The sequence below is a fragment of the Patella vulgata genome, chromosome 9, assembly GCF_932274485.2.
Source record: "Patella vulgata chromosome 9, xgPatVulg1.2, whole genome shotgun sequence".
Classification (NCBI taxonomy): Eukaryota; Metazoa; Mollusca; class Gastropoda; family Patellidae; genus Patella; species Patella vulgata.
Genome location: NC_065887.2, coordinates 772,894 through 844,982, shown reverse-complemented (window position 1 = coordinate 844,982; position 72,089 = coordinate 772,894). Strand labels below are relative to the sequence as shown.

Genomic DNA, 72,089 nt, shown 5'->3' with positions numbered 1-72,089 from the left:
TACCATTGTGTGGTTGGGGTGGCCTATGGATCTAGAGTTTCGAGCTCTGACTGGCCGTTCATCTCTGGTTGCGATCGCCATTTTAAATAAAAATGGGATACCTTAACTATGTGCATGGATTATAAAATGGCGACGGTATGATTGCCATGAATTAACTGTAAATTCCGACAATAAAACCGAATGGGGAAAACAAGTACATAAACGTAAAACGATGATGAAACTAAAGACAGATAAATGATGATGAAAAATCTTCGTGTAAAATATTACAGGCTCGATTCGAATGGCGAGCGTATGATTGTCTTGAATTAACTGTAAAACCAGATAGAGAAACCAAACATCAGTGGTGCAGAACGGAGGGCCTGACAAGGACAGCTGTCTAGTCCTTCGGATGAGACGAAAAACCGAGGTCCCGTGTATACATTGGAATGCACGTAAAAGATCCCTTGGGCAGTTGGAATTCGATATAAGAGTAGGCGATAGTGCCGGTGCCCGGGCAAAATTTCCCTCGTAGCACACTGTATGGCGTATGCCCGTCTTCATTAGCCCAGTATAGGAGCAGAACAGTAGGACGTTAAACCCCATTTCATTTCATTTCATTTCATTATATAAACATACAACGACGACAGATAAATTACGATGAAATATGGCACGAGAAAAATGAATGATATTGTTTTTTCTGGGGCTTGGTAAGATGGCAGAAATGGATTTCGCGCCGATATAGAAGATTCAAAGCTAAATTTTCTTTCAAAACAGAGTATAAAATAGGATAAATATTGTCGACAAGCAGGGAGATAAAAGCAGGTTAATGGTCTAAATATTGAGAGAGGAGTTGTGTAAAACTAATATGATTATTTATACATAAAACGATTTTGAATTTAAACCGAGATATATGACAAGTTTATGAAAGGTATGTGTTGACATAAACTGATAAGGAACAAGATTGTAAATCGTTTTACAGTCGAGATGCGTTCCTCTGAAAAACACTCTAGAAGAGAGGTTCGATAAAGACAAAAGAACTTTAAATAAAAGGAACGGAATAAATCAATTCTCCGCTGTTGTTAAATCGGCATGGTTTAAAAACAGAAAATTAGATAGATAACCACTCCAGATCACATGTGCATAGAAACGGACCAGTACACAGATACTTGTGTGATTCGCTGGGGATGGACATCATGGTTAACAACTCCGTGTAGCTATAACAATCGTCACATCCTTGGTTTCATGTGCTCAACACTGACACTTGATTTCTCACATTACCTTTCGTTTGATTCCTTGGCCATTATGCTGTCGTTTTCCTGTTAACTACTCCGTGTAGCTGTAACAATCGTCACCGCCGTGTGTGTTTCTTTGTTTTATGAGTTCTACTCCAGTGTTTGACCAGCGCCATTAGTTTCTCGGCGCTACGTTTCGTGAGCTCAACGTTTCATGAGTTCGACGCCAGAGTTCGGCTACCGCCATTGGTTTCTCGGGAACTTTTATTGAGTTCAACTTCAGTGTTCGACTACCGTCGCATTCTTGCAGAACACGTGGCTTTACGTTTTTATCCCGGGTAGCAATAAGATCAACGTTGTTGCAGAGCGTGAGGAAGTTTCGCTGTGTGGATGCTGAATACGTCCGAGGTATTTAAAAATCAGATTACGGAAATCTGAAGACTCTCATCGAGTAGCCTAAGGTGTGCCCAGTGGTAGTGAAGCTCTTGTCATTGTGAGTCCAATTGTTTTGGGAACCCATCTAGAGTGGATTACTAGTCTGAACAAACTCAAAATTACTGGTGGGTCTTCTTGTTAAGACGCTTTTGTGGGATATCCATCTGGAGCTGATTGTTAGAGTGTGTCGAGCTTAACATCCGCTTCCAACATTATTAGGATCCACAATTTGTTTACATACAAATTCTAGGACCGATTCACCATTACATACGTATATACTGTTGTTTGTTCACATACATATTCTGGGACCGATTCACCATTACATGCGTATCCTGTTGTTAATGAACCTGGAGCCGATTCACAATTTGTTTAACTGCAAATTCTGAGACCGATTCACCATTTGTTTATCTGCAAGTTCTGAGACCATTTTGCATTCTGGAACAGATTAACGTATTGTTTATACACGTACGCTGTTGTTAGTCGACCTTGAGCCGATTCACCATTTGTTCATTCCGTATTCCTGGACGGATTGATCATTTATTGTTTCAACACGCAACCTGCTGTTAATCCATTTGGAATCGATTCACCATTTCTTTGTATGCGTATCCAGTGGACAAAGACGAAATCTTCAAAATGTTATTGTATTTTCTATTAACAAAGGTTTTGCTAATCCTCCACATCACAACGTGTGACGCTAATATTCGAGAGACAATGATGCGTAGTTATTCCTCTTTGAGAAATAAAACACCAGAGGACTATTTGTGGCGGGAAAATAGTAAATCGCGGATTGATTGTTTCATCCATTGTAAAACTGACAGCAGATGTAATACCTTATTTGTCACCAGAACTGATTCGCCATCTTGCTTCATTTGTACGGCGTCTGATTTCTTCCCTGGAGATCCAGGGATGATCGACATTTTGAAAGAATCTAACAATACAGTAGGCTACGTTGATAAAGGTAAATACATTATTTTTACTGGCTTGGATTTTAAGGATGGGTGGGGCACTAGTGACGGAATGACACAGGGGACAGCAGGACGGCTTGGATTTTAAGGGTGGGTTGGGCGTCGGTAAAGGGTTGGTGGTTACTAAAGAAATCGAAACGTTGTCCAGAACAATTATAAAAGGGTGAAATCAATTGGTATTCAGCCTTCTGTTCCACAGTTACCCCCCTTCCTCGTGAACGCGACAGTGGCTACATATTTTAGCACAATTATTTTCAAATGCATTAGGATCATGCGAGGACGAAACGTGTCAATATTCAGAAATCCGTCTCAGAACTTTCGGTTCCAGAGAAAATTTAGGTGTCTGAAAAAAAAAGAAATGTGAATATACGATTGGCAATAGATGTTGTTTTGAAGGCATCTTCGAGATAAGAGGCTGTTTAAAGCCTATCTTTTATTGGAGAAATAGCTGCTGGGTTAGTATATTCTTTAAGTTTGTATTGAACATCTTCTACCACGTGAAGAATGAATGATGTCATAGCCAGTCAAATATTTGCAATCTCCGACAATAGTAAAATGCGCATGTCAGAATTTTGAGAAAAACTATGGACACCCGATTTTAATCTAACTCTGTAAACAGATCCATGGTCAAATTTCCGACGATAAAATACCAGTCCCTTAATTTGTGTCCCTATTTGTCCATCTTGGTAACATTTGTGTCTCTATTTGTCCACCTTGGTAACTTTGTCCGATGGCCATACTTTTATACTTTAATCCTGTACGATATTATTTAAAACCGATTGCTTGATGGTATCATGGATATAATTTGGCTACTCACCCGCCATTTATTTTACTCTTAAGCGATGAATTTTCTTGTTTTATCTTTTCTAGAGTATATATTGACGACGTCATTACCACCTTCTACCATCATTCCATCTACCATGACGTCAACAACAGCTAAAGCCTTTTTGCAATCCACCACGAAGAAGATGACGGAGGAACAATGGGAGGAATTGTCTAGTTAATAACATACTTATCACACACACAGAACTAGTGTCTTGACTAGACAACATACTTATCACACACACACAACTCGTGTCTTGACTAGACAACATACTTATCACACACAACTCGTGTCTTGACTAGACAACACATTTATCACACACAACTATTGTCTTGACTAGTCAATAACATACTTATCACACACACAGAACTTGTGTCTTGACTAGACAACATACTTATCACACACAACTCGTGTCTTGACTAGACAACAGCAGACCAATTAAAAGAAGACATTTTTATGGACGAGAATGGTTTAACCTGAACCCCAACAAAACAGTTTTGGTGTCAAAAATATTAAATATTTAAAGCTCTTCATCGTTGTCATTAATCTCAGGAAGGTCAAAGAACATATATTGTAAAAAATTGGAGTTTTTGACTTCTAATCTTTTGATAAAAATCAACATGTGAATATGTTTGAACACGTAGGATATTAATATTATAATTCTCGTGATCCCGGGTAATTTGTCTTTCTATTAACAAGATGTGTGTGCTTTGAGACCCGAATTATGTTACAACGCATTCGACAAAATAGTATACTGCCCTGTATATAAATATTGCATTTTTGGTAGATATGTATGGTGGCTGATTCGTATCATGTCGTAATGTCGTGATGTCGCCTTTCATAACGCGACAACCCGACATCACGACATTTCTACCCGACAACACGACAACCCGACATCACGACATTTCTACCCGACATCACGACATTTCTACCCGACATCACGACATTTTTACCCGACATTACGACACTAAAAATGTCGTGATGTCGGGTAAAAATGTCGTGATGTCGTCGTGATGTCGGGTTGTCGACTTTCATGATCAATGTTATTCATAACAAAACAACTGGCAATTAATAAAATAGTTGATCAAGTGGAAGTAGATTTACACTCACAGTGCAGTTTGAGTTGCATTCGTATCCATTTGTATACGTCCACATTCATAATGTGAACCGTCTTCATTAGCTCAGTCGGAGCAGAACAGTAGGACGTTAAACCCCATTTCATTTCATAATGTGAACATATTATGAAGTCGCCCTTGTCTGTGTGTCTGTCATTGAGTCAAAAGGTGTGGTTTCCAGCCCAAGCTTGTACATGACAAAGAGTAGGGTCGTCTGTCTAACCTCGTGAGTTTTCTGCGGGTCCTCCGGTTTCCTTCCACTGCTGAAGACACTTACGCGCAAGCGAATTATTGAAATAAAATTAAAACATATGTTAGTCCCGAAATGACCAAGTTTGTGTCGAGTGGACGTCATTTCGGGACTAACATATGGTTCAATTTTATTTCAATAATTCGCTTGCCAGTTTTTTGTTATAACATTGATCATGATAGTCGACAACCCGACATCACGACAACCCCACAACCCGACATCACGACAACCCGACAACCCGACACCACGACATTTTTACCCGACATCACGACATTTTTACCCGACATCAAGACATTTTTAGTGTCGTAATGTCGGGTAAAAATGTCGTGATGTCGGGTAAAAATGTCGTGATGTCGGGTAGAAATGTCGTGATGTCGGGTTGTCGTGTTGTCGGGTAGAAATGTCGTGATGTCGGGTTGTCGCGTTATGAAAGGCGACATCACGACATTACGACATGATACGAATCAGCCACCATAGATATGCATGTCCATACAACAAAACCTAGAGGTCTCTATTATTTAAATAAAAGTGTAACATAATAGTCTGAAATGATCTAGTTTGTGTCGAGTGGACATTTGTGCGTAAGGGTCTTTAGCTGTGGGAGGAAACCAAAGGACTTCGAGAAAAAACACGAGTCTGGTCAGGCGACCCTATTCATTGTCGCGTATAGTGTATTATAAATGTTTTCATGACCGACAAAAGTAAAAATATGCGATAACTCTTATTGGCTGCCGGACGATTTAGCTGCTCTGCTGTGGGCGTATGTTCGTTGCCTGGCAACCTATCTTTATACTAATTTTTCTTTCTCTTTTTTGCAAGCTTTTTAGGAATTTTATTTCAATAATTCGCTTGCGCGTAGGGATCTTTAGCAGTGGGAGGAAACCGGAGGACCAGGAGAAAATCCACTTCTTTAATTTTGCCTTATTTAAAGTATTTGTCACTAGGATTCATCTATACTATCATTAAGAGTTCACCGGAAGTGACATCATTTTGAAAATATAATTAAATGGGCGTCACACATGGGGGGTCCGGGGGGGGCGACCCCCAACTGATTTTCGGGGGGGGGGGGAATGAATATACTTGCCCCCCCCCCAATATAATTAAATCTTTAAATTCTATCTTGTCCTACAATTTTCATCCGATTTTTAACGTCGTTATATTTTGGGAAACCCCTTACTATTAGCAACCAATCGCTCGTATTAGAATTTTGATATTTGAACTAGATTTGGAATTTATAAGAAAAAATAAACTTTTCAATCTCAAATAACGAAACCCGTCCTGTCTTACTTACAATCGACAAACCCGTGACTACAGCTTGTTAAACAGGAAACCCGTGACTACAGCTTGTTAAACAGGAAACAGGACAGAATTCTTAACGGATTTTCAGAAGGTGTTTATACGCATGGGCGTCACACATGGGGGGTCCGGGGGGGCGACCCCCAACTGATTTTCTGGGGGGGGGGGAATGAATATACTTGCCCCCCCCCCCAAATTTCCATAGTCGGCCCAAACTCCTATTTATTTACAACAATTATTAGGATCAGTTAAGATTCTATCTGTATAAAACCTGTACATATCCCAATATGGTTTACATTGCTAAAATAAAACACAGAGAGAATCATCCTGGAAACATGTGTGAAGTGAAATGTACCTGTGTTCCATAAAATTGTGTCTAGTTAGCCTGTCAGTAATATTTTGTTAATTTTTTTCTGCCACTTATCAGAGGGTCGGTCATTCCATGTCAACTGGACCAAATTTCGGAAAGTTGGAAACATGACCCCTTCCAAAAAAATTATAAAAAATATATGTTATAGTATATAGTCTTATAACCTAACAAGTCCCAAAAATTTTTACCGCTTTAGATAAAAAACTCACGGAGATATGGCCATTTGAAATTAGGGTAGTTAAACGGACTATAAATTGAAAAGTTTTTCTCAGATTTTCAATTGCTTTAAACTTACATTTGTAATCGGAGTACAACTCTCTAACTCTGTAATCTAAGACAACTTTATGTGTAGATTACGAATTTAGCATCACACTTAATGTGCGATTCAAACTTTTTGGGCCACCAGGTGGCAAAATGCGGAACAAATGAACTATTCACTTTTTTTTCACGATTTCCACAGCCTCTGGCAAAGTCACTGTTGTATACATAACCTCCAAAATTGGCATAGTTAATGTCAGTTGGTATTTTATCAATTTACAAAAGATCCTGAGTCGATTGAATGTATAATTTTTAAAATATTCAGCCTCAAAATTCATTCACACGGAAAATTTACCCATTTTCTCCTTCAATTTTGGCCATGTGGGACAGAGGTTAAAATTTTGAAACTGGTTGAAAATGAAACTTCATTTACCCTATTATAACACACATTAAAGCCCATCTTGTGTATTTGGGGTCTTATATTTTTAATTCGCACTTGAAATCTGTGCGGTGATGGAGTTTTAATAGCTATTATCAAAATTGTTGACGTTTCACATTGATTTTAAAATAACTTCTAAATGACCTATACCTCTCAAACGTGTCTATTTATAGTACCTTATTGCATCTACTTTATACCATTCTAAATTTATTTTGCCTCCCAAATTAGAAAAAAAAATGTTGTTCCGCTTCCCAAATTGTAATATAGGGCTTTGACAATCAGATTAAAATTGCTTCTGAAAGACTTAGGCTCCTCATATTTGTCATTTTAGAGCAACGTATATTGTTCAATAAGAATATAGACGCATTTGGCTACAGGGAGTATTTAATTTAATTTTGATTTCCAACACAGGGGAAAACTGCATAGAAAGTCGAAGTACATGTACAGTAGTGTTGTTACATTATCACTGAACACTTGAAAACTACAGGCCGATATTTTTAACGTATGGTCTTGAAACTGCATACTTATTCCTTATACCGTAACGATGTTTCCTATTGTTTCTGGTGCTTGCCCAACCCGGGTCAGAGCCACACCCATTTTTTTCTTTGTGTGTCTGTGTGTTTTTTTTGCCCTACAGGTCGCAATTCTTAATGGACTGTCTTGAAAACTATTCATATATATTCCTTATACCCAAAGGATGACTGTTATGATTTTTGGTGTATGCCCGCCCGACCCCCAGGGGCACAGCAACACCAGATTTTAGTGTTATCGTCCACAGGCTGCAATTCTAAACTTTTGGTGCATGTCCGACACCTGTCACGCTCCAGGATGATCCATTCAGAATTGCGGCTCCTAGGCGATAAACAAACAAAATGGGCGTCGCTATGCCCCTGGGGGTTGGGCATGCATCAAAAATAATAGCGGTCATCCTAAAGGTATAAATTATAAGTATGACAAGTTTTCAAGATGATCAAAACACACAGACACACAAAGAAAAAATGGGCGTGGCTCTGCCGCTGGGAGTTGGTCACACAAAAAAACAATAGCGATCATTCTTAGGTTATAAGGAATAAGTATGCACAACTTCAAGACAATCCATTAAGAATCTTGGTTTGTAGGCGACATACTGACACATGCAAAAATTGAGCGTGGCTCTCTGCCCCAGGGGTCTGGCGCGCACCAAAAACAATAGGGAACATCCTTAGGGTATAAGGAAAAACTAGTATACATAGTTTTAAGACGATGCGTTAAGGATAGCGGCCTGTAGTTTTGATGCGTCTAGAGATAGTGAAACTACATAAGGCCGTACTTCAACTTTCTAATTAGACAAAACAAGTTTTCACCTGTTTTAAAGCAAAACTAAAATGAACCGATACTTTCTGGATCCCCAAAGAGTCTTTATTCTTATTCTATGTTAAGAGTTGATCTAAAATGACAAATATGAGGGGTCTAAGTCTTTCAGAAATACTTTCAATCTGATCATTAAAACCCATTATTCTAATTCGTGAAGTGTATTAATCATTTTGTTCTCATTTTGGAGACAAAATAAAATTAGAACAATACAATTTACATCCAAAATGATTACATATTTGTAATCTACGTAAAACATTACTTTAAAATCAACGTGAAAAGTCAATAATTTGGATAACAGCCATTAAAACTTCATCACCGCACAGATTTCAAGTGCCAATTAAAAATATAAGCTATCAAATACACAAGATGGACTTTAATGTATGTTATAGTAGGGTAATTGAAGTTTCATTCTCAAACTTTTTCAGAATTTTAACCTATGTCCCACATGGCCAAAATTGAAGGTGAAAATGGGTATATTTTGTACGTTTTCAGTGTGCATTGAATTTCGAGACTGAATATTTGGAAAAGCATATATCCCTTCGACTTAGAATCTTTTGTAAATTGATATAAGACAAACTGACATTAAGTATGCCAATTTTGCAGTTTATGTATACAATTGTGATTTTGCCAGAGGCTTTGGAAATCCTGAAAATAAAAGTGAATAGTTCATTTGTTCCACATTTTGCCACATGGTGGCACGAACAGTATGCATCGGATAATGAGTGTGATGCTAAATTCATAATCTTCACCAAAAGTTGTCTTAGATTACAAAGTTAGAGGGTCCTATTCCTATTAGAAATGTGAGTTTAAAGCATCCGAAAACCTGAAAAAAATTACTGAATTTATGATCTGTTTTAGTACCCTAATTTCAAATGGCCATATCATAGCGAGTTTCCAACCTAGAGAGGTAAAATTTTGGATTTCTTAGTTTAAGGCCATATACTATAACATATATTTTTTATAATTTTTTGGGAGGAGGTCATGTTCCCACCATTGGTCCAGTTGACACGGAATGACCCCAGAGTGAATCGCATGTAGGTTCCCAAAAACATTATCGCCTAAACCAAATATTTATCGCCCGCTCAGCCACCCACATAACAATAATACTTTGTAGGCGGTGTCTGGGCCAATGAGCAAACGAGTCGTGTAGACATCATGGCCACATGGTGTTTGTTTATATTTTTTAGGGGTTTTAAAAAGGGTTAGGGTTAGGGTTGCGGACCCCCCCCCTCTCCCCACCCTAATATATATTTCACGGCTACGCCTCTGTTTATATGTCTAGTATATAAGCATAGCACTGCTTATATATTACGTGACAAGGAGTAGGGTCGCCTGTCCAACCTCGTGCTTCGGTTTACCCCCACTGCTAAAGACCCCTACGCGCAAACGAATTTTTGAAATAAAATTGAACCATGTGTTAGTCCCGAAATGACCTAGTTTGTGTCGAGTGGACGTTAAACCTCTCTCCCTCCCTCTCTCTCTCTCCGCTTATATATTAAACCAAATTATACATTGATTGTTATCGTGAAGATATTCAGTGGTGCAGACAAAACGGTTCCGGTAAGAAAAGGCATCTAGTTGTTCGGTTGGGACGACAAAATGTGGCGTGCACCTAAAACAGTCCGTAACAGTTGGAATTCAGATGAAGGGTGGATGGAAACACCACTGTCAAGAAAAGTAGGATATTTAACCTTATTTCATTTCATTTTATTTAGGTTCAACTGGAATCTAGAAATGGCGAATTACTATAACATTCATTTTAACAAATATTGCCATGGAGATTACGTTCCGATAATTGGGACTGAACAAGATCTGCATATAGCTACAATTCATCACAACTCAAAACATCCCTTGCGATTTAACGAACCCTATGAATAGAAACAACCTTTAACACCGGAAAAAACATAAGTCTTTCGAAACAGCTGGTGAGGAAATACCCTCGCAAATTATGGTTAAAGAGCACATAAGGTCACCAGACGAAATATTCTGTACTTATAACCAGTGGTCAATATACACAGCTCATGGCAAGCTCACACCAATATGATTAAAAGTATTCGACATATTACCGTTTTAGGATCAGACACCCGGAAATACTTTTCTATTTTTCAATTACAGTCTTAATCCGATTGATTGACCGTGACGTCACAGGCACAATATACACTATTAAGGTCAATGAATATCAAAGTTAACTTTTATGTCAGTAGCCTATAGATATATACATGTTACTGTACATGTGGTTTTGATTCCCCCGCTTGTTCGTGACAAGAAGTAGGCTCGCTTGTCCAACCTAATAGTTTTTCAGGGTCCTCGGGTTTCCATATAAAATTGAATCATATGTTAGCCAAAAAATGACCTAGTTTGTGTCGAGTGGACGGTAACCCCCCTCTCTCTCTCTCTCTCTCTCTCTCTCTTTTGAATTGTGACATATCAAAAATCGAAATTCGTCAATCAACGAGCAATTATCCAGGGAACAATCATGCAAAGTGTCATGGCGTCTGTACTTGAATTGGCATCGCCTGCAAGAATTCCCCTCTTATAACACTCAAGCCGTGATAATAATGCATTTACCTTCATCAATGTGGCCAAATGTTGTATTGGATTCTTGGATTCTTTCGAAATGGCGATCATCCTTGGATCTTCCGGGAAGAAATCATAACCATATGTTAGTCCCGAAATGATCTAGCCTCTCCACCCCCCACCACACCTGTTAAGTGTTGATTGGACGCCAGACTCTAATTCCTCGGGGTGGCATTCTCACTGCGCTGCTACGGCGACTGAAAATGATCTCAGAACGAGTTAAGATCGTCATAAGCGTGATGAAAACATAAAACATCGTGCATTGGTCTCGATGGTCGTCAATGATCGCCGAGTATCGGCGTTTGTTTTCAGCATGTTCAAAACAAACGCCAGGGTTCTGCGATCTCACCTGGAAAGCTATGGCAAAGTCGCTGCAAAAATTGTAACATTTGCAACGGCGACTTCATGGCGTCTTCACCACAACCCTCGCATGTCTGCCACAATCCCACCAAGCGTTCGGGGTCATTAGGGCGTTGTCAATCGCTGATGTTACGCTGATGTCGCCACTGTTGCGCGATTGCACCACGTCCTCATGGGGCTCCCAGTGTGCCTATGGCGATCTTATGGGGTTCTCACTGCGTTTATGGAGGTCTTAATACGACCATGGAGAGGGTACCAAGCTTGCATTACGCTCCTATGACGACCATACATTTCATGTACGACTTGCTATAAAAACAGGTGATTCAAAAAATCTAACCAGCTTATATAGTCGCCGTGATTACGTGGTAGAAACGCACGTACAGTAACGATACACGTAGAAGACGTGTATTAAGAACCCCATGAGCGTGGTTAGAGCGTCGCGGGTTCGCCAATGATCAGCGTTGCACCTTGATCTGAAAGGGTGCACTATAAATGTGTTGTAGTAATAGGATGTATATTGTCTCCCTCTCACTCTCTGTCAATCTCTTTCATCCTCTTTCTATTCTATCTTTCTATCTCTCCTAGCTCCCCACCCCTTGTTAGATCTTTACTGGATGTTAGACTCTGTCCCCCCCCCCCAAACCACACCAAGACTAAAGACCATTACGCGAATACGTAGTATTACACCATATGTTAGTTCCGAAATCTCTCATATCCCTCTCTCTCTCTCCTCTCTTCCCATACTTCTCTCTCTCTCTCCTCTCATCCCACTCTCTCTATGTCTCTCCAAACCCCTGTGTGAGATAGACTTGGGTAGAACACCTCGTCGATACCAGAAAGGAAGGTTTGTTCCAGCGATGTGGTACCTAAAAGGTGAATTCGTACCTGGACTAGACACGTAAGTCGAATGCAATCAATGTTGCTCCATAAACTTATTGATTATTTGAAAATATCTAACTGAATTTAACATGAAGTTTTACATGTATTTACTTGTATTTTGTGAAATTAACACAAAAATATGTTACCAACTCAAGTAGTTCTATTCTTATTACTTCCTCGTTGAATCATACTGGTGGAATTTTCCATACACAACAATATGTTACTAACCCATGTAGTTTGGTTCTGCTTACTTCCTCGTTGAATCATACTCGTGGAATTTTCCGTACAAATTTCAAATGTTTTATCAGAATTTTTTTTTTTTTAAATCAGGACGATAAACACCATTTCAAGCTAAAAGGACATTATCTTAAATAAAAGTAACAGGGGCTTCTTTCACGACACAAATTTTTCTAAAATTACGTTCCGTATTGTAGATAAAATACCTCAGCTCATGTCCTGTGCCATCAACTCTATTCCTGGTTTCCTTCCATTGCTAAAGACCCCTTCACGCAAGTGAATTATTGATATATAATTTTAAAAAATACGTTGAGTTGATGTTAAATCCCATCCTTATCTTCCATATTTCTCTCTATCATCATTAAATTTATCTTATTTTCTTTTTTCTGTACCCCCCCCTCCCTTTGTAGTAATCAAGGCCTAAGTATCATAGTGTTAATAGCCCTTAATATTATCATTTCAGTTAATATAAAACATGGTGAGCAGAGGGCAGCAAGAAATATTTAATGTGTGACGAGAAAGAGAGAGAGGGGGATAGCTTGACTGGGGTGAAAATCTCACTTCCGACACAATGATTGCTTTGCAGAAAGACACTTTACACCCCCCTATCTCTCCGCTCTACTATCATCAGTATTACCCAAAACTGCTATGAAATTGCAAATTTGATCCCTTTTTTCCAATTCTAGACCAAAAAGTCAACCCAAAAATGCAGGAAGAGGGGAGAAAAAAAATTAAGGGAAACATTGTCTATTTATAACTCGCACTACATTCGTACCATCATGAAATAAGGGGAAAAAATTACTAGTCTTAGTTCAGACGGCTTTTACTTTCAACCCAATGCTTTACAAGTAAACAGTTTTATTTCTAAACTTGAAATGGGTTTTAACATCATACTTTGTTTACATCGACTGGGCTAATGAAGATGGTGGCTACAACCTACTGCCAAGAGTTATTTCATATGCATGTCAACGTGAACACGGAACCTCGGTTTTTCGTCACATCCGAACGACCGACTAGGCACTGTCCTTGTCAGGCCCTCCGGTCCTGCACCACTGACAAGGGGAAACCGCATTTGAAAATCCCTTAGAAACTTCTCGGCCAACACTGGGTTCGAACCCGATACCTTCTGGTAAGCGATCTAGCGTCTCCCATCTATAAAATTGTATAGCTGGTTAAAATTGAAGTCAAGATATAGGTTCTAGGCTCATATAGATGTAGCCATTATTCGAGTCACAGCGTCTCCCATTTATAAAATTATATAAATGGTTAAAATTAAAGTTCTTCGTCTGGAGACAAAGCAAATATATTGGTTCTAGCCTTCTATAGTTGCAGCCATTATTCGTGGCACGAGATATTGTTTTGACACAATGACATACCTTGTGATACAGTGCGCACGCGCTAACCATAAAATTAAACCATATGTTAGTCCCGAAATAACCCAGTTTGTGTGTAAGTGTGTGTGTGTGTGTGTGTGTGTGTGTGCGTTTGTGGATGATCATTATCTTGGACAAACATCAGCATTATTAATTAACCTTCTAAAAGAGGACCTAAATAAGAACATGCCTTCAAATTGAGGACATGGCTGATGCGTCATACAGTGTGCTATGAAGAAAATTTTGCCCGGACAGCGGCCTAAGGCCTGCTCCTATTTAGGATTTCAAATGGCAACTACGCCAATGTGTATATGATACCTTTTTTGGTACGATACGAGCGACTAGACACTACCCCACCCCTACTCGTCCTGCAAGAAATGGGCGTGGCTCTGTCCCTGGGGGTTGGGCATGCACCAAAAACAATATGGATCATCCTTAGGGTATATGGAATAAATATAAACATTTTTCAAGACGATTGATTAAGAATTGTGGCATGTAGGCGACACACAAAAAGAAAATGGGCGAGGCTCTACGTTATGAAATGCGGCCTGTAGACGACAAACAAATACAAGAAATGGGTGTGGCTCTGACCCTGGGGGTCGGGCATGTACCAAAACAATAGGGATCATCCTCTGGGTATAAGGAATAAGTATTGCGGCCTGTCGGCGACTCACATACAGAAAACCCTATTGTTATTATAATAACCTGACACCTGTAATACTTACCCCCCCCCCACCGCCACAACAAGAAAAAGATGACCAGTCCCTGGTCCAAAAATCAAGTAAAACTGGTTCTTTTTATATTAATAATGAAAATTACAAATACAAAAGCTGGAGTACCACATGGATCAGTGTACTGTTAGGCCCCGTTTTCTTTTCAATGTATTCTGTTACATACTCCACGATAAGAGGGTATAAAAAACATAACAGCTGGATACAACAAAATAAGAACTGTGAGTTTCTAGTGTTTGAAAGAAATATTTTTATTATTAATTTGTATATTATACATCTGACATGATCATCATATTAACTCACACGATATATCAGGTAGTTGGTTATATAATATAACAACAGCTGTGTATATAACAGGTTATACAAGAACTAACAACTTACTGAAATCAAATACATCACAGGAAGTAACAGGTTATAATTATTCATTCAGCACCCAGAGAACTATCTACTCTACTTCCTGTCTGTTATCAAACCTAGCTATTTATAGACAGACAGCGTAAGTTTAGTATGATAATTAATCTGTCTAAATCACGTGATATAGCTTCCGGGTATATCTATATATATATTTTACTTTTCATTCAAATATATTAAAGGAGCTTAACCTCTAACTATTTTTTTTATAATATTCGAAATTAAAAACATGAAGTAGAATTCAATATTGGTCCATTTCAATCACTATTGATATTGTTATCTTGCCATAAGAAATATGGGATCTTAATTATAATATCCAATATTTAATACATAATGAACATTTTAAATTAGGTACATGAGTCGTGTACTCTACTCTATGGTTTCTGACTAATTTTGAAATCATTGTATATATACATTCATATTACTTTGATGTGTGCTTTTAGACCCATTTTGTCCTAATTCAAGGTTCAAATGATAAATATCTTACAGACTCTGTGGATAAATATATATATAAAGCTAAAAATATATTTAAAATTTGGATAAAAATGGTTATGTTGTTGATTTCTTCTTAAAGATGTATTATGTAAGATTTAGATAAAAAAAAACCTGGACTTTCTTGATATACCAGTTGATAAATAGATAATATAGAAAATATCATTCAAATTACTTTATTCTGAGCAAAGTTATGACTACTTGAAGTTGAAGCATTGAGAATTTAATACCGTAGCAGCAGTACTTGACAATCAAGACTAAGTCACGATTATCCAGCCTGGATACCTCAGTTATCATATGATCATGGTGTCCAGCTGAATTACTTATTTTTATAAATTTTTAAATTTTAGGTTGGCTTTCATGTAGGTTGAAAAAGAGATTTTATTCAACATATTACGTAATTAACATCAAGGGTCTTATTCACAAAAATTTAAACTAAAATATTTCAAGAATGGTGGCTTTTTTATTGGCGAAAAGATCAAATTTGTACTATGATTTCAAATCTCAACCAATGAAATTGTTGCATCCCTCAAATAATTTAGTTTTTGTGAATAAGGTCCAAAATTTTCACAAAATTGAGAATTATCGAATTTACATTTGTATTCTGGCCCCTAAAAACATAATTTATTAATAACATTTATTTTAGGCAAATGAATGTAATACATAGTCTCTATCATTCAGATTGTTCTGGGTATCCAAGACTATCTAAAACATGGCTGACAATTGTGTCCCTTTAAAATGGCTACTTTAAAATCACTGCATGAAAATAAAACATTAATTCAAAATAATTTTTTTAAAAAAAAACCTAAGTTTTGGAATTTCAGTTTATAAAATTTCAATATGATTGATAAAATTTATAAAACTTTTGGTAAATATACAAATAAAATAGGATTTAAAATTGTATTGTATTTATATCAACAGAACAGTGTCTAGTCGTTCGGGATGGGATGAAAGATCCAGGTACCGTTTACACGATGGGCAGCACGTAAACTAAAACAGGATTTACAACTGTCTTTATATAGACCGAACGATGTCTAGTCGTTCGGGATCAGATGAAAGACCTAGGTCCCGTTTACACGATGGGCAGCAAGTAAGCTAAAAGAACCATTAACAGTCAGAAATTGAAATAAAGCGTAGGTCGTAGTGCCACTGTCCAGGTAAAATTCCCCTCATAGCACACTGTACGATGTATGATTGTCTTCATCAGCCCAGTTTTTGCAGGAAATAAGAACTTTTAAACCCCATTTCATTTCATTATATAGAGAATATTGGCTTAACATAGTTTAAGAAAAGAAATTATGATTTTTGTTTACTTTTGTTTACCTTTTAATGATCTATTTGAACCAATTGATTTTAAAACAACATCTTTCCACGATTTGATTAGAAACTCTAAGCTACTAAACAAAAAAAAAATGAAAAAGAAAAAAAAATGATATGGAATTCGTTTTTTAATAAATTAAAATATTTGCTATGTGTCGTATTTGGATTATTACTGATATTAGATCTATGATATATTGAACAAGCCAACAGTGAGGCTGATGTCCCCCGCCGAAATAGGAAAATAATTAGAGGACACATATACATCAACCAATCAAATTGCTTATCTCTGCTTACCCTAAGCGGAAAATGCTCATCTTCGAACTCCATCAAGGCATTTACCTAATCAACACATACACCAAGTTTGAACATTCTAGCTCAATTAGGAAGAGAGTTATCGTGCCCCAAAGTATCAACCAATCAAATTGCTTATCTCTGCTTACCCTAAGCGGAAAATGCTCATCTTCGAACTCCATCAAGGCATTGACCTAATAAACACATACACCAAGTTTGAACATTCTAGCTCAATTAAAAGTTATCGTGTCCCAAAGCATCAACCAATCAAATTGCTTATCTCTGCTTACCCTAAGCGGAAAATGCTCATCTTCGAACTCCATCAAGGCATTGACCTAATCAACACATACACCAAGTTTGAACATTCTAGCCCAATTAGGAAGAGAGTTATCGTGTCCCAAAGCATCAACCAATCAAATTGCTTATCTCTGCTTACCCTAAGCGGAAAATGCTCATCTTCGAACTTCATCAAGGCATTGACCTAATAAACACATACACCAAGTTTGAACATTCTAGCTCAATTAGGAAGAGAGTTATTGTGTCCCAAAAAGTGTGACGGACGGACGGACGGACGGACGGACGGACGGACGAACCCATTTTAATAGTCCCCTGCTTTCTTCGAAAGGCGGGGGACAATTAATATGCTCTTTATTACAAGTATTTACAATTATACAGAATTTTATCTTATTAACAATTCCACCAAACCTGATAGCATTTTATATTATGTGAGGTTAAAAACGAGAAAACAATTTCTTTCTACAAAAACAAAAAGTTAATTTTTAAAATGGGATATCTCGGACCTTATTCATGAAATCGTGAACTAAAATATCTTAAGGATGAAAGGTTTTCATTGGCTGAGGCTTTAAATCCTAGTACAAATTTAAGCTATTAACCAATGAAAAAGCTGCATTCTTAACATATTTTAGTGAACACGGTCCCGGGAGTATATCACTTTGTACACCTTTCCACAAAAACAATTAAAGTTTATTTTTAAAATGGGATATCAGGAGTATAGGTATTAACAGTTGTCATGCACCAGGCAGTAAGAGCATGATTACAATTTCCAGATCATCTTTAATTCTCTGTAGATCAGGATGTTTAAATAATTATCTTTAGATATCTGGAGGCTGAAGTACATCACTTTCTAAAGACAGGTATCATGCACTAGGCAGCTAGATCCTGGTGTATATAACTTTCTACAGACAGACATCATGCACAAGGCAGCTAGATCCTGGTGTATATAACTTTCTACAGACAGGCATCATGCACTAGGCAGCTAGATCCTGGTGTATATGACTTTCTACAGACAGGCATCATGCACAAGGCAGTTAGATCCTGGTGTATATTGGAGAAATCTGATACCATCTAGAGTTGATTAAGGCCTGGATCAGTTAATTAATGTCTAATTAATACTTTAGAAAACATTTCAGACCTAAACAAAGACCCACAATAGGCAGATTTAGCTCTTGCATAATCCTATCTGTGGCTCAGTGGGTAAGGTGCTAGCTTGTTAACTCCCCCTTGTCAGTGTTGCATCTTAAGGATTGTTGGGTTTTTTCAGGAATTAAAAGAGTGTTTTTGTGGATAAAACTGCGATTCTACTCACCTTAGCAATTTGTGTACACCAATTCAACAAAACTTTCGATCCAATGTGATCTTTGTTTTTTCGCACGTAATCCAGAAGACATCCGAGAGGCATGAGCTGCGTTATTAACATCATTTGTGCCCTCATACAGACTGCCAATATCCTGACACAATACTGATGTTCTACTGACGACATGACACGAGCCTCTTCCAACAATTCTTTATTCTGATTGGGTGAGGTTCCTTCCTGTAAAACTTTTATAGCCACAGGAATTTTAACATTTTCACCTTCTGGAATCCAAAATCCTTAGAAAAAAAAAGCAGCGAAAAACAAATAATTATAAAATATATTTTCTCTAGTATGTTTGCAATTGTTACATGACTAGAATGGAATTTGACATCGTGTCATCACAATACTTTGGTTATTTTGAGACTAACATATGGTTAATGTATCATCAACACTATATACCTCTGGTTATTTTGAGACTAACATATGGTTAATGTCTCATCAACACACTACCTTTGGTTATTGTGAGACTAACATATGGTTAATGTATCATCAACACAATACTTTTGGTTATTTTGAGACTAACATATAGTAATTGTAATTCTTATGGTCATGTATACAATAGAAGGGGTAGAATTTTGCCCAAACAGTGGAATTTTTATCTACACCTTTTCAAATTCCAACTGTCGCAGTTAATGTATATATTTTTTGGAAAGATCTTGAATTCCTTTATTCAGTGGTATAAAATATCTAACATTTTTTGTCATTTTTACTTATAGGTCATGACCTGCAAAATGGCCTCCTGGAAAATCTGACAGTTAAAGGAATAATTACTTACTTTATAGACAGTACCAAATGCTCCAGAGCCAATAATACCTCCACGTCGTAAATCGTATTCCTTTATCAATTTTAACTGAGCAAGGTCAGGTTTAGCTGTCGTAGGTGTAAGAGGCTGAATAAAAAACGTTAGAAAAATATGAAGTGGCCCTAAACAAACTTGAATTTATTACAAAAATTTAATTCTTTTAAAATCAGTAACTACTACAGTAAATTGTTTATCTACCGTTTTCATCAGCCCAGTTGGTTCAGAAAAGTAGGATGTTAAACCCCATTTCATTTCTCAAAATCAACACAGTGACAAATGTTTAGAGAACAGATAATTTGATTAAATGGAGTTATTCCCCTTCAGCTATGTGTTAATTCTAATGGTCACATTTGATTAAATCTACAAAGAGTTATATAACACAAGGATGTATGATCACTGTTTTTCTTTTTTTAATTTAATTCATATATAAAACATAGGTTGCCAAGCAACGCTCATACAGATGGAGGCGACGGCAATATACGACCACAATGCGGCTGTATAAAAAACATTAACATAATCCAGTTATTCATATGTTTTAAGTATGATCAAATAAATGAAATGATACGGAGTTTAATGTCCTTTTCTTCTGCCCTGGGCTAATGAAGATGGACATGTGTGCAGTGTGCTATGAGGGAAAGTCCTCCTGGATAACGGTCTACTCTTATTTCGAACTCCGACTGTCAAGGGTTCTTTTAGGTGCGTGCCAATTGGTGTACATCATCAAATAAATACTCACCACTTCCTCATCCCAGCCAGTCATCTTGGCCGTAAGTTTTGCCGTTTTTTTCTTGGCTTTAGCTCGTTTTTGACAGCACCAAGCTATACAAGCGATCAAAACAGCTACAATCAGTACACCGGCTACAGATGGAGCAACAATTATAGCCATTTTCTTCTTTTCATCTCTACATTAAAAAAAAATATATCAATTTATTTTATTGAGAGAGAAAATAAAAAATACAATCAACTAAAACAATAGACCATCAAAAATTTAAATCGTCGGTGGGGATGCAAATTGAGTATTTTCTATGTTTTTTTTATAAAGACACATTACCTAATAACTAGATTGATAACTTGGTATTTCTCACTAACACTATAAACCTCAGAATGCCTCGTTCGGCATTTCTGTCCAAACGAGGCAAAAACGTGTCAAAATTTTTGCCCCGATTTTGCCTCGTTGTAACGAGGTAAAAAAAATACCTCGTTTCTCTGGAGTTCCAAACGTGTTTTTTTTTAAATTGTCCTGTTTTTGGAACGAGGTATTTTGTTCAGAACGAGGCTGGGTAAAATTGCCTCGTTTACTAAACGAGGTATTTTATCCAAGATAATTATTAGCGGTATTTGCTGTCAACAAATAGAGCCATACAAATAATGTTCGGACCATCATGTGACCAATTGCAGATCTACAAATTAGATTATTTATTTGGGACATGATATTGTTCATAGTTATGGCTTACTACACTGGAGTTCTATTATGTATAATAAACGCTTCCCGAGCGAAACAAAACATAACAATGTCACGTGACAATATTACATCTGGCGGATACAAGCGTTCTTTGATTACATGCTGTTTGGTTTGATTATTAAATAATACGGCAATCTGTATATATGGGAAAAGGAGAATGAATTTCCCCAAATCCAAAACTAGATGACTGGAATATTTATTGAATGGAAAGTAAATATTTTATAAACAAAAATATTCGGATTTGCAGTATCCTAGCTTGGATGGATTTGTGATTTGAATCTCGAACTCAGTGTTTTATACATTTTATTATAAAATTGTAATAAATGTTTTACATGAATGAATAAAATCTACAATTTAAAACAGTACAATAACATTGTGATTTGATGCTCTACAAATCACTAAGAGTATAACAATTGCTTGTTGAAAAAGTGTTAATAATATGTTTTTTTCCAATGCAGCAAAACCTACTGGACTGTTGTACTTAACTTATTATTTTTTAAAAATATATTCAAAAAGAATGCGTCTTTTACAGATTTCAATATAACCACAAATGGTTGATTGTTTTAATGCTAAGATAAGTATTAATGGTTTGTATTTGAAAATCAAATTATATAAGCGAAAAATAGTAAGATACATTATGTATATCTTAAAACACGCCCTTCTCTGTTACTACTTCGGCGAATATCATTTGATAATTTAGATGATCAGAATTAAACACCGTTTTGCTATGTTATTATTTTTTTATGATTGGGTGGGGGTATACTTAATTAGGGGATTGGATTGAAAGATTATAGCTACCATCTTATGAAGACATAATGTGTGGTGCATAAAGCTCTATTCTTACATAAAGAATTCTTGATTCGCACGGAATTGTTTTAGCCGTGATCATTTTAAGTCGTGCTTATGCCAAGATCTGGGTAAGTGTTAATTCAACTAGATATCAGAAAAGTACCACGTTTTCATAAATGTACTCTTTAGATAAATTGTACAATATTTATCAGTTCACTAGTTACAATAAAATCATGCATTATAGCTATTTTTATTTATTTATCCCTGGTGCTTCAAATTCAATTTAGGGTGCCTCAACATATTTAAAAATATGTTTTAAAGCTTTAGGTCATTTTATTATATCTTTCTACCATAAATAATAGCCCGAATTTAGGTATACCAAAAGTTAAAGAAATATAAACAGTTTTTGAGTCATTCAGATATGACTGCCAAAATTGTCACCAACACACATGTTGTGTTTAGGCTAAAATCTAACCAGAAAAGTATTGTCAATACATAATAAAATTTATATTCCATTAATCAATTCCATTCCGCCATTGGTTTGTCTTAAACTCGTCATTTGTGTTCATGGGCATCAGGGTCGAGATGGCAACGTTATATGTTTTATTCGTCTAATTTACTATAAAACATCATTCGGTTTGCCTCACGGGTTAACGGCATATTAATAGCTTTATTCACTGAGATGGTTCCTTTACTTATAGTTTATTTTTCGAATTGCTTTTTGTATTTATTTAAATGGAAATATTAACAACATTCTATAAGTCAATCCACGAATATACCCAATTTCAATATTTGCGTGTTGACCTTTAACATCACACTTAGATCCTGTACGCTTTGTGTCTTACAGTCAATACATGTCATGAAGAACTCTTTAGACATAATTTCTTTTATAATACTTTACTCGTTTCTATTGAGTTGTTTAGCAGAAGTAACCCATGACAACAATATGTTGAGACGACTACGTAACAGAATAGGACGATTCAATGTTATTAAAATGACACAATGACAATTTTAATTTTATTACCAACCCTTTCACAATATTTGAATGAAATATCTCACACGGGGTGTTAATCTGTTTTCAGTTTCTATTCCAATTCAATAAAACATTTTAAACATTTAATACATGTCTTGGCTTGATTCATTATTTACAATTTAATACGTTAATCGTGTATTTTAAATAATACAGTTCAAGAGATCAAAACATTTCCGAATTTATACATTCAACATTACACGTAGACCTAAATGTATTTTTCAAATACGTGTATAAACATTTATATGAAATATATTATAAACAGATATGCTATGACCAGAGTTGCCATTATCTTTATTATTCGACTGGAAAACTCCTGTCATTCACTCTGTCGTTCGACTGATCCATCATTCACGTTGTCATTTCCGAGTCTGAAATTTGGGGTATAAGGGTAGCTCGGACTGGGGAGTAACATAGGCCAGGTGGCGTTAGTCTACCACTTCCGGTTTCGGAGTTATGACCCCCGAGCGAAGCCGGGCATTCTTCTAGTATATAAATAAATATATAAATAAATCATCTTCATGGTCATCATCATCGTCATCACTATTTAACACCAATCATCGTCGCCTGACAATTACCTTATCTATTCAAAGCGCTTGTTTAGTTTTAAATACTTGTGAACTTTACTAAAACTCACTTTGTTGAACAGGTTACTTTCGTTGGTATCGCCATATAGGAACGCTTTTGTATTTATGGATTTAAATGGGAGGGTATTTAATGTTGAGATACGCTGAGACGAATAATTTGGGCAGTGTAGAAAATAATGGTTGCTGTCTTCTTGCGTATGACCACAACTGCATGTCGGGTTATGTGAAATATGCATTAAAAATCTATGGAAGTTTAGAGCACTTTTACAATTACGAAGTCTGGAATGTATAATCTGAAATTTACGTTCTCCATAGTAACATCTTACTGACATCAATAAATACAAAAATATGACTAAGTCGAAAGTCGACAAGACGGTATACAAGCCAAAATGCAAGTCGAAAATAAGAAATTAGGAAAAAAAACGAGGGGCGCTATTATCGCAGTGTATTATTTCTTGATTTCCTATTTTCGAGTCGATTTTGGCTTGTATAGCGTTGCTGTCGCCTCACATTTGGTCGTAACTGCTACTTTTCGACTTTCGTGTTTTGGAGGGCGAAAAGTAGAAATTAAGAATGGTAGGCTTCTATAGTTAGGCGTTTGTATATATGACTGTATACTTGACACATGTACGACCTGAATGGCTGAATGGCCGGTAACCAAATATGTTATTGTGAGTGTTAAACGACATCGTAATTATTTTATATTTTGCAAAAAAAACAAACAACAAAAAACAAAACAAAAAAACACAAGCCGTGATTGCCATTACTACAATACGGATTACTAAATATACTTTGTGTTCAATTTTATATTTTAATACTGAAGACAGGGCCGGATTATAAATGAACAAGGCGGATCCTTTTGGCTTATATTGAGTAATTATTGCAACGTGTTACAGTTGAAAGTTCCAAAGCATTTTCACATTCCATGTCCGATAAATTTAATCATCATGCAACTACTGATTGGTGGGTCGTCGAAACATTTAGATGCATACATCACAGCACCGTGGTTTAGACTAGTTTTATTGTTGTACACATAATGAAAGAAACTGTGTTATTTCACAGCTGAATTCTATGGTAAGAACCGTAGAACCACCTTGTAGGGAATAACTTTTAAACTTTAACACCCTATACACACTCTGCCAGCGGCATCTTTGACCCACACTCACTTAACCTTAATCCAAACTTTAAATCTTTCAACGGTTTAACAAGAAGGTGCTAAATATTTCCATTTAAATAAATACAAAAAGCAATTCGAAAAATAAACTATAAGTAAAGGAACCATCTCAGTGAATAAAGCTATTAATATGCCGTTAACCCGTGAGGCAAACCGAATGATATTTTATAGTAAATTAGAAAAATAAAACATATAACGTTGCCATCTCGACCCTGATGCCCATGAACACAAATGACGAGTTTAAGACAAACCAATGGCGGAATGGAATTGATTAATGGAATAAAATATTTATTATGTATGGACACTAAGTTTTATGGTTAGACTTTAGCCTAAAAAAACATGCGCGCTGATTACAATTTTGGCAGTCATATCTGAATGGCTCAAAAACTGGTTATATTTCTTTAACTTTTGGTATACTTAAATTCGGGCTATTATTTAATATATATATTGATCAACAGCGGCGATAAAAATCATTAGTCTCGACAATGACTAGTTGTCAGTGAAAGTCTCTCAGGGGAGCCAGGCGGCTCTGTGAATAAAGAGCTGGCTTGAACGCCTCGTGTTCATTAGCCTGAATAGTGAAGGAATGCGGGTCATTAAAGCCCAATTTCATTTCATAAATCTCTCGGCTCAATAATGAGCTACTCGGGTTGGTTAGATCCACGCCTTAATGCATATACAACCAATAGAGAAATAGGTCAAATATGGCGACAATGATCAACTTGCTCTTCTTCTACTAAATTAAAGATTCGTGTGGAGATTCTGTCGATATAATCATATATTTATATCTGCTCTTTCTTAAAATGGAGACGGTTAGTAAAATGGTCTTCTTTATGTTCCTAAATATCAGTATGACCTTAGTGAATACCGCACGATTACGATCCGTTCCAGACTGATAACTTTACGTTCCTGAATATCAGTCTGACAGAAGTGAATACCGTACGATTACGATCCGTTCCATACTGATACCTTAGGCCGTGTTGAATTGATTCCTTGTTTCTCCTCGCCCGCGGGCTTAGGTCGAGGACCCCGAAAATCGTGCGCTTACGTTTTTAACACAAAAGAAAATATTCAAAAAATTACGTTAATAACATCTAAATAAAATTCTACCAAACATCAGAAGTCAATTCTCGTTGTTTATTCCTCGTTACGAACTAAATAAGTAAGTGCAGGGGGCCGCACTACACGCAAAACAAAAATCTACAAGATAAACCTGCGGACAAGACAGAAAATAGGCATTGCACCGAATAAACAAATATCAAATCAAGTGAATGGATCCGGTTGATAATACACATGTAGGGGCCCGCATGCTATGGAATAAGTTACACTGTATATGATTGGATGAATTCCGCAAAATGGCGCGTGTAGCAGTCATTTCGGCTAATGAGAAAGCATATTATAAACTGTAAGACAATCGCTAATATTCAACCGCGAACCTGAATAATCAATTTTTTCATTGGCTAAAATTATAACTCATGTCATTATTATTCAAGTATTACCCAATCATATCTTGTGTAATAAATAACGCACGCCTTACAAAATGGTGAGCTATGCCGGGACATAGGTAAATTCGCGTACCGGTCGGCCTAATTTATTGATGTTCAAGGAAATAATAGTGGCCCCGTTCGCTCGTTTCTGGAGTTTAACAAACGAACGAACAAACGGGACCCCTATTATTTCCTTGAACATCAATAAATAAATTAGGCCGACCGGTACGCGAATTTACTTATCTCGACTCGACTTTGGTGGTTATTCCCAGCACTTTCACGTTCGATGATATTATCGAAACCATCTAGAACTCAACAAGCGAATCAAATTATAACTGGAATGTTTCCATTGTATTTTAACACAAGAATACGGAAAATTTATATCAAAATATGGTTATTTCATTTTTTAAAAAGTTAAACAAAGAAGCCACTTGTTACCAAATTTTAGTTTGTTATTAAATTTATTTAATTAAATATTATCTGTGTTTTTATTCTACCCAATAATATAACTAGATTATTTATAATATTATTAAAAATGGTACACAACCCTCAGACTATATAGGTATTATGCCAGACCACTTTGTGTTTTGAAACCCACTTTGTGTTGTGTTTACCGCACTACCGCACATGATTGCCAGAGTGGTGGCAGGAGAAACAAGGAATCAATTCAACACGGCCTTAATTATAGAGCCTTCAATTTCAAACACATTTTTCTTATCATATGCTCTTATTTTTTTTTTCATCATTATATGATTAACATTTCCTAAACTTTACGATTTTCAACTTTTTTTTTATATAATAGTCCATCTCTGAGACAACAAAAACGTAAATAAATGGAAGATAAAAGCAAGAAAGACAACCCTAATAAAGGAGTCAGCTAGTAGGCCTAATTTTTAATTCTCTCCCCCTAATTGACTTCTATTTTAAATCCATGGTGTAATTTTCTTGGTCTATGATATTTCTTTGAACATTTCAATGATTTTTTTCTTTATAATCACAGAAAGCCCAACATAGAAAAAACCTCAATAAGTATACCGGTATTGATAAACAACAGTTTTAAGCAAAATATGGTTGTTTTGGGTAATTCTACGGGGCCATACGATGATATTATAACCTCCTTTGTCTGCCACATTACAATACACAATATATATACTTTCTAGGACCAATCTATGAGACTATTTTGGTATCCATTCGTTATCTAGATTACTAATATTCGATCAATGCTATTTCCTATCAATGCATTGGCCGAGAAAGTTCATCAGGATTTTCCAGCGGGGGTTTCCCTTTGTCAGTGGTGCAGTTCAAACGGAGGGCCTGAGAAAAACAGATGTCTAGTTATTCAGATGGGACAAAAAAAACCCCAAGGTCCGTGTGTCCCTTGGCTGTTGAAAGTCGATAGATGTATAACAATAGGCCATAGTTCCGCTGCCTGGGCAAAATTTCCCTCATAGCACATTGTATGGCATATGCCCATACTTATCTAAGCATTAAAACAATCAACCATTTGTGGTTATATTGAAATCTGAAAAGGACGCATTCTTTTTGAATATATTTCAAAGTAGGTTTTGCTTCATTGGGAAAAAAAACATATTAGTAACGCCTTTTCAACAAGCAATTGTTATACTTTTAGTGATTTGTAGAGCGTCAAATCACAATGTTATTGTATTTTTTTAAATTGTAGATTTTATTCATTCATGTAAAACATTTATTACAATTTTATAATAAAATGTATAGCATTAAAACTATCAACCATTTGTGGTTATATTGAAATCTGTAAAAGACGCATTCTTTTTGAATATATTTTTAAAAAATAATAAGTTAAGTACAACAGTCCAGTAGGTTTTGCTGCATTGGAAAAAAACATATTATTAACACTTTTTCAACAAGCAATTGTTATACTCTTAGTGATTTGTAGAGCGTCAAATCACAATGTTATTGTATTTTTTTAAATTGTAGATTTTATTCATTCATGTAAAACATTTATTACAATTTTATAATAAAATGTATAAAACACTGAGTTCTAGATTCAAATCACAAATCCACCTAAGCTAGAAAACTGCAAATTCGAATATTTTTGTTTATAAAATATTCACTTTCCATTCAATAAATATTCCAGTTATCTAGTTTTGGATTTGGGGAAATTCATTCTCCTTTTCCCATAAATACAGATTACCGTATTATTTAATAATCAAACCAAACAGCATGTAATCAAAGAGCGCTTGTATCCGCCGTATGTAATATTGTCACGTGACATTGTTATGTTTTGTTTCGCTTGGGAAGCGTTTATTATACACAATAGAACTCCAGTGTAGTAAGCCATAACTATGAACAATATCATGTCCCAAATAAATAATCTAATTTGTAGATCTGCAATTGGTCACATGATGGTCCGAACATTATTTGTATGGCTCTATTTGTTGACAGCAAATACCGCTAATAATTATCTTGGATAAAATACCTCGTTTAGTAAACGAGGCAATTTTACCCAGCCTCGTTCTGAACAAAATACCTCGTTCCAAAAACAGGGCAATTTAAAAAAACACGTTTTGGAACTCCAGAGAAACGAGGTATTTTTTTTACCTCGTTACGAGGCAAAATCGGGGCAAAAATTTTGACACGTTTTTGCCTCGTTTGGACAGAAATGCCGAACGAGGCATTCTGAGGTTTATAGTGTAAAGTATCAAATTTCTTAAATAACCCCTTACCAATATGTACTTAACATATATATGTGATTAAAATATCAATTTTCTTACAGCTTAGTCCCACACCAATATGTACTTAACATAATATGATTATTTAACATTAAAGTAGCTAAGTCTTAAACTCAATATCATCCAAAGTATTCGACATTGAAAACACAAATTATTTGTCAATTTAAATCAACATCGATGATGTGATCTTACCAGGAAAAGATGGGCTTCTGATATCCAATATTTAAGACGAAATAAACATTTTACCATTTGAAAACACATCGTGTACCATAATGCATTTCAGTGACATTTTGTAACAAGGGATTCGAAGAACAAGGCTAGACATTTTCGACAAGTCATGTCAAACGGTTACGCCATATTCTTATCTGGAGAGCATGTGCAATAAATACTACGGTGTAGGCCTAGTCTGGAATAACCAGACACTAGAGATTGCTATTCGATTGAGTCTTCTGTCGTATTTTGCCGAACATAACTGATTAGAAATTATACTGAAAACGGAAACGATTGAATGTAAAAAAATTTATATACATTCAAATTACATTATTATATGCGTTGCATCTCATTTGTGTCAATTTCTACGTCCCAAATATTAGCAATTTAGCTCCTTTAATATTAAGTAATGAAAATACTGAAGCTAGATAATATCACAGCTTGGATTCAATTGGATTTATAACAGACCTATAACTACATTATCTTTGTAGATAATATAATATACTGAGCGCCATGGAAAACGCATCACTTTTTTTTCCCAAATGTTTTATTACTAGGTGGTTCTGTATGTATAATATTATGCAATACTATGAACTATTGTTTCACACAATGCTCCCAAACGCACTAGAGATGCCGAGACTTACTGAAAATCAACGGAATGAAGCCATGGGAATGTCCAGGGCTGGCATGTCTACACATGCTATTGCCAGACACTTCAATTGTCATCAGTCCACTATTGTAAGGTTGGTGGAACATGTTCGAGTTTCTGGATCAACACGTGACCGTCAACGTCCTGGTCCACAACGCGTTACAACCCAGGCTCAAGACCGCTACATCCGGGTCACTCATCTGCGTGACAGATTCCACCCAGCGACTCGAACAGGTGCAGCAGTCGTCGGAAGACACGTACCAGTAAGTGCCAACACCATAAGACGTCGTCTAAGAGAAGGAGGACTCCGTGCACGACGACCTTATGCTGGAGCTATCCTCAGGGATCATAACCTTCAGCGGCGTTTGATATGGGCTCAAAGACATCAGACATGGAGAAGAGTAGACTGGCAAAGTGTGCTCTTCAGTGATGAGAATCGCTTTCATCTTTTATCACGCTGATGGCCGTTAACGTGTGTGGAGACGTCTTGGGGAACGTCTTGCAGACTGCTGCGTCTTCAAAACCAATCGATGGGGTGGGGAAAGTGTAATGTTTTGGGAGGCTTCACATTTCATCGCACGGACCACCCTACACATTTGCAGGGGTCGCGTTAATGCTGTAGCCTACCGTGATGATGTCTTGCATTCAATTGTTGGCCCGATGTTTCGAGCGCACCCACAACTTCCAAAAGGATAAAGCGCGTCCGCATACCGCCCGTTTTAGTATGGACTACCTGGCTGCTAACAACATCAATGTCTTGGACTGGCCAGCCATGTCTCCGGACATGGCACCGATAGAACATGTCTGGGATGAGATTGGACGCCACAGATGCACACCATTGCTGCTTTAGAAGCTGCTCTTGTCCAAGAATGGAACAATTTGCCCCAGGCCTTCTTTCAAACATTGGTTAATTCCATGCGCCGTTGCTGCACAGCGTGCATAAGAGCCCATGGAGGACACACGCGCTACTGACATCTGTGTCCTACTTTTGGTTTTGACCCCTCTGACTTTGTACCGTTGATTACAGATTAAACATCCATAAGTGTACAAATGTGTTGTTATTGATGTTTTCCCATTTGAATATTGTTGACAATAAGAAGCAAAATAAATAAGATCTGTTTACAGGATCATTTTGTTATACGAAAAACTAAGAGATGCGTTTTCCATGGCGCTCAGTATATATTCTATTTTTGAGGACAACTGTTCTGCTCTGACTGGGCTAATGAAGACGGGCATACGCCATACAGTATGCTATAAGAGACACTTGGCCCAAACAGCGGTGTTATGGCTTACTCTTGTATCGCATTCAAAATGCCAAGGGAACTTTTACATGAATGCCAATGTGTACACAGAGCCTCAGTTTTTTGTCCCATCTTAAAAACTATACAGCTATCCTTATCAGACCCTCCGCCCTGAACCATGGACAAGGGGAAACCATGTCGGAAAATCTCAATGAACTTTCTCAGCCAACACCAGGAGCGAAACCGCGACCTCCAGCGTCTTACCCACTGTGCTCAGTATTCCTATTAGAAATGTTCAAATATGAAAATGAAAAATAACATCTTGTAAAAGAAATGTCAGATTGAGCAGTTCTATCAATATTAGAGAAAGAGAGAAATGGAGCTAACACAAACTAGGTCACTTCGGGACTAACATATGGTTCAATTTAATTTCAATTATTCCTTTCCAAGTAGGGGTCTTTAACAGTGGGAGGAAACAGAAAGACCCAGAGAAAATATATGAGGTTGGACAGGCGACCCTACTCCTTGTCACGTACAACCGGGGAATGGAAACCACAACAGTTGACTCAATGCCAGACCTTATGATACAACAAGCACACACTAACCATTCAGCCATCCACCCCTCCTCGATATATGGAAGACACAAACACTAAATACATATACAGTACTTACTCAGCGTTACGTGATAATAAAGCGATGACTTCTGGATGGGTATTATCAGCACAAACTGTTCTAGATGCTGTTTCACTATTTGTGTTGTTATCCAACACTGAATATGGTAGATGTGGACATTCATCCGTGCAGTTAAACTACAAATTTATAAAATATATTTACTAAATTCAAACGGCCAGGATGAATGAAATCGGGTCCCAGACAGAGGTTTCCCACTTGCTTAACAACTGCCCATTTTATCATTCCCTACCCCCACCCTTTCAAAACGTTGAATAGTACCACTTACCCTCATTACCAACTTCCCTATCCTCACCCTTTCAAAACATTGAATAGTACCACTTACCCTCACTGACAACTTCCCTATCCTCACCCTTTCAAAACATTGAATAGTACCACTTACCCTCATTACCAACTTCCCTATCCTCACCCTTTCAAAACATTGAATAATACCACTTACCCTCACTGCCAACTTCCCTACTCTCACCCCTTTCAAAACGTTGAATAGTACCGTATAAATTCTACAACTTACTATCATTGTATCATTGCCAACTTCCCTACTCCTACAAATAAATTCTACCACTAACATCTTGATTCTCGCCATCTTCCCTACCGTCACACGCCCAAATAAAATCTACCATTTACCCCTAATGTATCATCGCCATCTTCCCAACCTGCACCCTCCCAGATAAATTCTACCACTAACATCTTGGTTATCGCCATCTTCCCTACCGTCACACGCCCAAATAAAATCTAATATCTACCCCCCCCCCATCATATCATCGCCATCTTCCCAACCTGCACCCTTCCAGATAAATTCTACCACCATCTACAAGATAAATTCAAGCACTTACCCTCTTATCATCCTCACCGATGTAGATTTTGAAGTTTTTACATGCCAAGCAATCTGTACTTTCTGATCCTCGACATCCACTTCGACACTCGTCAAAACATGGTTCACACTTCTGTGTCGCTTTATTACCGAATGTCATAGTTGGACAGAAATCTACACACGAATCGGCCTCGAAAAATTTACATTTATTACAATTCATATTACTGGCCCCGTAACATGTCTGACACAGTCGATGACAAGGTTCACACATCTAAAATAGAATTAATAATTTGGAATATAGTATTTATGCATATAAAAAACAATTTGGAATATATATAATTTTTTTTAAATAAAAAACAATTTGCAATATATGTTATTTTCGACAGATAAAATAGTGTTTAATGTCCTACTGTTCTGCACCGACTGGGCTAATGAAAACAAGTATACACCTTAGAGCATGCTAATTTACCTGCACGCCGATATGTACATGGAACCTCGGTTTTTACTCCCATCCAAACAACTATGAATTGTAGCATCCTGCATGACTTTGGGGACCCAGACCAGAAAATCCTGATAATTTTTCTTGGTCAACACAGGGATCGAAAACGGAACTTGCAATGTAGCGAGTCAACACCTTACACACACTGAGCTCCCAAAACCTAGGACATTATCCCTTTAACACCACAGTCCCTAAATGACCAAAACCTAGGACATTATACCTCTAACACCACAATCCCTAAATGACAGAAACACAATCTTACCCTTTTTCCACCTAGTAGATTATTATTGTCTATTTTAACGGGAGTTAGATGATGACTGTCGGGGCAGGAATTAGTATCGGTTGGTAAACATCTTATAGTTTCTGTAAAATGAGACTTTCGAAAACCGACTTCACAAGAGTTACATCCCCCTGGACCCACAATATCAGAATTTCCTGTACATCTGAAACACATAGATTTAAGTAACGTATAAATATAAGTGTGAACCCGAATGAAGCCTTTCACACCTGGATTAACCGAAATGTAACATAAATATAATCAGGGAACTGGGGCGGTATTTATAAAAATTCTAAGAGTTGGAACCAACTCTTAACTGTCAAAAATTACTCCTAACTTTGTAGATTTTCCTAAGACCTATTTATAAAACATTTTACTTTAAGAATTACTCCTAACTATGACACATATTTAGGAGTCCTCCTGTAGCACTCCTAACTTGTTAAAAGTACTCTTATCTTGGTTAACATGGCCGTCCGTGTACGCTGCCTTCTGTCTGAGTCTTGGTAAATTTTAAACGGATTTCTTCGATTATGAACAAACTACTTAACTTTGGTTATTATAAACTTACCTGTGTGTTTGTAATGAACTCCCGTTCGATAAATCCATTGCACAACTAATTATCACAACGATGAAAACAAGTTTTCTCTTGAAAAATTGAAATATCACAAACTTTTCCCAGAGAAAAATACCAATATGGAAGATGGTTACGTCACTCTGCGGAAGATATCATTTCGTATTAGGGGTGACAGCATGATAGGAAATTCAAGTACAATTACGACAAGAATCCATGACCACTCGGACCAAAGACCACTCGGTTGAAGACCAGTCGGACCAACTGATAGACCACTCAGCCCAAACAAATAGACTACTCGGACCATACAAAAAGACTATTCGGACCCAACAGAAAGACGACTCGGACCAATAATAAAGTGTTGTTTTAATAAATTGATAATTGCGTTTGTTTTAATATGATTACTCGAACCAATAATAAAGTGTTATTTTAATAAATTGATAATTGTGTTTATTTTAATATGACTACTCGAACCAATAATAAAGTGTTATTTGAATAAATTGCTAATTGTGTGTGTTTTAATATGACTACTCGAACTAATAATAACGTGTTGTTTGAATAAATTGATAATTGTATTCCAAATCGCAAAATATCGAGAACCACACTTGTAGTCACGTTTAAAAAGGGGCATATAAACGTTCGGTCTTCGTATTATTATGTGCTGTTTATATTAACGCATCAAGGGCGGATAACTTGAAAACGTGTCTCCCCCCCCCCCATATATAGTAACCCAGGGGTTAGTGAGGTAGAACGGAATGAAACCACTGGGGATACCGCGAATGTGGAAAAAGTAAAATTAGGCTATCAGACAAGAACAGTATACCCGTATATGTAGAAACTGTCAAAAGTCTGGACATACCGAGTCTCATTGCAAGAGGAAAGAAAAATTAGATTGATATTTTTTTTGGGCTCCATTATTAATTAATTTTAAAACTAATCGTTGATTTATTTTCCGTACACAAAATTGAACCAAACAACTCTAAATATAAGAATTCCGTATAAGAATTATTTGCTTCTTTGTATTGTGATTTAATAATAAATAAATAGCATATTGTCTAGCCTTATAATATAATTTAATTGGTCCGACTGGTCTTGTTTTGGTCCGACTGGTCTTAATCCAAGTAGTCTTTGGTCCGAGTGGTCTGGATACCTACGACGATTGGCATTGAGTTTGAGCGTTTGCACACATAACTACCCGCATTCCTGTATTTAGTTACCGTCTTTTACATTCTAGTAAAATCTCTGCAAATTTTATAGCTTTACTTTTTGAAATATTTTGTTCTAATTATTTGATTAGCGACTCGGATGGGATTATTTACTTTTGAACACGCATGCCGCACAAACACCTATACATTCGTTTTACGGGCTTTATCACACTTCGGTCAAAACTGTCGAATCGAGAATTAATGTTCCGCTTCTTACGGGGTCATACGGGCTTAGTAGCATTATATACTCACCCGGGCACCCAATAGACACGCTGAGGGCTGCCGCAACACGCTTAAAGATGTTACTGAAGCGGTTATTATTCGATCGAAAGAATGCGTATAAAATTAAAAATACATTCAGAGAATTCGGAGGTAAGCTTCATGATCCTTGTTAAATTATTTATAACATAAAGAAGATAGGATATTTATAGTTTATACATGACTTTATTTTTACGAGTATCCGTGCAATCAGTGATATTTTAATTGTGAAGAAAATTTGATAGACTGGCGATCAATGGTTTCCATATAAATCTCCTATGTAATTGCCTTCAATTGATATTTTTCGTCGCCCAAACCCATATACGATCAAAATGATCGCGATGTCAAACTATCTTTCAATGTTAACCAACCCCCGCAACAGGTATATTGGATTCGACCAATATGTTACGAAGACATTGTTGACATCGACTCGGTCGAAATTACAAGTAAATTTTCAAATTTTTCAAGAGAGAACTTGTTCTCATCGTTGTGATAAATAGTTGTGCAATGGATTTTATCGAACGGGAGTTCATTACAAACACACAGGTAAGTTTATAATAACCAAAGTTAAGTAGTTTGTTCATAATCGAAGAAATCCGTTTAAAATTTACGATGGTTCACACAGTAAGAGAGTTTAAAACAAGAAGAGATTTCTTAGTGGAGTACAACAATGACGAGTTGATAAGGAGATATCGAATGGACATGGGTGGGATTCTTTTTGTGACAGATTTAGTTCGGCATCTACTTACGAGTCCTACTAAACAAAATTTCTCAATCGACGCTGAGATGAAGATCGCCATTACGCTTTGTTTCCTAGCTACTGGTAAAATGCAACTGTGTAGTGGTGACGATTTCGGCGTCAGTCAACCTACAGTGAGTAGAGTGATTGCATGACATCAACACTGAGCTATAAATAACTTCAGGGAATCCCCGGATTTCCCATGGTTACATCGCTAAGAGTTTGGTTAGGACCCAAGTCTTACATTTAGTTAAAAGTAACTCTAAGACCCTTTATAAATATAAATATATATATATATATAATTTTTTTTAAATAAAAAACAATTTGCAATATATGTTATTTTCGACAGATAAAATAGTGTTTAACGTCCTACTGTTCTGCTCCGACTGGGCTAATAAAGACGGGCTTACGCCATACAGTGTGCTATGAGGAAAATTTTGCCTAATGCTTACATAGGACCTTGGTTTTTCGTCCCATCCGACGACTAGACAGCTATCTATGTCAGACCCTCCGTCGTGCACCACAGACAAGGGGAAACCCACGCTGTAAAATCCAGATGAACTTTCTCGGCCAACACAGGGATTGAACCTGCGATCTCCAGGTTAGCGAGATAATGTCTTACTCACTGAGCCACTGCAAATCCCCCCATGGCTTAAAGGATTAGCTACAGTCTATATAACACCATCAATGACGTTATAAACTTTAAGATGCTTTAAGGCTCTGTATTTTACGCTTACAAAGAAGATGGCTACTCACCCATCAGCACAGTTTTTATGACATTTTCTACAGATATTATTTTCATCTGGGTACATGATACTTGGACACTCTGCTAGACAGATGGCGACATTGTTGTTATCTAGAATGGTAAAATTCTTACAACTGTCTCATTGATTCGTTTCCTGAAATATACAACATCAATCTCTCTCGAATATATGATACCATTTTGTTATGGACAACAGTCACTCTGTCAATGGACAACAGTCATTTTGCTATGAACAAAAGTCACTTTGTTAATGAAAGACTGTCACTTTGTTATGGACAACAGTCACTTTGTCAATGGAAGACAGCCACTCTCTGCAATGGAAGACTTTCACTTGGCTATAAAAAAAAACAGTAACACTGCTATTGAAAAGTCACTTGCTATCAGTGCAGGACGCCTGTCAGGTCATTGACCAAGGCACACACAAGTACGCGCCAAAGGCGTCACGAGCGTCTGGGGGGGGGGGGTCTCCCCCAAGGAAAATTTAGAAAATTGACAACCGCAAACACATTTTCCAAGCATTTCAGACCAAAGCAGAAGAAGGCAAATGTTTAATTTTCTGATACAATTAGATAACAGAATGACCTAAGAGCACTATCATTAGGAAAGAAGGAGGGAGAGTGTCCTGTCTTCTCCTTCCTTCCTCCCCCTCTCTTTTCTTTCTCTTTTCTTATTTTTTCCTTTCTCTTTTTTCTTTATAGGCTTAGGCCTACTTTTTTATGAGCTTAGGCCCACCTGTCACGGACAGGTGGACAGGTGGACCCAGTCCGGCACTGCTTGCTATATATTGAAAACAGTCACATTCTCATGGAAAACAGTCACATTCTCAAGGAAAAAAGTCACCTTTTCCTATGGAAACGATCATTTCTCATGGCAAACAGTCACTTTCTCATGGACAACAGTCAATTTCTCATGGAAAACAGTCACTTTCTAAATGAAACAGTCACTTTCTAAATGAAAACAGTCACTTTCTAAATGAAGACAGTCACTTTCTCATGGAAAACAGTGGAGGAATGACACTTTGCAATGGAAGCCCGCTATCAGGATGCCATCTTGACGTATCGCCTTCAACTTCACCAATTCCAACGATTCCAAATGTGTCATCATAATATTAAGAGCTAGGGCACTGTTTGAAAAAAAGAAATGAAATGGGGTTTAATGTTCTGCTCCAACTCGGCTAATGAAGACAGGCGTGCACTATGCAGTGTGTGCTTTGAGGGAAATCTTGCTCGGACAACGGCGCTACAACCTACTCTTATTTCGAAATCTGTCAAGGGTTCTTTACATGCATGCCAACGTATACAACCTTTTATTATTTCTGTCAATTATATGAAATGGGATCAGTTAACCCCTTGTATGAAATGGGATCAGTTAACCTCAATGAATCCACATTATTATATGAAAATATATTCAATACTTTACTCACCCATTCGGTTCCCGACCAGAAATATATTTCAGACTCTTAAAATATGAGAGATTCCGGAATTCTGTGTGATTTGATTGGATAATTAAGTTGCCCGATATCTCCTCCACATCTTCAAACACGGAAAGATTGGATGGGTGAATGGGAGGTATCTTCAAATGGGGATCTCTGAAATTAAAACACCAAAACATATTTATTAAAAATAGATTATTTAAGAGCTAAATCTATCTATTACAGGTTTTTATTTTAGCTTCAAATGTTATATAAATTATTATTCATACATTTATTCACACGACAAGCCTATAATCAACTTGGGATTTTAAGATGGCGTCTAAGTATACCTGTTCTATTTGTTTAAATAACTTTACCAAACCCAAATTACTGCCATGTTCTCATACGTTTTGTGAACAATGTATAGATGACTACATCAAGGCTCACGGTAGCTTCAACAAGTTTAACTGTCCTATTTGTAGACAAGAAACAGCGGTACCATCAGGTGGTGCCAGTCAATTTGTCAACAACTTTTATCTAGAAGACGATGATGATGATAAACAGTATTGTACAAAACACAAGAAGAAAGAAATAGAAGTTTATTGTCGAGATTGTCGTAAACCATGTTGTTCTGTTTGTGTTATGGTCGATCATAAAGACCACATATTGGCAGATTTAGATGAAGTAGACCAGGAAATGAGAGAAATTGTCATGAAACTAAAAACTGAATCAGAAAAGAAGATAAAACAGTTACAGAAACATTCTGACTTTCTGAAGACCAAAATAGCTGACACGAACAACTCATGTAAGACAGCTTGTGATCAAGTTCAGAAACAAATAGACAGTATTTGTGAAAAAGTCAAGAAGATTGGAGGAACAATTAAAGATGACATCAATAAAATTGGTGAAGATGAAAACAGTAAACTAACCAACCTAGTAGAAGATGATGACACGATGACATCTAAAATGAAAGAATGGTGTGAATATGCTGATCGTATATTACAACATAAATCTATAATTACAGCTGTAGATAAACATGGATTAACAGATGTTCAAACCAAAACTGATTACAACATATCGACAAATTTACAGAAACCTGTAGTCAGACATCCATGTTATTCTATGGTTGAGGTTGATGTAGACTGTTTAAAACGACTACTGGGTGAAGTAGAAACACCAACAACATTTACCAGTAGTTTTAGTTTGAACCAGATAGTGAAGCTACTTAAGGACTACTTTAGTGATGTTGTAATAATACAAGGATTACCATGGTGTGTACAGGTTAGACGTGGTAGATCATCAAGATTATATATTGGCCTTAAATCGAAGAAAGTAGAAGATAAAACTAATAAAGCTGTTAAAGCTATTTATACAGTAAAACTGTTAAATATCAATGATGAGAGTAAATCACTAGTTGACCAAGGTATAGATACATTTATACCTGGTAATTATATATATGCTGATATAATATCTATAGACTGGGATAAACTACAAGATATAAACAATAGTTTTATAGATGATGACAAGATATTTACTGTACAAACTACTGTTAATATAACTGATGTAGAACGACAGTGAAGACATATAATAAACAATAACAGTTATAGTTATATAATAAACATTAGCCTACATTCATAAACAATAATAGGATCAACTACAGAATGTCAACAAACATAATTTTTGTAAGGTATATATTATCGACATGTTCCCTCTAAATTTTAGTAATTAGTGAGCGCACACATCACGTGGTATGCATATTTCATTTTGTGGCAACAATACGTGGACAATATATTTACAACTCTTTTTGTTTTTGTTGTGATACGGCGATATCTGAGATCTTGAATTATTTGTTCTGTGTGGCCTAATTTTTTGCGCTTGGTTCAACACTTGTGTGTCAATGGCCAGGGGGAACAATGTACATAACTATAAGTGTCGTGTACAAGGTAGGATATACTTAGTCTGTCTAGAACATTTAAAACCACTTCTCGTGGTGTGGACGTAGTAAAATTAATAAGCAATATACAAGTTCTACATCTGACTATTGGAGATGTTTATCTAGTTTTAAATGTTATTAAGCCTTTATTCACATGCTAACTCTCTAGTTCATCAGAAGGCCGTGATATTGAATGAATTAGAACAATCGCGCCATTTGATAATTCATCCTTTTACTTTAAATGGATAATCTAGACTTTGTTTGTTATGGTAGCAACTTGACAATCGAGACTATCTATTAAAAACTTCAAACACTCGTAACTCATTTTTTAAAAATGCATTTTGAACCATTGTAGCAAGAATAGTCAGCTCTTTCTATCAATCTTAAATAAAGCACCCTCACCCGGATTACATTGGTATGTAATTTATCTAGATCTAATTGTTCATATTAATTGTTTGTATCATATATTAATAAAATATTTTAATTTTGTTATATATTGTTCTACCCCACCCAACCCTTCATCACTCAAATGTAAGGGTCAATTGGCCTCGCTCAGTATGGCAACTTGTAATACTATAGGGGTTATTTTAGTTCTATGAAAGGTGCTCTGTTGAATATATTGAAGTGGTTAAACAAATGGGTGACAACCACAAATAGGCTAAGTAGGTATTTTACAAGATTCAAGTTTCTTAAACTAAGTCACAGACATTTTCTGCCACCATCAATTGCTGAAAGTAGGGTACTATCGTCCAGTCATTTCGTGCACCGATTGGTCCAATTAAATAGAATATTGTGAGGCTGTGAGAGGATATCCTGATAATTCAAAATTAATTGAATGTCACTAGATAAGGAAAAACGAGAAAAATAGAAATAGTCCGTACATTTCCTTGTTTTTATTCATTCTATTCTCAATAAAAATACGGTAATGCATGGACTTTTTCTATTTTTCCCGTATCTAGTGACAGTCAATTATTTTTTTGAATTGTCAGATATCCTCCCACAATCTCTTATAACAACTTTTGGTTTTCGAAGGAATTATTAGTGAGCAGAAATTGGCCCTTGTATCTGTTATCACTTGTCACTTCAGTTAGTTATATAGAAGGATAACTCGTGTTTTCCTTTTGCGTTCGTCACTTCCCTTTCTTGAAAGCTTCATAACGCATCTATCGTAGCAATCATCTCTGAGTTAAAATTATATATAGAACGTAACCAGTTCTATCACATAATATGTCATAATGACTGACACCAATATTGTCTTTTGGGGGATTCCAGGAACTGTCCAAGTATATCTAATCCCCCACCCCACCCACTTAAACCTTATTCTAAAAAACACCCCAGGCAAGCTAACTGTACTATATGTACCCGAACTGACCTATTCAGTGATTAGTGTACATTAAACCCTATTTTCTACCCCACCCATAAAAAGAAAACCCTCAAACAAATAAACCTATGCCAGTAGCCTACAGATCATGTTTCTGGTCTGTTAGTGTATTTATTCCACCAGAATTTAGCCCTTTTTACTGACCCTATATATTGACCCTATGTATTGACGCGAAACTCACGAATAGTTTCTTTTCTTAGCTAACTCATTTCGCGCCTGACTGTGCTTGTTTACGCACTAACTGTATAGAGCTGAATTCACGGTACAGTTCTAACTCTTTTAATTTACGATATTCAAACCAGAGGATACATGTATTAAAGGACGCGATACTGCGTCAAGTAACAATTATGTCGGGATTTCCGCTCCATAAATATGACCTACAATAAATAATATAAACAGCGATAAGACTGGGGTATGTTAAAACACTGTTATAGCGGAGATATTTGGTTGGATTGCTTCCATTAATGATGCAAGACTCTATAATATGTTCAATCAGTATGATAACAAAAACTGACAAATATGTAATTTGTGATATATATTACGCTAACGTAGTAGTTGTATAAATTGATGTTACGTCGATGTACTGTGTTCAGTAGTTTATGTGGTGTGGTACTAACTCAACTGAAATTACAACATTGAACTTTGGCCCAGGCACCGTTCATTTGTGTTTTTATATAATCATAGTTAGTATTCAATAACATGGCCGGAATTCTAACAAAACTTCATGTCGTATTTCTAGCCATTACCATCGACGATATCAAGGAGTTTTGTAAGGATAATGTTAATGTCAGAACTTTAATATTTGGCGTTGGTGTTGGACTATGGTGGCTGGTGCGAAAACCCCGAGGGATTCCCCCAGGTCCAAGATTTACGTTACCAATACTAGAAGATCTGTTGTCCCTGGAAGGAGGAGACGGTGATATGAGATTAGCTATAAGACAACTGAGGAAGAAACATGGAGATATATTTAGCGTTTATTTTGGACCGAGATTATTTATATTTATCAATGGTTATGATTTGATTAAAGAAGCTTTGGTGAAAAGGGCCGACATGTTTAGTAACAGACCATCAATGTTTATAAACGATGTAATCAACCAGAAAAAAGGTAAGCAAGGATCCACGTCCAGAAGCGTAATACGTGTTCTCGGAGATACAGTTCTTTGCATAAGCACTCTCCCATCCCTCATATTTCTTAGGTGGACGGGGTCGAGTGGTCTAGTAGTTTAACGCGTGCGCGTGAAATCACAAGCTCTGTCATTAAGTCAAGTGGCGTGTTTCAATTCCCCGGTTGTGCGTGACAAGGAGTAGGGTCACATGTCCAACCTCGTTGGTTTTCTCCGGGTCCTCCGGTTTCCTTCCACTGAAAGATAATACGCGGGAGCAAATTATTGAAATGAATTGAACCCTGTGTTGGTCCCGAAATGACCTAGTCGTGTACTAAAATGGACATTCAGTCTACTGAAATGGACAATCGGTCATGGAAGGTCGGGTCTACTGAAATGGACATTATAGGTTATGGAAGGTCGGGTCTACTGAAATGAACATTCGATTATGGAACACCAGGTCTTATGGAATGTAGACGTATATTTTGAATCCATGTATACTCCTCTCAATGTCGTCAAACCAAATATCACTAAATTATAAAATATCATTTTCAGGGATTGCCTTCACCCCGGGTCAACTATGGAAAGATCAAAGAAAATTTGCTCTAGAAACTTTAAGAGAATTTGGTTTTGGAAAAACGATACTTGAAGACAAAATAAATGAAGAAATTGGCCATTTTGTTGAAATTATTGGAAACCAGAAGGGTGAACAATTTGACATGTGCCGTTTAACACAAGCCTCGGTATCCAACGTGATATCATCTTTAGTTTATGGACAAAGATTTGATTATGAGTATTTAAAGAATATCTGGAGAAGGTCGAGGAGAATTTTTCATGGGTTGAATCCACGACTGTTTTGAATGTCCTACCAATTCTTCGATTCTTACCTGGAGATATGTTTAAGTTTAAGAGAATTGTTCGTAATGTTGCGACCGTTGAGAAAAAGTTGATTGAATCATCTATTAATGATCATGTGAAGAATTATACTATTCAAAAAAAGTAGGGGATATTTGATTTTGGGGGCATAATACTAAAATATGCAAATGACTACGAAAAAAGTCACTATAGAACCTAACAGAAGAAACATTTCCAGTTACATGTGACGCCCAAACGCACCAATAGCTACCGCATGGAATGCAGGTGATGCTTGGGATCATCATGGGGGTCCAACCCAAGATTTGCACGACTCTGACTTTGAATGTTACAGTCATTGTGGCATTGAATTCCAGGGTGGAAACATCAGTTTAATTGTTTTAGTGACCAGAAAACAAATTTTGATATGCGTCGGCTTACCCAAAATGAAAGGTTACGTGCCCTTGGCATGCTACAGATCGGCACAACACAGGCGGTTGTGGCGCGGACGATGAATGTTTCTCAGTCTGTCATAAGCAGGCTATGGCCCAGATACCGTGATACACAATCTGTACAGGACAGACCACGCTCAGGTCGACCAAGGGCGACAACTCAAGCCCAGGATCGATTTATCCGTACCTTGGCCTTGAGAAATCGTGTCATCACAGCAAATCAGATCAGCGCTCGTCTTCAAACAGACACTGGTGTGAGAGTGAGTGGCCAGACGATTCGGAATCGACTGCATAGGATCACCTTCGCGCCCGACGTCCTCGCGTGATCCCTTGTTTGAGAGATCATCACATTCAGGCAAGACGTCGTTGGTGTAGGGATCGTCAACACTGGGATAATCGACGCTGGAGCAATGTGATGTTTTCAGATGAGTCAAGGTTCACTGTTGATTTTTTGGACAGACGTAGGAGGGTGTGGCGTCGTCGAAACGAGCGCTTCCAAGACGTTAACGTCATCAGACATGATCGATTTGGGGGTGGTTCTGTTATGGTGTGGGGAGGCATCACTTTTGCTGGAAGAACGGCTTTACATGTTGTTGCAGGGCGTGTTACAGGCCAGTACTACCGGGACAACATCTTGGCAGTCCATGTTGTGCCGTTCGCACGACGTCATGGCCGCCGTTTCATCTTCCAGGATGACAACGCAAGATGTCACAGGGCCAGGATCGTTACAGGTTACCTCCAACAACAGAACATCACCTTGGCCAGCACTGAGTCCCGACCTCTCCCCCATCGAGCATGTCTGGGACATGCTTGGACAAAGGTTACGTCAACGTCAACAACGTCCTGCCAATGTCCAAGAACTTGCTGCTGCGTTGCAACAGGAATGGGACAATCTGGACCAAAATGACCTTAGACGTCTCATTAGGAGTATGCCACGTCGGATCAATGCTTGTTTGGCAAACAGGGGAGGATTTACCCGTTACTGACTTGGTTGTGATGCTGTGGTAACTTTGCTGTTTGACCCCGGGTATCATTTTACCCTTATAATGGTCAGTCTGTGCCTTACTTAGTCTAACGATCATTTGGAATAAATCGATGAATGTGAACTTCATTTCATTTTGTCATTTGTTTCTTCGTCAGTTTCATTAGGTGACTTTAATAACACTTAAAAATCAAATATCCCCTACTTTTTTTGAATAGTATATTTATAGACAGACAGCGTAAGTTTAGTATGATAATTAATCTGTCTAAATCACGTGATATAGCTTCCGGGTATATCTATATATATATATTTTACTTTTCATTCAAATATATTAAAGGAGCTTAACCTCTAACTATTTTTTTATAATATTCAAAATTAAAAACATGAAGTAGAATTCAATATTGGTCCATTTCAATCACTATTGATATTGTTATCTTGCCATAAGAAATATGGCATCTTAATTATAATATCCAATATTTAATACATAATGAACATTTTAAATTAGGTACACGAGTCGTGTACTCTACTCTATGGTTTCTGACTAATTTTGAAATCATTGTATATATACATTCATATTACTTTGATGTGTGCTTTTAGACCCATTTTGTCCTAATTCAAGGTTCAAATGATAAATATCTTACAGAATCTGTGGATAGATATATATATAAAGCTAAAAATATATTTAAAATTTGGATAAAAATGGTTATGTTGTTGATTTCTTCTTAAAGATGTATTATGTAAGATTTAGATAAAAAAAAACCTGGACTTTCTTGATATACCAGTTGATAAATAGATAATATTGAAAATATCATTCAAATTACTTTATTCTGAGCAAAATTATGACTACTTGAAGTTGAAGCATTGAGAATTTAATACCGTAGCAGCAGTACTTGACAATCAAGACTAAGTCACGATTATCCAGCCTGGATACCTCAGTTATCATATGATCATGGTGTCCAGCTGAATTACTTATTTTTATAAATTTTTAAATTTTAGGTTGGCTTTCATGTAGGTTGAAAAAGAGATTTTATTCAACATATTACGTAATTAACATCAAGGGTCTTATTCACAAAAATTTAAACTAAAATATTTCAAGAATGGTGGCTTTTTTATTGGCGAAAAGATCAAATTTGTACTATGATTTCAAATCTCAACCAATGAAATTGTTGCATCCCTCAAATAATTTAAGTTTTTGTGAATAAGGTCCAAAATTTTCACAAAATTGAGAATTATCGAATTTACATTTGTATTCTGGCCCCTAAAAACATAATTTATTAATAACATTTATTTTAAGCAAATGAATGTAATACATAGTCTCTACCATTCAGATTGTTCTGGGTATCCAAGACTATCTAAAACATGGCTGACAATTGTGTCCCTTTAAAATGGCTACTTTGAAATCACTGCATGAAAATAAAACATTAATTCCAAATAATTTTTTTTAAAAAAACCCCTAAGTTTTGGAATTTCAGTTTATAAAATTTCAATATGATTGATAAAATTTATAAAACTTTTGGTAAATATACAAATAAAATAGGATTTAAAATTGTATTGTATTTATATCAACAGAACAGTGTCTAGTCGTTCGGGATGGGATGAAAGATCCAGGTACCGTTTACACGATGGGCAGCACGTAAACTAAAACAGGATTTACAACTGTCTTTATATAGACCGAACAATGTCTAGTCGTTCGGGATCAGATGAAAGACCTAGGTCCCGTTTACACGATGGGCAGCAAGTAAGCTAAAAGAACCATTAACAGTCAGAAATTGAAATAAAGCGTAGGTCGTAGTGCCACTGTCCAGGTAAAATTCCCCTCATAGCGCACTGTACGATGTATGATTGTCTTCATCAGCCCAGTTTTTGCAGGAAATAAGAACTTTTAAACCCCATTTCATTTCATTATATAGAGAATATTGGCTTAACATAGTTTAAGAAAAGAAATTATGATTTTTGTTTACTTTTGTTTACCTTTTAATGATCTATTTGAACCAATTGATTTTAAAACAACACGTTTCCACGATTTGATTAGAAACTCTAAGCTACTAAACAAAAAAAAATGAAAAAGAAAAAAAAATGATATGGAATTCGTTTTTTAATAAATTAAAATATTTGCTATGTGTCGTATTTGGATTATTACTGATATTAGATCTATGATATATTGAATTAATATGCTCTTTATTACAAGTATTTACAATTACACAGAATTTTATCTTATTAACAATTCCACCAAACCTGATAGCATTTTATATTATGTGAGGTTAAAAATGATAAAACAATTTCTTTCTACAAAAACAAAAAGTTAATTTTATAAATGGGATATCTCTGACCTTATTCATGAAATCGTGAACTAAAATATCTTAAGGATGAAAGGTTTTCATTGGCTGAGGCTTTAAATCCTAGTACAAATTTAAGCTATTAACCAATGAAAAAGCTGCATTCTTAACATATTTTAGTGAACACAGTCCCGGGAGTATATCACTTTGTACACCTTTCCACAAAAACAATTAAAGTTTATTTTTAAAATGGGATATCAGGAGTATAGGTATTAACAGTTGTCATGCACCAGGCAGTAAGAGCATGATTACAATTTCCAGATCATCTTTAATTCTCTGTACATCAGGATGTTTAAATAATTATCTTTAGATATCTGGAGGCTGAAGTACACCACTTTCTACAGACAGGTATCATGCACTAGGCAGCTAGATCCTGGTGTATATAACTTTCTACAGACAGACATCATGCACAAGGCAGCTAGATCCTGGTGTATATAACTTTCTACAGACAGGCATCATGCACTAGGCAGCTAGTTCCTGGTGTATATGACTTTCTACAGACAGGCATCATGCACAAGGCAGCTAGATCCTGGTGTATATAACTTAATACAGACAGGCATCATGCACTAGGCAGCTAGATCCTGGTGTATATGACTTTCTGCAGACAGGCATCATGCACTAGGCAGATAGTGCATGATTACAATTTCCAGTTTATGATATAATTATCTCAAATTATATATATACAATTTAACAATCTTCCAGGGAAGTTTAACTGACTGATTTTTCATGTTTCATTCAAGGCTCATTGGAACAAGCCTGGAAATAAGGCACCTGTCACAGACATTATAAGAGAGAAAGTCAGACTTTGTCAGCCATACTCCCTCTGGTGCCTATCATGGATTTATCTTTATTCCATATTTTAAGGACATTTTCAATACAAGTCCAGCACAAAGTACTAGTTGAGTAGTGACTGATTTTTATGTCCACTACAAATCATTACTTCCAATAATGATATTAGGTCAGCTACCAATAAAACCGTTATTTCCAAATCTGATATTACGTCAGGTACGACTAAAACCCTCAATTCCAAATCTGATATTACGTCAGGTAACTCTAAAACCGTTCATTATTACCCGGACTGAATTATCCCATTTTGAAAATAATTTAACAAATTTCTAAATACAAATGTTTAAATATAACTACGCACACTATCAGTACGCTACCATATAGGCTACTATACATTATATACAATTGATATTTACAACACAACAAACAATAAAAATATGAAATGTGGGACATTTAAATTTCTATCATTAAAATCTAGCATAAAAATCCATATATTATTATATAATTCACTAAACTTGTAATTTTCTACAATATTTTAAATTATCTTTAAAAATTAAATTAATCAACAATGTGTAACACTTTCAGATATTGACTTAAGGTTTTTTAGCAAGTGGGCTGATACCATCCGAGCCTTTCGCTACTATAGATTGTCTACCCCTGGTATGGATTGATCAGGTCATCTAGGAGATATAGGGTATAGACTGAGTTATTGTTGTCTTACGCAGGTTATCTAGGAGAGAGAGAGAGGGAAATGAGGTTAACATCCACTCAAGCGCTTATATCGTTATCCATATCCCCCGTTATTAATTCTACTATTGTAAACCTTCTTACACAAAACAGTTCTTTGTCACCTAAAGAAGAGACATTTTTTAAACCAGATGGTGATGTGAAGAATTCCATAACACAACTAGTCTAACCTACTTGAGCTTAATCTTCCCAAAAGGATTCGCAATCAATGAGTTTACAACATGAAACGGATCACCTCCAGAACGACAGGCAAGTTTTCCGTATAGAAATTCCTACCTCTCTCAAACCTGATCTCCTTGCCAAATGGTCTGATCTCAACCCCGCAAGACTAATCTTCCCAAAATAAACAGAAATAGACTAAGCTATTTTCCTTAATTCCGCGTGACTGGATAAGCGTGAATTTCTTTACTTCCTCTTAAAAACACATTTAATATTTATCTCCCTTCAACAAAACACATTCATAAATTAAAAACAAAAACATTTATGGATTTTTTTTTTCAAACATGGAGATTTTGATTTGGCACAAGGAAAGAAAAGCAGTAGTTCTTCTTGTTTTTTCATATAAAAAGAGGCTGGTTGATCTAACCTTTCATATTATGATTCTCTATTATCAAGTCAGTCAAACAATAAAATCACAACCACTACTTACAATTAATACAGGAATTAAAGTGGCATGCATACATATTTGTTTTTTTTTAAAAAAAGCTACTCATTAACTAAGCAAAATCAAAATGCGATTGGTCTATATATAAATCACTAACCAATCAGATACATGGAAGAATTTGTTACAGTGATTGTAACAGACATTTTTAAATTACATCATATATATATATATAAACAAAGCTTTAATTGTTGAAGTTAACTGATGCAGTAGATAGATTGACTAACCATCATTGGACACCATTTTCAAACGGACTCATTTCACAATTTCTAACTCAACTATTGGTTAATTATAGTGTCACATGATATGTCACATGATCAGTTCATATGTCACATGATCAGTTCATCAGAATTTTATTGGATAATCATGATGTCACATGACTGTCATATGATCAGTTTATCAGCATGTCATTGGATAATGATGATGTCACCATAGTTTTATCCCACTGGATAAATGCTGCATATTACATGATTATGTACTGGCATTATTGGGTAACTGAAATATGATTTTTTGCATTGAGCTTTGTTCTCTCCATCCGTCTTCACGCTATAAATACTGGTGTATGATATATTGGATATAGTTGTTTTTATTTTATTTTATAACGATTTGCCCTATTTTTTGCAACAAATAACAATCTTAGGTGTATGCTCCTTATGTTGACAAATCAACGTACATTTCATAGCTTCCATCATTCAGTTTTATATCTCAATATTAGTCTTTCTCTACAAGACGGTATTTGAATCATCGTAGTCGAGACTCGTCTCTATTTTAATCATCCTGGTCAAGACACCAGACAGTACTTGAATCATCGTGGTCAAGACTCTAGACTGTCCTTCAATTCAGTGTTCAGTTTGATTCAAGCTTTGTGTTATGGCAGTGTTTAATATCATGTTTTTGCCCCTGGTTGTAACATAAGCGTTGAATACAACAAGCCATTGTCAACTCTACACTTAGTGTATGAATTACAGCAGGTATTTACACCTGTACTAAATATCCTAACATCTCGACACTGGACTTTATTTGACCCTCCCCCCATATTTTTACTACAAATTCGTCAGCACTTATTTAAAACGAGTGGTAAACTATGACTTCGTTTTGTCCAGAGAATGTACGAGTCACAATATATATCAGCACATATGTTATCTCTTCAACCAACAACGACGGGAGAATCTGATTATTGTTCTTCGTTCCGACACTATTTGTAGGACCAGTTCACACTCCAATTGAATTGATTTGTTAAGTTGGATACCGAAGGTCGATACTAGTTGGATACCGTAGGCCTATACTAGTTGGATACCGTAGGTCGATACTAGTTGGATACCGTAGGCCTATACTAGTTAGATAACGTAGGCCTATACTACTTCCATACAATTAGCTGTTTTATTACACTCCAACATCCATTTTATCTCACGATAACCGAAAACACAACATGAATAAGCTTATAACACAGCAACAGTAAAATCATGTGACTGGTCACATGGTGTGTCACATGATTCTTCCTAAGTCACATGTCATATCACATGATTCTTCCTTAGTCACATGATCCTGTTGTTTCACATTTAGGCCTAGCTCATAACATAAAATAGTTCACACATCAACTTTCACTAATCACATGACCTAGTCACATGATGTATCACACAGTTCAATCTATATTAAATCATGTGACCAGATTCACTGAACTGACGGAGAGTCTATTCTGTAACGGGGGGAGGGTAGATAACTCTGGGCTAAATACTTGTTTCAATACCACCCTCATTACTATTCACTCTTAATATTAATTGTTTTTTCTCCAAGGGAGACAACTGATTAATGTCATTATAATAGTTTAGATTTCTGGGTTTAGGTAACGGAGCAGGTATCCCCGATTTATTAACGCCATTTTGCTTGGGTGTATCGAAATATTCAGGATTATCTATGGCCTGTGTCAATGGTTTATTAACAGCCTCCTCTTCTGTAGCTTCATATTCCTCTTCTTCGTCAAAAACATCTCTTTCATTCTGATAATAACCTGTAAATATAACACACTCTGATAATAACCTGTAAATATAACACACTCTGATAATAACCTGTAAATATAACACACACTCTGATAATAACCTGTAAATATAACACACACTCTGATAATAACATGTAATATAAAAACATACTCTGATAATAACCTGTAAATATAACACACACTCTGATAATAACCTGTAAATATAACACACACTCTGATAATAACATGTAATATAAAAACATACTCTAATAATAACCTGTAAATATAACACATACTCTGATAATAACCTGTAAATATAACACACATTCTGATAATAACCTGTAAATATAACACATACTCTGATAATAACCTGTAAATATAACACATACTCTGATAATAACCTGTAAATATAACACATACTCTGATAATAACCTATAAATATAACACATACTCTATCTATAAATATAACACACACTCTGGTAATAACCTGTAAATATAACACATACTCTGATAATAACCTGTAAATATAACACATACTCTGATAATAACTGTAAATATAACACATACTCTGATAATAACCTGTAAATATAACACACTCCGATAATAACCTGTAAATATAACACATACTCTGATAATACCCTGTAAATATAACACACTCCGATAATAACCTGTAAATATAACACACATTCTGATAATATCCTGTAAATATAACACATACTCTGATAATACCCTGTAAATATAACACACTCCGATAATAACCTGTAAATATAACACACATTCTGATAATATCCTGTAAATATAACACATACACTGACAATAACCTGTAAATATTTCCACTAACCAGGAGGTCACAAGAAAGTTCCCCAGCATTCTTCAACATAATTTTGTATTCTCTCTTTGTCAGTTGTGCAGGAAGAAGGGCAATGAACAACAATTAGTAAATAAGATGGAACAAAAAACTGAGGGGGAAATGTCCCTCATAGCATGGTGTATCCCTGTTTCATTAGTCAGATTTATGCAGGAAAGTAAAAGGCTAACCCCGGTTTCATTTAATTTCTCTTACCTTTATCGTTAAGGTCCATATAAGCAGGTGGTATTTGTGATTTGGGTTGCAGGTAATCATCTTCATCAACTGGTAGGTGTAAAGGCACATCTCGTTTGTAAGGCAATCCTCCATTCCTCTCATCGCCACCGTTTAACAACAACATCGGTAAACCTAATTCTATGTCATCTGAAAACAGATCATAGCAGATGTGTCAACTAATCTGTATTTTCCCAGAGGCTCATGTATTTACGACACCTGTCTCGTATCGCATTCACAGGTGGACAAATCTCATCAAAAATTTCATATATACCAATGCTACTTTTACTCCCCCTTTTAATGTTGGGGAAGGTCAACATTTTACGTTCTTGTGTCAAATATAATCCTGTATGGTCTTAATCTCAGTAGTCAAATCTTTGGTCTACCAAAATACTACAGTACATTTTTATATCAAATCATCATTACCATGAGGTGCAATATGCACCATAGAAAACCAGCGGCTGCCAGGCAGGATACGCCCACATTTTCGAGAGATGGATAGAGAACAAGCTAACAAGAAAGTGATTTTTCCTACAATCAAGGGCCATAATTCAGGATATTAGAATTCGATATGCACAAATATCGAAAGGAACTGAATGAACGGCAGCCAATTTGTCTGTCAATTTTGGGCTGATTTTCACGAAATTCGAACTCAGTCGTCCTCAAGGTGTAACGGTGATATAATAATACGTTTTTTTAAATCGGATAAAAATTATGACCTCTATAGGATCCACAAGCTAAAAACGCAATTTTTCGTACAATCAGGGGACATAATTCAGGAAGTTATGGTCCGATATGTGCGAATATCGAAAGGAACCAAGATCTTTGGGTTATAAACTTATATTTCAAGTTTCAACAAAATCGGATAAAAATTGTGACCTCTATAGGGTCCACAACCTTGATATAACATATTCTTATGTTATTCCAGAACGAACGGCGGCCATTTTGTCTGTCAATTTTGGGCCGATTTTCACGAAATTCGAACTCAGTCGTCCTTAGGGTGTAACGGTGATATAGTAATACGGTTTTTTAAATCGGATAAAAATTATGACTTCTATAGGATCCACAAGCTAAAAACGTGATTTTTCGTACAATCAGGGGCCATAATTCAGTAAGTTACTGTCCGATATGCGCGAATATCGAAAGGAACAGAGATCTTTGGGTTATAAACTTAAATTTCAAGTTTCAACAAAATCGGATCAAAATTGTAACCTCTATAGGGTCCACAAGCTAAAAACGTGATTTTTCGTACAAACAGGGGCCATAATCCATGAAGTTTCGATCCGATACATGCCAATATCGAAAGCAGCTGAGATCTTTTGGGGATACACCTATATTTCAAGTTTCGTCGAAATCGGATAAGAATTGTGACCTGTAGAGAGTCCACAAATAATTGTGGACGGGCGGACGGACGTCCGGACGGACAGGGGCGACGGCATAATACGTCCACATGAAAATGTGAGCGTATAAAAATGGTCCAATATGCCACATGGAATGGTCCAATATGCCACATGAAATGGTCCAATATGCCACATACCTCCATCACAGTTACATGTTAGTATATAATGTATATACAGGATATATACAGTCAACATTTCTCTAAACCCTTAAGGAAAACACCCCAAAAATATAACAATATGTCAATTTACCTTTATCTTTTAAGAATTTGACAGGATCTGAGCTATACCGTGAATTGATGCTATCACCACGCCCTCTGGTTGGGGATGTCTGTCGCTGTTGACGTGCTTGAACAGCGTTATCAAGATGAGCATACCGTTTTTCTCGTCGAGGCTTGCTGGCTCCTGGAAACTTTCCATCAATTTGTGATGCCCCTTCCATGCCAGGTAATAAAGGTACCTATCAAATATCATATTATGTTAAAGGTGACTTGAAAATACAGAGTTGCCAGTCAACAAATACATGCTGACGAACAATGTTTTCAATGGTAGCTTTTAAGTTTTGGGGGTTAGAGACAATGACTTCACAGTAAATTTATGAACATCTCTTGTATTAACTGTTTCATGGTAACAGGTACTGAATTCTGTATAAGGAAGGTAACCCTAATGATGTATTGAATGTTTCATGGTAACAGGTACTGAATTCTGTATAAGGGAGGTAACCCTAATGATGTATTGAATGTTTCATGGTAACAGGTACTGAATTCTACATAGCGAGGTAACTCTACTGATGTGGTTTCATGTTACATGTCAGTACGGTAATCTTTGTACAAAATTAGTTAAGACATAGGAGTTTTCGTGACGTCAAGCCAAACGTTGGTATTTTAATAAAGGAAGACAGTTGTCAGGTGAGATAGTTGTATTTTTATGTCATTTCCCTTAAAAATCTGGAACCATAAATTGATGAATTAATTGATTGGGAGAACAGTAAAGACGGGTGGACGATAGTATCTTCCCATTATCAGGAATCTCTTCATGCAACATAGAGGACATCCTCGGTATCTCCAGTGGTTCCTCTGGTTTTTCAGGTGGTTTCCTCCTTGTCAGTGGTGCAGGAGGGAAGGATTTACAAGGAGCAGTGTCTAGTTTTTCAGATGGGATGTAAAACTTAGGTCCCGTGAACACATTGAGTGCATGTAAAAGAACCCTTAACAGTAGGAATTAGAAATAAGAGTAGACCATAGTACCACTGTCAGTGTAAATTGTTCCCCATATCACTCATAGATCAGTCAGTGCAGAAAACTAGAACAATAAACCATATTTCATGCAACTTATAATGGATATTTAACAATATTATAATTCATATCTTAATCTGAAAAAAACTCTCATCATTTTCACAACAATCAGGTCTGGTAACAACAAAAAACAACAAGTACAAAGAGGTTACGACATCAATTTCTGTGCCGACTAAACACCAACATTCAGATGAGTTAACATTCAGGTGTAGTCATTCAAACGTTAATTACCTCACTAACGAGCTAATTAAATTACCTGTCAATTTACCGATTTGAGAAACAGGTATTAAATATTATTTTCTTTCAGAGGTGTCCGGACCCACCCTTGATCACACAGAGCATATTTTTTCCTGCGATAAATCACGGAACAAACTACCGTGCAAAGCAGTGTCGCTATTTTGGCATCACACCACTCGAATACTACACATAAATGAGTAGAAATCTAGTCTCAGTGCTTCTGATTTTATCAAATTCTTGGGTACCTCAGGACACCCGGCCCCACCCTCCTCTATTCAAATCCCCCTGAACACGTCCATGCTGTCTTCATTTAAGGTAATTTACAAAAAATTCAAAATGGAAGACGTTGATACATTATAACACAAACTTATTCATTATTGAATCGCAAAGATCTTGATTCTTGTTGTTTTTTGTTTTTGTTCAGCGTTCTGCTAGAGTTATCTACCTTGACTTGTGCGTTATTATTATCGTGAGACTCGTCCGAGTTCAAATGCGGTTGTAAATAATCATCTGCTTCAACGACCTCTTCCGGTCCGTCGATGGCCACGCTCATGCTCCTCATCAGATCATGTTTGTCGTATGATCAGTTTGTCTCCCTTTAATAAAACATCACAGATACATATATATATATAGAAATCTGACAAACGTTGGATTTGTAAATCTACACATCATGTCAATCAGAGTAGTTTAAACTCTTTGTCAAATTTTTTCTAATCTTGCATTCTTTGGACAATATCTAATATTTCACAGCTAAACCAACATCTTTCAACATAACAGATATATACACACATAGTACGTACATATAGAAATCTGATAAACAGATATATATATATATATACACACATAGTACATACATATAGAAATCTGATACACTCTTGGATTTGTAAATCTTTGCTAAAATCTTTTGATGGGCCTCATTGATTATGCTAGATTCCCACTGTCGTGTGATGTGTTACGATAGGATTGTCCAAACAGAAAGCAGGAACAAATAAAATCAACAAATAGGACAAAAACAGAAAAAATAGCTTAATTAATTAGGAAACAAAAAACCCTCCTAATCCCAAACAAAAAAAACCTTCTTAGTGCCGAAGCAAAATAAAAGAAGCAACTGAATCATGAAGAGAACCAATATGTTAATGATAGTAGTATGGGGAGAGCCACGGTGGCTCAGTGGGTAAGACACTGGCTCGCTATCCTCGAGGCCACGTGTCCGATCCCTGCATTAGCCGAGAAAGTTCATGAGGATTTTCCGGCGTGGTTTTTCCCTTGTCAGGACGGTGCAGGATGGAGGACCTGACAAGGACAGCTGTCTAGTCGTTCGGATGGGTTGAAAAACCGAGGTCTTGGCATGTACGTAAAAGATCCCTCGGCAGTTGAAATTCCATATATAAGAGTAGGCCATAGTGCCGCTGCCAGGGCAAAATTTCCCTCACAGCACACTGTATGGCATATGTCCATCTTCATTAGCGTCCTTATGTTCTGCTCCTACTGGGCTAATGTAGATGGGAGAACAGTAGGACGTTAAACTCCATTTCATTTCAGTATTATGGGGGATACTCAATTGAACATTCTGGAATTGTATTCTCTCATTCCACGCATGTCCTGATTGCATATGAAAATGTCTCAATTGCGCACTTTTATGAAGAATAAGAACAAGGGCCTCACGAATCAGACACCCTAACAATTATTTTTAGTATCAATTTATAATTTTTATCTTTTGATAATTTTCATCAAAGTCATAAACAAAACACTTCATTTGACTGACGGTACCAAAAAATCATTCACAAAAGGTCATTAGGGTTTTTTTTGGTACTCTTATGTGAAGGGCGATAGCATTAGTTGACTGGGCTGACAATTATTTATCTATCAAAGTACGAATGGTCCTTAGCACCGCCGCCTTGGCAAATGATTACTTAATCAATCTCATTTATTATCAACGACAGTCGAGATGCGCAATAGTTATACACTCAGTAGAGTAAATATTATTTTGAATTTGGAATATGATTCACCATATCCAGATGTCTGAATGCGTACGACATGTCTGACATATACAGGTGAAACAGCAACCATTGTTAACCCCCATTTCATTTGAACACCTGTAGCTACCTGTCTGTCTTTCTGTAACAAGCTACATCTAGTCACGATGCACATGTGAACTAGTTTATACAACTTGTATTAACAACAGAATAATTCATCATGTTATTCAGATTCAGTTAGTTAACATGCTTTTTATATTGTCTTAATCCTAAATATTAAAACATGCAAAACATTCACTTTTCTTCTTTATTTTAGGTTAATTGTTTTTTTATCAAAGAAGGATTTAGAGTGTACCCTCCCAAAATAAATATCTAGCAGGGTTTTATTTTATCAAAATGGAGTTTAGAGTGAACTCTCCGAAAATAAATATCTAGAGGGGTTTTTCTTAACAAAAAGGGGTTTCGAGTGAACTCTCCCAAAATAAGTATCTAGAGGTTTTTTGGGGTTCTTTTTTCTTATCAAAAAGGAGTTTAGAGTGAACCCTACCAAATTCAACATCTAGATTTTTGCATCAAAAAATGGGTTTAGGGTGTATTCTCTCCCAACATAATTCTTGTTTTTTTATGATCTTTGCTAGAAAATGTCCAGTATTTTCAGGTATTTTATATGACAAATAATTAATTTGGGAGAATTTTGGGAACTTCATATTTATTTAGTGCAGATGAAATTAGCAATTTGGTATAAGTGTATCTTTTAATTTTGATGTTAAATTGTTTATATTAGATAACTTGTAAATTTCTACAGTTCATGCAGGATTTATTGAAATACAAATTACAACCATTCCATTGCTAGAAACAATCCACTAGCCACATCAGTCTCTGTGTCTATAGATGAATGGATATCCCTGTGTTCAGAATATCCTTTCAAATATAAGCCTACTGTGTGTATTATTCTACTTTCATTTTGGTTTAAAGAAATAGTTCATTTCGAGTATGACATGAGTATATAAAATACCGATACAATGGATTTGAAAATAAGCTGAAACTTATATCAATTCATTTTATCAAAAACGTTATAGCCCTATTTACACATATCTGATAAATGTTTGAAAGTTATTAGGCCTATTTTATCAAACACGTTATAGCCCTATTTACACCTCTTCTCCATGTTGGGAAGTTATTTAGTTAAATATCATTTCATCAAAAACGTTATAATGAAACATATCTGATACACTAAGTCATGCGGTGTGGTTTCAATCAGAAATAGAGTACGGGGTTATTTGCCTAATCTACTGGGGTTTCTCCAGACCCCCCACGTACAAGTGAATTATTCAATTAAAATTGTACTATGTGTTAGTCCCAAAATGATCTATTTTGTGTTAATTGGATGTTAAACCCCATATCCTCTCTTTCATTCGCTCTACTGGTGTAAAATAGCAATTTAAATTTAAATAAGTAAATTTTAAGGATATAGCATTTTGAATGGTTGCGAATTGATATGCTAATACATATTTTATCTCTCGACCTCAACCAATGAAATAACAAGATTCTAAAAAAATAAATAACCGCCATTATTACTATTTTCAAGAAAATTAGTCCCCAATCAAATGACAGACAAAACTCCTCTACTAAAAAATAATGACAATGATAAAGTGCATGATGGGATATGATGAAAGGGGAGGTAACTGCAACAGTCACGATACAACATGCCAATAAACCAGATGATCAAGTCTACCTGAAGAGAAGTATCAGCAGAATTTTGCGCATTATTTTCCGCTTCCGCCCCATTGGACACTCCTGATAGGCGTTTTAGAACGTCACCCTTTAAAGTTAATTTATATAATCCTATATTTAAAATGTGTACGATTGAATTCAGGACATATTAAGCATAATTCAAACTTTAACGTTTCTAAATTCTTTTTTATATTTAACTGATAAACCATAAAATAACTAAAAACAATGACCAGTCAGGAAATTTTAAGCATAATTCAAAAATTAACATTTTTTTTTTTAACATTTAAATAAAAAATCATAAATCACAATAACTCAAAATTTTAAGCATAATTAAAAAAAAATTAACATTTTGTATTTTTTTTGGGACATTTAAATGATAAATGATAGATAATAAAAACTCAAATATAATCAACAATAAAAAATATCTCAAAAAAGAATTTATACGGTACGGTAATAAAACTGTCCATGAGAAATTTCACAGCAAATTTTATTCTATTTTATTTTTTTCATTAAAATAATGTTTATAGACACAGAAATCGATCTTATTTACAAATTACATATAAATTTAAAACAAATAAATAAAATATTAAAAGATATGTAGAGACTAACTCAGAGGAAATATAGATGAATAAGTTTATAAAAAAACATTAAATATAAATGGCATCTTACCTGAATGACGAGATATCGACCAGGATCTCGTGCCATCTTTGAAAATTCTTCCTGCAACTCCAAGAAAGATGGCCGACTTTCTGCATCCAACATCCAACCTATAGCAAGATATTATATATGACATTTAATTTTGTATGTATTTTTTCCAGGGCAAGTGAATAACTGGATATAGTACATAGCTCCTTTTTTTCTACAAAAGTTTTCTTGCTTAAGCAACAATGACAAGGTGAACTGACAAACTAGGTCATTTCAGGACTAACATATGGCTCAATTTTACTTCAATAATTTGCTTGCACGTAGGGGTCTTTAGCAGTGGGAGGAAACTGGAAGACCTGGAGAAAACCCCTGAGGTTGGACAGGTGACTCTATCCCTTGTCACGTACAACCCTGGAATCAACACCATAACACTTGACTCAATGACAGACCATGTAATGTGCACACGTCAACCCATTAGACCATCCCCTCCCAGAAGAGTTCAATACCCCGGTACTTACATTTTATCATGATCATATAGACGTCAATAGTACAACAATGTGGTTGTGGGAGTCGTTCCCCTTTCTCTAACAGATCGGGAACATCCCGGGCACGAATACTGTCGTATGGTTTCTGTCCATATGTCATTAATTCCCAGACGGTAACACCGTAACTCCAGACGTCACTTTTATGTGTAAATATTCTGTGTTGTATACATTCTAACGCCAGCCATTTTATAGGCATCTGAAATAATCAAATAGAAATAAAATTAAAGGGGTTTAACGTCCTACTGTTCTGCTCCGACTGAGCTAATGAAGACTGGCATACGCCATACAGTGTGCTATGAGGGAAATTTTCATGGGCAGCAGCACTATGGCCTACTCTTATATTGGATTTGATATAAGAGTAGGCAACAGTGCCACTTCGCTGGCAAAATGTCCTTCATAGCACACCGTATGGCGAATGTCCGTCTTCATTAAATCCTCTTTCATTTCATAATAAACAAGGCCCTTTAATACTAAAAGGTATCCACTGACATTTCTTCATATAAAATTTACAGGTATGAAACGTATTTAATCAAGATATAAGTAATCTGTCTACTCACCTGCAGCCTGATAGACTTCTTCATCATAATCCAATAATTTCGCTAATCCAAAATCTGTAATCTTTACCTGGGTTGGTGTATGTACTGAAATAAATAAAATCAAAATATTCATAAAATATTCAACACTATCTATTAATGTCTTTTCTCTCTATATCTTTTTATGTTCCAGTAGTTTAACAGATTTAATTTCTTTGTCCAAACTGTTTCAGGTTTATTCAGTCTGGTTCCAGTTTGTGTGCACTTTGGAAGATCCAGCAAGGGAAGATGTCTTGGCATCTCGAACAGTAGTACATGCTTTGAAGCAAGAGTATGCTAACGGTTGCTCCATAAACAAAATATACAAAATAAAATGATCTATATTAAAACTTACACAGAACATTTCTAGCTTCCAAATCTCTGTGAACAATACCTCTCTCTTCTAAATAAACCATACCCTAAAAAAAATAAACAAATTTTCCGACTTAAAGATACATTATGTAAGATTTAGATAAAGAACTAGCTATTCTTGCTATAATAGTTCGAAAGTAGATGATGTAAAATGAATAATTTGAAAATTTCATTCAAATTACTCTATTGCAAGCGAAGATATTAGCCTTTGAAGGTTTGACAGACGTGTGCAATAATTTCAACTACCGTACTGGTTGATCGAAGCTAAGTCTCGGTCCTCCATATTTCATAAAATCAAAGTATCGCTGAACCATTCTAATCTATTTAATATTGGAGAAATCTGATGCCATCTAGAGTTGATTAAGGCCTGGATCAGTTAATTAATGTCTAATTAATACTTTAGAAAACATTTCAGACCTAAAGAAAGACCTACAATAGGCAGATTTAGCTCTTGCATAATGCATGTTTAAAAAATCCTATCTGTGGCTCAGTGCGTAAGGTGCTAGCTTGTTAACTCCCCCTTGTCAGTGTTGAATCTTAAGAATTGTTGGGGTTTTTCAGGAACTAAAAGAGTGTTTTTGTGGATAAAACTGCGATTCTACTCACCTTAGCTATTTGTGTACACCAATTCAACAAAACTTTCGATCCAATGTGATCTTTGTTTTTTCGCACGTAATCCAGAAGACATCCGAGAGGCATGAGCTGCGTTATTAACATCATTTGTGCCGTCATACAGACTGCCAATATCCTGACACAATACTGATGTTCTACTGACGACATGACACGAGCCTCTTCCAACAATTCTTTATTCTGATTGGGTGTGGTTCCTTCCTGTAAAACTTTTATAGCCACAGGAATTTTAACATTTTCACCTTCTGGAATCCAAAATCCCTAGAAAAAAAAAAGCAGCGAAAAACAAATAATTATAAAATATATTTTCTCTAGTTGAATGTTTGCAATTGTTACATGACTAGAATGGAATTTGACATCGTGTCATCACAATACTTTGGTTATTTTGAGACTAACATATGGTTAATGTATCATCAACACTATATACCTCTGGTTATTTTGAGACTAACATATGGTTAATGTCTCATCAACACGATACTTTGGTTATTTTGACACTAACATATGGTTAATGTATCATCAACACTATATACCTCTGGTTATTTTGAGACTAACATATAGTTAATGTCTCGTCAACACAATACCTTTGGTTATTTTGAGACTAACATATGGTTAATGTATCATCAACACAATACTTTTGGTTATTTTGAGACTAACATATAGTAATTGTAATTCTTATGGTCATATATACAATAGAAGGGGTAGAATTTTGCCCAAACAGTGGAATTTTTATCTACACCTTTTCAAATTCCAACTGTCGCAGTTAATGTATATGGCCTCCTGGAAAATCTGACAGTTAAAGGAATAATTACTTACTTTATAGACAGTACCAAATGCTCCAGAGCCAATAATACCTCCACGTCGTAAATCGTATTCCTTTATCAATTTTAACTGAGCAAGGTCAGATTAAGCTGTCGTAGGTGTAAGAGGCTGAATAAAAAACGTTAGAAAAATATGAAGTGGCCCTAAACAAACTTGAATTTATTATAAAAATTTAATTCTTTTATAATCAGTAACTACTACAGTAAATTGTTTATCTACCGTTTTCATCAGCCCAGTTGGTTCAGAAAAGTAGGATGTTAAACCCCATTTCATTTCTCAAAATCAAAACAGTGACAAATGTTTAGAGAACAGATAATTTGATTAAATGGAGTTATTCCCCTTCAGCTATGTGTTAATTCTAATGGTCACATTTGATTAAATCTACAAAGAGTTATATAACACTTAAGGATGTATGATCACTGTTTTTCTTTTTTTAATTTAATTCATATATAAAAATAGGTTGCCAAGCAACGCTCATACAGATGGAGGCGACGGCAATATACGACCACAATGCGGCTGTATAAAAAACATTAACATAATCCAGTTATTCATATGTTTTAAGTATGATTAAATAAATGAAATGATACGGAGTTTAATGTCCTTTTCTTCTGCCCTGGGCTAATGAAGATGGACATGTGTGCAGTGTGCTATGAGGGAAAGTCCTCCTGGATAACGGTCTACTCTTATTTCGAACTCCGACTGTCAAGGGTTCTTTTAGGTGCGTGCCAATTGGTGTACATCATCAAATAAATACTCACCACTTCCTCATCCCAGCCAGTCATCTTGGCCGTAAGTTTTGCCGTTTTTTTCCTTGGCTTTAGCTCGTTTTTGACAGCACCAAGCTATACAAGCGATCAAAACAGCTACAATCAGTACACCGGCTACAGATGGAGCAACAATTATAGCCATTTTCTTCTTTTCATCTCTACATTAAAAAAAAATATATCAATTTATTTTATTGAGAGAGAAAATAAAAAATACAATCAACTAAAACAATAGACCATCAAAAATTTAAATCGTCGGTGGGGATGCAAATTGAGTATTTTCTATGTTTTTTTTATAAAGACACATTACCTAATAACTAGATTGATAACTTGGTATTTCTCACTAAAGTATCAAATTTCTTAAATAACCCCTTACCAATATGTACTTAACATATATATGTGATTAAAATATCAAATTTCTTACAGCTTAGTCCCACACCAATATGTACTTAACATAATATGATTATTTAACATTAAAGTAGCTAAGTCTTAAACTCAATATCATCCAAAGTATTCGACATTGAAAACACAAATTATTTGTCAATTTAAATCAACATCGATGATGTGATCTTACCGGGAAAAGATGGGCTTCTGATATCCAATATTTAAGACGAAATAAACATTTTACCATTGGAAAACACATCGTGTACCATAATGCATTTCAGTGACATTTTGTAACAAGGGATTCGAAGAACAAAGGCTAGACATTTTCGACAAGTCATGTCAAACGGTTACGCCATATTCTTATCTGGAGAGCATGTGCAATAAATACTACGGTGTAGGCCTAGTCTGGAATAACCAGACACTAGAGATTGCTATTCGATTGAGACTTCTGTCGTATTTTGCCGAACATAACTGATTAGAAATTATACTGAAAACGGAAACGATTGAATGTAAAAAGATTTATATACATTCAAATTACATTATTATATGCGTTGCATCTCATTTGTGTCAATTTCTACGTCCCAAATATTAGCAATTTAGCTCCTTTAATATTAAGTAATGAAAATACCGAAGCTAGATAATATCACAGCTTGGATTCAATTGGATTTATAACAGACCTATCACTACATTATCTTTGTAGATAATATAATATACTGAGCGCCATGGAAAACGCATCACTTTTTTTTCCCAAATGTTTTATTACTAGGTGGTTCTGTATGTATAATATTCTGCAATACTATGAACTATTGTTTCACACAATGCTCCCAAACGCACTAGAGATGCCGAGACTTACTGAAAATCAACGGAATGAAGCCATGGGAATGTCCAGGGCTGGCATGTCTACACATGCTATTGCCAGACACTTCAATTGTCATCAGTCCACTATTGTAAGGTTGGTGGAACATGTTCGAGTTTCTGGATCAACACGTGACCGTCAACGTCCTGGTCCACAATGCGTTACAACCCAGGCTCAAGACCGCTACATCCGGGTCACTCATCTGCGTGACAGATTCCACCCAGCGACTCGAACAGGTGCAGCAGTCGTCGGAAGACACGTACCAGTAAGTGCCAACACCATAAGACGTCGTCTAAGAGAAGGAGGACCCCGTGCACGACGACCTTATGCTGGAGCTATCCTCAGGGATCATAACCTTCAGCGGCGTTTGATATGGGCTCAAAGACACCAGACATGGAGAAGAGTAGACTGGCAAAGTGTGCTCTTCAGTGATGAGAGTCGCTTTCATCTTTTCTCACGCTGATGGCCGTCAACGTGTGTGGAGACGTCTTGGGGAACGTCTTGCAGACTGCTGCGTCTTCAAAACCAATCGATGGGGTGGGGGAAGTGTAATGTTTTGGGAGGCTTCACATTTCATCGCACGGACCACCCTACACATTTGCAGGGGTCGCGTTAATGCTGTAGCCTACCGTGATGATGTCTTGCATTCAATTGTTGGTCCGATGTTTCGAGCGCACCCACAACTTCAGCACTTCCAAAAGGATAAAGCGCGTCCGCATACCGCCCGTTTTAGTATGGACTACCTGGCTGCTAACAACATCAATGTCTTGGACTGGCCAGCCATGTCTACGGACATGGCACCGATAGAACATGTCTGGGATGAGATTGGACGCCACAGATGCACACCATTGCTGCTTTAGAAGCTGCTCTTGTCCAAGAATGGAACAATTTGCCCCAGGCCTTCTTTCAAACATTGGTTAATTCCATGCGCCGTTGCTGCACAGCGTGCATAAGAGCCCATGGAGGACACACGCGCTACTGACATCTGTGTCGTACTTTTGGTTTTGACCCCTCTGACTTTGTACCGTTGATTACAGATTAAACATCCATAAGTGTACAAATGTGTTGTTATTGATGTGTTCCCATTTGAATATTGTTGACAATAATAAGCAAAATAAATAAGATCTGTTTACAGGATCATTTTGTTATACGAAAAACTAAGAGATGCGTTTTCCATGGCGCTCAGTATATATTCTATTTTTGAGGACAACTGTTCTGCTCTGACTGGGCTAATGAAGACAGGCATACGCCATACAGTATGCTATAAGAGACACTTGGCCCAAACAGCGGTGTTATGGCTTACTCTTGTATCGCATTCAAAATGCCAAGGGAACTTTTACATGAATGCCAATGTGTACACAGAGCCTCAGTTTTTTGTCCCATCTGAACAACTATACAGCTATCCTTATCAGACCCTCCGCCCTGAACCATGGACAAGGGGAAACCATGTCGGAAAATCTCAATGAACTTTCTCAGCCAACACCAGGAGCGAAACCGCGACCTCCAGCGTCTTACCCACTGTGCTCAGTATTCCTATTAGAAATGTTCAAATATGAAAATGAAAAATAACATCTTGTAATAGAAATGTCAGATTGAGCAGTTCTATCAATATTGGAGAAAGAGAGAAATGGAGCTAACACAAACTAGGTCACTTCGGGACTAACATATGGTTCAATTTAATTTCAATAATTCCTTTCCAAGTAGGGGTCTTTAACAGTGGGAGGAAACAGAAAGACCCAGAGAAAATATATGAGGTTGGACAGGCGACCCTACTCCTTGTCACGTACAACCGGGGAATGGAAACCACAACAGTTGACTCAATGCCAGACCTTATGATACAACAAGCACGCACTAACCATTCAGCCATCCACCCCTCCTCGATATATGGAAGACACAAACACTAAATACATATACAGTACTTACTCAGTGTTACGTGATAATAAAGCGATGACTTCTGGATGGGTATTATCAGCACAAACTGTTCTAGATGCTGTTTCACTATTTGTGTTGTTATCCAACACTGAATATGGTAGATGTTGTGGACATTCATCCGTGCAGTTAAACTACAAATTTATAAAATATATTTACTAAATTCAAACGGCCAGGATGAATGAAATCGGGTACATATATCCCAGACAGAGGCCTCCCACTTGCTTAACAACTGCCCATTTTATCATTCCCTACCCTCACCCTTTCAAAACGTTGAATAGTACCACTTTCCCTCATTACCAACTTCCCTATCCTCACCCTTTCAAAACATTGAATAGTACCACTTACCCTCACTAACAACTTCCCTATCCTCACCCTTTCAAAACATTGAATAGTACCACTTACCCTCATTACCAACTTTCCTATCCTCACCCTTTCAAAACATTGAATAATACCACTTACCCTCACTGCCAACTTCCCTACTCTCACCCCTTTCAAAACGTTGAATAGTACCGTATAAGTTCTACAACTTACTATCATTGTATCATTGCCAACTTCCCTACTCCTACAAATAAATTCTACCACTAACATCTTGATTATCGCCATCTTCCCTACCGTCACACGCCCAAATAAAATCTACCATTTACCCCCAATGTATCATCGCCATCTTCCCAACCTGCACCCTCCCAGATAAATTCTACCACTAACATCTTGGTTATCGCCATCTTCCCTACCATCACACGCCCAAATAAAATCTAATATCTACCCCCCCCACCATCATATCATCGCCATCTTCCCAACCTGCACCCTTCCAGATAAATTCTACCACCATCTACAAGATAAATTCAAGCACTTACCCTCTTATCATCCTCACCGATGTAGATTTTGAAGTTTTTACATGCCAAGCAATCTGTACTTTCTGATCCTCGACATCCACTTCGACACTCGTCAAAACATGGTTCACACTTCTGTGTCGCTTTATTACCGAATGTCATAGTTGGACAGAATTCTACACACGAATCGGCCTTGAAAAATTTACATTTATTACAATTCATATTACTGGCCCCGTAACATGTCTGACACAGTCGATGACAAGGTTCACACATCTAAAATAGAATTAATAATTTGAAATATAGTATTTATGCAAATAAAAAACAATTTGGAATATATATAATCTTTTTTAAATAAAAAACAATTTGCAATATATGTTATTTTCGACAGATAAAATAGTGTTTAATGTCCTACTGTTCTGCACCGACTGGGCTAATGAAAACAAGTATACACCTTAGAGCATGCTAATTTACCTGCACGCCGATATGTACATGGAACCTCGGTTTTTACTCCCATCCAAACAACTATGGATTGCAGCATCCTGCATGACTTTGGGGACCCTGACCAGAAAATCCTGATAATTTTTCTTGGTCAACACAGGGATCGAAAACGGAACTTGCAATGTAGCGAGTCAACACCTTACACACACTGAGCTCCCAAAACCTAGGACATTATCCCTTTAACACCACAGTCCCTAAATGACCAAAACCTAGGACATTATACCTCTAACACCACAATCCCTAAATGACAGAAACACAATCTTACCCTTTTTCCACCTAGTAGATTTTTATTGTCTATTTTAACGGGAGTTAGATGATGACTGTCGGGGCAGGAATTAGTATCGGTTGGTAAACATCTTATAGTTTCTGTAAAATGAGACTTTCGAAAACCGACTTCACAAGAGTTACATCCCCCTGGACCCACAATATCAGAATTTCCTGTACATCTGAAACACATAGATTTAAGTAACGTATAAATATAAGTGTGAACCCGAATGAAGCCTTTAACACCTGGATTAACCGAAATGTAACATAAATATAATCAGGGAACTGGGGCGGTATTTATAAAAATTCTAAGAGTTGGAACCAACTCTTAACTGTCAAAAATTACTCCTAACTTTGTAGATTTTCCTAAGACCTATTTATAAAACATTTTACTTTAAGAATTACTCCTAACTATGACACATATTTAGGAGTCCTCCTGTAGCACTCCTAACTTGTTAAAAGTACTCTTATCTTGGTTAACATGGCCGTCCGTGTACGCCGCCTAAGAGAGTTTAAAACAAGAAGAGATTTCTTAGTGGAGTACAACAATGACGAGTTGATAAGGAGATATCGAATGGACATGGGTGGGATTCTTTTTGTGACAGATTTAGTTCGGCATCTACTTACGAGTCCTACGAAACGAAATTTCTCAATCGACGCTGAGATGAAGATCGCCATTACGCTTCGTTTCCTAGCTACTGGTAAAATGCAACTGTGTAGTGGTGACGATTTCGGCGTCAGTCAACCTACAGTGAGTAGAGTGATTGCATGACATCAACACTGAGCTATAAATAACTTCAGGGAATCCCCAGATATCCCATGGTTACATCGCTAAGAGTTTGGTTAGGACCCAAGTCTTACATTTAGTTAAAAGTAACTCTAAGACCCTTTATAAATATTTCTAAAGAGTAACTTTTAACTAAATGTTGTTTTAGGAAGTCTTAGAGTAAAAGTTATGAAAACTCTAAGAATTTTTATAAATACGGCCCCTGGTTTCAGTTAATGTAGACCAGCAAATGAAATGGGGTTTAACGTCCTACTGTTCTGCTCCGACTGGGCTAATAAAGACAGGCATACGCCATACAGTGTGCTATGAGGAAAATTTTGCCTAATACTTACATAGGACCTTGGTTTTTCGTCCCATCCGACGACTAGACAGCTATCTATGTCAGACCCTCCGTCGTGCACCACAGACAAGGGGAAACCCACGCTGTAAAATCCAGATGAACTTTCTCGGCCAACACAGGGATTGAACCTGCGATCTCCAGGTTAGCGAGATAATGTCTTACCCACTGAGCTACTGCAAATCCCCCCATGGCTTAAAGGATTAGCTACAGTCTATATAACACCATCAATGACGTTATAAACTTGAAGATGCTTTAAGGCTCTGTATTTTACGCTTACAAAGAAGATGGCTACTCACCCATCAGCACAGTTTTTATGACATTTTCTACAGATATTATTTTCATCTGGGTACATGATACTTAGACACTCTGCTAGACAGATGGTGACATTGTTGTTATCTAGAATGGTAACATTCTTACAACTGTCTCATTGATTCGGTTCCTGAAATATACAACATCAATCTCTCTCGAATATATGATACCATTTTGTTATGGACAACAGTCACTCTGTCAATGGACAACAGGCATTTTGCTATGAACAAAAGTCACTTTGTTAATGAAAGACTGTCACTTTGTTATGGACAACAGTCACTTTGTCAATGGAAGACAGCCACTCTCTGCAATGGAAGACTTTCACTTGGCTATAAAAAAAAAACAGTAACACTGCTATTGAAAAGTCACTTGCTATCAGCGCAGGACTGGTGGGCCGAAGGCCCACCTGTCAGGTCATTGACCAAGGCACACACAAGTACGCGCCAAAGGCGTCACGAGCGTCTGGGGGGGGGGAGGGGTCTCCCCCAAGGAAAATTTAGAAAATTGACAACCGCAAACACATTTTCCAAGCATTTCAGACCAAAGCAGAAGAAGGCAAATGTTTAATTTTCTGATACAATTAGATAACAGAATGACCTAAGAGCACTATCATTAGGAAAGAAGGAGGGGGAGTGTCCTGTCTTCTCCTTCCTTCCTTCTTTCCTCCCCCTCTCTTTTCTTTCTCTTTTCTTATTTTTTCCTTTCTCTTTTTTCTTTATAGGCTTAGGCCCACTTTTTTTTATGAGCTTAGGCCCACCTGTCACGGACAGGTGGACAGGTGGACCCAGTCCGGCACTGCTTGCTATATATTGAAAACAGTCACATTCTCATGGAAAACAGTCACATTCTCATGGAAAACAGTCACTTTCTCAAGGAAAAAAGTCACCTTTTCCTATGGAAACGATCATTTCTCATGGCAAACAGTCACTTTCTCATGGACAACAGTCAATTTCTCATGGAAAACAGTCACTTTCTAAATGAAACAGTCACTTTCTAAATGAAAACAGTCACTTTCTAAATGAAGACAGTCACTTTCTCATGGAAAACAGTGGAGGAATGACACTTTGCAATGGAAGATAGTCACTTTGCAATGGAAGACTGTCAATTTGCTATTGAAAACAGTCAATTTACTATTGAAAACAGTAACACTGCAATGGAAGACTGTCACTTAGCTATTGAAAACAGTAACACTGCAATGGAAGACAGTCAATTTGCTATTGAAAACAGTAACATTGCTGTAGAAAACAGTCACTATGTAAACAGCCACTTTCTCATGGAAAACTTGCCAAGGATGACAGTTTAATTTGCTATAGAAGACTGTCACTTTGTTATTAAATTGTAAACAGTCACTTTGTTACAGAAAACAGTCACTTTGTCACAGAATTCAGGTGTCTATAGAATGTATTTATCTTTTTGTAGTTAAAGACTTTGAATATGATTTCCCTTGACAACTGATGGTACTAATGGTACCTTTACGACTAATGGTACCTTTATGACCAATGGTCCCTTTATGACCGATGATCCCTTTACGACCGTCTGACCCTTTGCGACTGTTGGTTACTAGATGACCAATGGTCCCTTCACAACTGACCGTTGGTTCCTTATTGTAAAATACTTACTGGTCCAGTACAGTTGTTTTTACATTGAGCATGACAAGGTTTACATCTCTTATTTCCAGCATGGTAATGAAGATTTATATGAGAACAGGATTTAATACACATATTTTCTTCTTCAACACGATAATTTCGACATTTGAGGCATTTGTCTTTTCCCTTTCCCCAGCAACCATCCAGGGAACATTCATCATCACATACGTGACCGTCACGAACTACAATAACAACGACAGTAATTACGGGTAACAGAGATTTAAAATTAAAAGTCGAGTGGGCAGAATGACCTTATTCACATCGCTTCGTATTGCATCGTGCGGTGATCTCAGAGTGAGTGAAAGTTGGGAAGGTTCAATAGATTGACAGGTACAAGTATGCTTTGACTAATATTGAGATCACTGCTACATTAAACATACATTATGCAAGAGTTAAATCTGCCTATTGCAGGTCTTTCTTTAGGCCTGAAATGTTATCTAAATCATTAATTGGACATTAATTAACTCATCCAGACTATAATCAACTCTCAATGGCATCGCTAGCCTGTGATATTGACTGAATTATAACCCAGTCTGCTGCTTCTGATTAAATTAAAAAATGGATAATCAAGACTATGTTTATTAGTAATGTTGATCGAGACTAGGCCTAAAATTCAATTGCCAAATATTCTGTTCAGGGTGGATCAATTTGACTGAAATTTTCAGCAAATTCCCTTTACATTATCTAGTTTTTAACTATTATAGTGAGAACTACCAGCTCTTTATCTTTAACTTATATATGGTACATATAACTCAAACAACA

At 36.4% G+C, this 72,089-nt stretch overlaps 2 protein-coding genes and 1 long non-coding RNA gene across 3 annotated transcripts; 1 reads left to right on the top strand and 2 right to left on the bottom strand.

The window, feature by feature from the left end:
• Positions 1–18,922: 18,922 nt before the first annotated feature.
• On the bottom strand, positions 18,923–38,377 carry LOC126807833 (epidermal growth factor receptor). The gene is made up of 8 exons (XM_056103125.1): positions 38,219–38,377; positions 36,789–36,931; positions 33,245–33,425; positions 32,506–32,754; positions 31,655–31,791; positions 20,379–20,544; positions 19,616–19,729; positions 18,923–19,076 (listed from the first exon to the last, which is right to left on the bottom strand). Exons 2-8 carry the CDS (start codon positions 36,842–36,844, stop codon positions 19,029–19,031), a joined length of 951 nt encoding a protein of 316 aa, XP_055959100.1. The 5' UTR covers positions 36,845–36,931; positions 38,219–38,377; the 3' UTR covers positions 18,923–19,028.
• On the top strand, positions 24,877–61,935 carry LOC130014230 (uncharacterized). The gene is made up of 3 exons (XR_008789187.1): positions 24,877–25,496; positions 61,091–61,188; positions 61,830–61,935. It is a non-coding gene; the product is annotated as an uncharacterized LOC130014230 (long non-coding RNA).
• On the bottom strand, positions 46,987–62,012 carry LOC126807840 (epidermal growth factor receptor-like). Its single transcript, XM_056103124.1, has 8 exons — positions 61,875–62,012; positions 61,252–61,315; positions 60,882–60,965; positions 60,298–60,520; positions 59,804–59,901; positions 54,145–54,352; positions 52,478–52,645; positions 46,987–51,447 (listed from the first exon to the last, which is right to left on the bottom strand). Exons 3-8 carry the CDS (start codon positions 60,906–60,908, stop codon positions 51,167–51,169), a joined length of 1,005 nt encoding a protein of 334 aa, XP_055959099.1. The 5' UTR covers positions 60,909–60,965; positions 61,252–61,315; positions 61,875–62,012; the 3' UTR covers positions 46,987–51,166.
• Positions 62,013–72,089: the final 10,077 nt, after the last annotated feature.

Coding starts and splice junctions, on each gene's coding strand:
- LOC126807833 (XM_056103125.1), bottom strand. CDS start 36,844: ATGTACCCAGATGAAAATAATATCTGTAGAAAATGTCATAAAAACTGT. Junction 32,755..33,244: donor ATCTACTAGGTGGAAAAAGG/GTAAGATTGTGT, acceptor ATTCTATTTTAG/ATGTGTGAACCTTGTCATCG. Junction 19,730..20,378: donor CTGGCTGGGATGAGGAAGTG/GTGAGTATTTAT, acceptor TTTTTTATTCAG/CCTCTTACACCTACGACAGC.
- LOC126807840 (XM_056103124.1), bottom strand. CDS start 60,908: ATGATGAAGAAGTCTATCAGGCTGCAG. Junction 60,521..60,881: donor AGAAGTCTATCAGGCTGCAG/GTGAGTAGACAG, acceptor TGATTATTTCAG/ATGCCTATAAAATGGCTGGC. Junction 51,448..52,477: donor TATGGACCTTAACGATAAAG/GTAAGAGAAATT, acceptor TTATATTTACAG/GTTATTATCAGAATGAAAGA.